The sequence below is a fragment of the Mus caroli genome, unplaced genomic scaffold (assembly GCF_978045245.1).
Source record: "Mus caroli unplaced genomic scaffold, Mus_caroli_1 scaffold_10, whole genome shotgun sequence".
Taxonomy (NCBI): domain Eukaryota; kingdom Metazoa; phylum Chordata; class Mammalia; order Rodentia; family Muridae; genus Mus; species Mus caroli.
Window position 1 is genome coordinate 108629001 of NW_028227265.1, and position 62676 is coordinate 108691676.

General features: G+C 39.5%; 4 protein-coding genes, 2 non-coding genes and 1 pseudogene across 8 annotated transcripts; 2 read left to right on the top strand and 5 right to left on the bottom strand.

Annotated features, from left to right (window-relative positions):
• Positions 1–5369: 5369 nt before the first annotated feature.
• Positions 5370–6077, bottom strand: LOC110288820 (alpha-defensin 26). Its single transcript, XM_085844343.1, has 2 exons — positions 5906–6077; positions 5370–5479 (listed from the first exon to the last, which is right to left on the bottom strand). The coding sequence occupies exons 1-2, from the start codon at positions 6075–6077 to the stop codon at positions 5370–5372; spliced, it is 282 nt and encodes a 93-aa protein (XP_085700469.1).
• A 6517-nt stretch (positions 6078–12594) lies between these two features.
• On the top strand, positions 12595–13573 carry LOC147002498 (alpha-defensin 29-like; annotated as a pseudogene).
• Positions 12898–13023, top strand: LOC115030342 (small nucleolar RNA SNORA5). Its single transcript, XR_003835918.1, has one exon. It is a non-coding gene; the product is annotated as a small nucleolar RNA SNORA5 (small nucleolar RNA).
• A 7241-nt stretch (positions 13574–20814) lies between the features above and the next one.
• On the bottom strand, positions 20815–20921 carry LOC147002499 (U6 spliceosomal RNA). Its single transcript, XR_015048872.1, has one exon. It is a non-coding gene; the product is annotated as a U6 spliceosomal RNA (small nuclear RNA).
• Positions 20922–30368: 9447 nt separating this feature from the next.
• On the bottom strand, positions 30369–31207 carry LOC147002500 (alpha-defensin 7-like). Of its 2 annotated transcripts, none has more exons than XM_085844344.1 (2): positions 31036–31207; positions 30369–30478 (listed from the first exon to the last, which is right to left on the bottom strand). In XM_085844344.1, exons 1-2 carry the CDS (start codon positions 31205–31207, stop codon positions 30369–30371), a joined length of 282 nt encoding a protein of 93 aa, XP_085700470.1. The 2 variants fall into 2 exon arrangements, with proteins under 2 accessions (XP_085700470.1, XP_085700471.1); XM_085844345.1 differs by having other exon boundaries at positions 30369–30471; positions 31032–31207.
• Positions 31208–36405: 5198 nt separating this feature from the next.
• LOC110289030 (alpha-defensin 5) lies at positions 36406–37232 on the bottom strand. The gene is made up of 2 exons (XM_021155241.2): positions 37061–37232; positions 36406–36515 (listed from the first exon to the last, which is right to left on the bottom strand). Exons 1-2 carry the CDS (start codon positions 37230–37232, stop codon positions 36406–36408), a joined length of 282 nt encoding a protein of 93 aa, XP_021010900.2.
• A 16749-nt stretch (positions 37233–53981) lies between these two features.
• LOC110289029 (alpha-defensin 2) lies at positions 53982–54827 on the bottom strand. Of its 2 annotated transcripts, none has more exons than XM_021155238.2 (2): positions 54656–54827; positions 53982–54091 (listed from the first exon to the last, which is right to left on the bottom strand). In XM_021155238.2, exons 1-2 carry the CDS (start codon positions 54825–54827, stop codon positions 53982–53984), a joined length of 282 nt encoding a protein of 93 aa, XP_021010897.2. The 2 variants fall into 2 exon arrangements, with proteins under 2 accessions (XP_021010897.2, XP_021010899.2); XM_021155240.2 differs by having other exon boundaries at positions 53982–54084; positions 54652–54827.
• Positions 54828–62676: the final 7849 nt, after the last annotated feature.

Sequence of the window (62676 nt, forward strand, 5' to 3'; positions counted from 1 at the left end):
ATCACTGATATGAGAAAGTAAGAAAGAGTACACAGGAAATGTGTGGCCTACAAATCAGGGTTTATGTTTTGTAGAGATGACTAGAATACATATTCAATAAACATGTACAGAAGGATTTAAAAACTAGGTCTCAGTGACATCTCCAGGGACTAAGTTACAACTATTAGAACTAGTTAAGCCATTCAGCAGAGTAAAGACATTACTGAGATTGTACACTGGTTCTGCTGTTAGGATGTGAAAGTTCAAATGAATTCTCCCATGTGATTGAAGGATATTTATAAATTCATTCTCTGAAAGGACAGCATGCAACCTTTTTTGGTGAATAAGTACAGCTAAACAGTTCTCTAGAGCCATATGGGCAAAACACTCATGACATTGTTCCTTAAGACATAATGTGTTCTGAATGTACCACTGGCTGGCAGATGGCAGAGAGATTGGAACTAGCTAATCTTACCAAGTGATGCATTCTCAGAGGCATTGTGCCTACACCAGTACTGCCCATGTATAAAGACAATGCTAGACTCAGCATGATCAGAATGGACGTTCCATGGTGAAGATGCACGGACTTTTCACTATACAGTCCCTAAGAACGAAGACAGTACTTTGAGGTGACCTCAAATCCTCTGACACTGCTATCAAAATGCAGACTTGTCCCAGCTTCTCTTGAGTGAAAATTTGGTCATATAACTAACTCTCATACTTGTCAACATGCTGTATTTGTCTCCAAGATTCGAAGTGTTAATATTTCATTTTTTTTCTTCTTTAGATGATGCTGTGGCCAGAATGCTTAAGTCCTACTAAAATTAATATATGGCAATCATACTCCCAAAGATGACATTCACAAGTAGATTATTAATGCAGGGGAAGATACCTCAGGGATAGGGCAATTCTCTTATAAAAGAGACTCAGAGAACTGCCTTGTCCATTTCACCATGGGCTGACATCTTCTGAAATTGTCATTTACAAACTAGAAAATTGTACATCCCCTAGAGTATATCTTTTCATACTTTCATCTGAGGCTTCTTAGACCCCAGAACTGCAGAAAATTGGTACCATCTTCTATGCATAATACAATTATTATATGACTTGTTATATGGTGTCCTGCTATATAAGACAAAATTAACTAAGGCAGATGTTCACACTGGAATCCATCTGCCATATTTTGAGGAACTCTGAATCTTGTTGGGGGAACCACAGGGAAAGAACTGAGGGCCCTTATAGTGGTAGAATAGAAATTGTTATGGGTACCTTTATTAGGAAAAATATTCGGTTTATAATGTTTACAAACATCCTTCATCAAAACCCACTCTACTTCAGACAGGTTGATGATGATCCCTCTCTCTTGAGCCAGTGTGGATAGATGTCCTCTGCATACCTGTTCTCAGGTCTGTGCTCTGTGCTGACACCAGTACCAACTAGCTAACCATGCTGGAGAGTTTTTCTGCAATAAACTCTCTAAATCCTACAGATACACTCATCTCTGTATCCATGGTACTGACCAATGTCCAAATAGAAAATGAATTAGAATGCGCACGTGCACACGTGCGTATGTGTGTGTGTGTGTGTGTGTTGTTTGAAATCCATTTCCTCTTGTAATGATATCTTACACAGCAGTAGGATATCCGAGCATGTTCTTGTAAATACACAATGAGAAAACATGTGACTTGTGTAGAGTATTTTGAAGATCAACCTTTGCTGTATCAATGCATTGATGAAGTCAGGACTTCATCTTTTCACTTAGATTCTCAAGAATGAGTCTGAAAACATGTCTGTACTGGCTGGTTTTGTGTGTCAACTTGACACAAGCTGGAGTTATCACAGAGAAAGGAGCTTCAGTTAGGGAAATGCCTCCACAAGATCCAGCTGTAAAGCATTTTCTCAATTAGTGATCAAGGGGAAAAGGCCCCTTGTGGGTGGGACCATCTCTGGGCTGGTAGTCTTGGTTCTATAAGAGAGCAGGCTGAGCAAGCCAGGGGAGGTAAGCCAGTAAAGAAGATCCCTCCATGGCCTCTGCATCAGCTCCTGCTTCCTGACCTGCCTGAGTTCCAGTCCTAACTTCCTTGGTGATAAACAGCAGTATGGAAGCATAAGCTGAATAAACCCTTTCCTTCCCAACTTGCTTTTTGATCATGATGTTTGTGCAGGAATAGAAACCCTGACTAAGACAATGTCTTGATAAGTGGCATAAGGTCATGTACTATTTGGGGTTCTTTGATAAAAAAAAATTCTTATTCTTTGTTTATCGAGTTTTCTACAATGGGTATGCAGGATTAGTGTGCAACCCAAGTTGGTTTCAGGTGTCTGTCCGTATGGGCTGGGCGATTGCTAGAACATGAGAAAAAAACTAGGAAGTCTTTGTTATTTTTCTAGGATTTCCAACTTCAAATCCTTTCTAGAAGTGCCCTTCATTCTATCTGCCATTATATGAGAGCTATGAGAAAAAGAAGGAGAAACAAAAGCAAGGGTAACACTTTTATTTTCTGAACCAACCAGTTTTGCTAATCAGAATTGCTCTTTATGGTTCTCAAGAATTTGTGTGAAAATACTGAAGTGGGGGTGTTTCCTGAACCTGAATTCAACACTCTAATTAACATGCATGTGATGTTTGATCGTTGCTAACAAAGAGCACCTGTCATGAAAATGCGGGATACAAGTGTTCTGGATATTCCCTGTACATCATTGTTATCACCTGACTCTCAAGCACAGTTTTATTCAGGGAAATTCTCAAAGAACCAGGGTCTTCCACACCATGAGGCAGGAAGGCAGATGAATAGGTTACAAACCAGGAGCTTTAGATTAACATCCAAACTGAGGAGAATCTAGGCACTGGCAAGTGTGTGGGCATGTGGTCATTGGTTAGAGTGTTGAAGAGAGTGATGAGGGGGTCACTGTCACCTAAGGGGTCCAAGTATCAAGAAAATGGGAAGGTGACCATCTGGGCAACATTAGATTGGAGAATCTTTTCCTCCAACCTGCAAGTTTCTTAAATGATCAGTGGAATTTTGAGTGGCAAAGGAAAGTTGGTAAAGCACAGAAAAATATGTTTTCTTAATCCTTTATATTCTGTTTCTGGTTGTAGGAAGAGTTCAGAAAACCAAACTTTCAAATAGAAATAAACTGTGTATTCTGCAGAGATATTTTGTGTATTGTAGCTCCCTATATTGTACATAATTGCCAAGAGATATACATCAGTAGGTGAGTTGATAAAGAGAATGTAGCTCACATTATAAAATCTCTCTCTCTCTCTCTCTCTCTCTCTCTCTCTCTCTCTCTCTCTCTCTCTGTTTATGTGTGTACATAGTGGAACACTACTCAACCACAGAAAGATAGAATTCTCAATAACTGAGATGGTACCCTATGACACTTACTGTGTAATATCCAGACACACAATGTGCAGTACAACATGTTCTCACATATCCAAGATAAAAAGCAATGTAATGGCAGGTGAGAATAGAATACTTGCTACTAGATTTTGGCAACATGAAGTAATGTTGATGGGAGGTTGGTCAATGGGTACAAAATTACATTTAGGTAGGAGCAATGAGTTCTGGGGGACTATTACACAACAACATGATTGGAAATATTAATGGATTATGTATTTCAAAACACTTAGTACAGTAGAATTTAGGTGTTTCACCTTAACAAAATTATAAACACCTGAGGTGACAGATAATTCCCAACTTAATCATTCAAAATGTCCACATACATTCATAAACTCTTACCAATAAGCATATAGAATTTTCACCACTAGAATAGGTCATGTTAAAAATAATGAAACCTTGCATTTTACAAAAAAAATTCTCCCCAAAGTGTAAAGGGGGATGGAAAAATACATGAGTTTTTTGCATCCGGGGTCAAGAATTTGCAACAGGGAGAAGTGTTGAATAAACTCTGGAGACAAAGACAAGAGAGACTTTTAGCTATGTGAACTAGAGGAGAGGACTTGGAGAACATTAGTATAGATGTTGACCAATGTGACTGTGTCATGTGTTTGCTGATTTACACATACTGGAGTTATGCTAACTGTAAATGTAAACAGAGAACCTATATCCTCAGATAATTATGTTTCTGAATTATGACCCACATTGCCATAATTATTAAATTTATTTTGCCCAGGTCACAAGTGACTTATTTAAAGACTGAAATGTCTTGTGGGACTATGATAACTGCCTTCCTTCTTACAATCCTCTAATTGGAATTCTGTAATATTTGAGGCTAAAAGAGTTGTAATGGCTAGAGTTAGATTTTCTCTCATAGCTCAATCAGTGGAGCTGGTATCTGTCATGGCTGCTATAAACTAATAAGTAAGATGCTATCATCCTTTCTTCCTCAAAGTGTGATGGAATATTCAATACTCCCAGCATGGTTCCATCGCTATTGAATGCCCACTAGTATGTTTTCTGGGAAACCACACCATCTGTGCTACTAGAACCTGCAATCTAGAGGTCACCACCACTGCTGTCCTGATGAAAGTATATGGTTTTCCCTGAAGGAGTGTGTGATGAATTAGAGCCTGACTCTTCGCACCCTGTACCATCACTGGAGTCCCCTGCTTCAAGACCTGCCTACTGACCTCTTTATTTATCTTGGATATCTCTGTCAAGCTGCATTCAGCCTTTCAAAGCTGTATGGTAAGTCACTTGATTGTATCTTGTAGAGCACACTGCAGTCATTAGACATGTACACTTTCTGTATATGAAGACGTTTTCCGTATAGAAAGTTTATTTTTCCTATACAACTGTAGATACTGCAAATTACATGCAGATCATATAGTGAATTGCCCTGCTTTTCATTCTATTCATTCTGTCTCTGACTTTTTCTAATATTGATAAAGTTGTCTCCAAAGAGCCAAAATTAACCCACAGATTAGAAGTCAGAGGCATATTTCAGGTCTGGTTCATTGAAACTTCAACACTTTTTAAGGAGACAGTAGCTTTGTAAATAATATCATTTTAGAACTGTGTAAATTTGAAACCCAAAATGATTGTTCTTTTTAAAATACAGGCTATGTCTTTGAGAGTGAGTCAAGAATACCTAAAGGCAGAGTCAAAGACAGGAGGAGCTTATGTGAGCATCATGAGAATTCTAAGCTTTCTATACATTTTGTGTCTAAACATGGAGTCATCCTTAAATTGATATTATTTGGAGCCAGGATTTGGCAAGTAAAAAATTATTCATTCATTGCAAAGGTTTCCTTGAAGGTTCTGATACTTTATATACATAGTCTTAACTGAGCCTTGTAGCATACATTGAAAGAATATAAGCAAACAGGAAGCATACTGCGAACAATATATTGAGAATTGGTCATCAGGCCCCAGCATCAGTGGCCTCAGTGCTCATGGTCGTCTTGTCCTCTGGGGTCTCCATGTTCAGAGGCAGCAGAGCGTGTACATTAAATGACCCTTTCTGCAAGTCCCATTAATGCGTTCTCTTCTTGTGCAGCCTCTTTTTCTACAATAGCATCCCAGATCTCTCAAGGCTGGAGACACAAAAAGAATCAGGCATTAAGATTTGAGGTTGGCAGCATGTAATAGTATGTGATCCTATGGGGATATGTGATAAAGCATGAATGTGCTGTTTTGGCAACAGTACAGCCTTCAGCATGGAAATCTCAACCAATAGTGCATGCAGTTCAGGGTGTTACTAGTCCTGTTCTAGAAGCACCTACTCAGAGTATTGGAGTATGATTGTTGAACTTCCGATGTGTATCTTTTTATAGTAAAATCCTTATGAGAAAGAAATTTAATTAGAGTCATTTTACACTCGCTGTTACTGTTATGAATATAAAAGGAATTAAAATAGAGTTGCTAAGGGAGCCACATTACTCTACCAGGATTCTAGGGCTCATCTTCATCCCTCCCTCAGGAGAATGCAAGCGTCCATCACACTGGGCACCAGGACTCACTTTCCTCTTGAAGATCAGAGCCTTCTGGGTTTCCAAAGGAGACAGACACAGCCTGGTCCTCTTCCCCTGGCTGCTCCTCAGTTTTAGTCTCTTCATCTGTGTTTTGGATAGGATCAGCCTGGACCTGGAAGGCCAGCAGGACGAGGGCAGAGAGGAGGACAAGTATCTTCATGGCTGGGAGTCACCTGGAGGATTGGGGAGCAGGAGCCCAATGTGTGGAGTGTGATTAGTCAGCCCGCATGTATATGGCAGAGAAAAGTCCACACTTAGAGAAGGCATTCTTTGATGGGAACTGGTAGAGGCTGTTACCCTCAAGTTCCCCTTGATGTTCCTCTGTCCTCAAGGCTACCGGCATGATGTTGCTCTGTGTGTTTAGTGACACCACCCCTCCCACTGATAATGATGAAGGGGCCTTGCTATCTTACCCTGTTTCCCATCTGCTTGAGTATTTACCTCTCAGTGGTTATGGAAGAAAAGAGTTGGGCACTGCCTAATTTAATAAGCTCATGGAACAAAGCATTTTTATGTTCTGGAATTTAAGCCTGTACTTCTCAGAAAGTCTGGATCAGACCTTGACCAGGTAGACTGGAGAGTCAGTTCTTTGCATGATTCAGGTATTATCAATCATCCTCATGAGGGATAACTTTGTGAATCCCCTACTTGGGGCCATTATAGAGAAAGTAAGATGGCCTTATTGTGCCCCTATTGAATTGAATTTAAGTGATATAGTTTGTCCGATTGAAGCTAGAGTGAGTTGTTCTGTAGAAGCCAAAATGGTAGCACACATCACACAAAAGTGCGGTCCAGGAGAGTCTCCATACTTGGGACCCTCAAGTCATGCGTCATTCCACATCTCTGAGATTCTGCAATGTTTTTACTTTCAGAAAATGAGTACTGATCTACAAGAGATGACATCCACAATGTAGAGAGGGTCATAATCTAGTACCCAATCTTAAGAAGTGTCATCACATCATACATGACCTCTGTTCTCTATGAGTTTCATCCCCTTTCTCACAGTATATACACACCAAAAGGTACAGAACTTCCTGCTGTTCTCAGTCACTGTATGGTGTCACCCTGTCACAAGTGCCAGCTCATATTTATGTGTTAATTATTATTATTCATTTGTCAAAATATTTTTATATACAGTTTTGTACAATAGTTAGCTAAGCAGCGAGAATAGTATTTTACACACATATAAAACTTCACACACATACATATATAGAGAGAGAGGTAGATAGATATCTATTTATATCTAAATATATACATGTATAATGGGACATGAACTTTTGAATACATCTGTAGACTTTGATTTATGAGTTAAGAAGCACACCTTGCCGCGCATGGTGGAACACGTATTTAATCCCAGCACTCAGGAGGCAGAGGCAGGCAGATTTCTGTGTTCGAGTCCAGCCTGGTCTACAAAGTGAGTTCCTCCACAGTCAGGGCTATACAGAGAAACCCTGTTTCAAAACACACACACACACACACAAACAAACAAAAAGGAAGCATACCTTATATTTCAGACACATTATTGTCTTTCTTGATCATTACAGAGTTGATCTCAGTAGCACTTTTAAAAATATTTATGCTCAAAAGGTCACCATGGTCATATGAAGGATTTTTATTACATATTTTCACACTGTACCCTTCCTACCAGTGTCCAGACAGAACTGGTCACTGAAGTCCCAGAGAATGCTGAACTAGCACAATATATCCTTAGAGAAGTATGTCATTTTTAAAGTACAGCAATCAAAGTTGGTCTGCACTATCTTTTCATTTTCTTATTGCTTTATGTTCTCTTTTTTTGTTCCTACCCAAGCCCCGGTAGCTTTAGTTTGTCTCACTTGAGGAAAGACTCATGGACTTCAGAGAAAGTAGAGACCAGAATCCTCTTTCTGTGGAACTGCACACAGTTATTTACATACTAATAGGTTTATTGAGCCTTGGGGGAAAACAGTTTTTTGCTTTGTGAATTTACTGTCTGCTGAAATTTTATTGTTTTACTGCAGGTTAACACAAGTACTATAATGTTTTTCTTATATTCCTCATCCCAATCTGATAGATAAAATTGATATTTCAGTATTATAACAGTACATTTTTCTCATGCTTTGACACAAGAAGTATGTGCACTTGTTTTTGGTCAAATGCTCCACTGAGAGAGTAGTTGGCACATTTGATTTTCATTTTTAAAGAAAGATTCGCTTATTTTTGTTTTATAAGTGATTTACCTGACTGTATGTATGTGTGTGGCTATTGTCTGTGGAGAGCAGGGAGCCCAATCCCTTAGAACTGGAGATCCAGAATGCTGTGAGCTGCTATGTGGGTGTTAGAATTGAACCTATATCTTCTACAAGAGCCCCCAATATTCTCTACCTCAGAGCCATCCTTCCAGGCCCTCATTTTCTCTAATTAATCTTTAGCTGCTGATCAAAAGTCTAGAAATTGTCTCTTTGTAGCATATGTTAAAAATCTCCTTAAAGATTAACATTTTTCTTTGTCCAGTTTTGTTTCCTGTTCCAAACAACCTGGTATTTGATTTTCTTTGATAATATTTCTGAGTTTTCTTGTTTTCAATTTAAATATGTAAAACTCAAGCTTTTGTCTTTTAGTGGCATTAGCAAAATTCCTCCCCCATCCTGTGGTTGAGGCAGTGTTACCTTTCTTACCACCCATTGTCACAACTGAGGATGTTCCACCTTTTCATAGAGCGTGTTCAGGACCTTTAATGTTCCAACATGCGATATCACATGTGAATGCCAAAGGAGGCATTGGGAAAAAGTGCTGTGGATGGAGCAGGTGAATCAGAGACACTGAAGTGATGATAGAAAAATGAAGGAGCTCTTTGTAGTCCATTGCTATTTCTCCTTGTAATAAATCTTGTTCAAGCATCACCATATATTCAAACATGGCCTAAAAAGAATGGACATTAACCTCCAGTGGACTCTGAACCCTCGAATATTCCACATGACACACTGTGCACATGGGAGGGCTAACATTCTTCCTTCCTCACAGGCATTAGGACTCTGCTGACCCATAGGAAGTGCTGAGAAAGATGGGTTATAGCTTGAGAACTTGTTTATTCTTATGCTCTTCTGCACTATATCCTGAACTCTAAGACAGGTGGGGTGTTCATTTCTGTATGTATTTTCTATCACAAGCCAGAGTGCAAAAACTCAACAGATCTCGAAGTTACTCTTAATAATCTACTCTATTTCTGTAGTAGGGATCATTTATGTGAGTTATTACTTGTGATAACTGGCAAAAAAAAAAACCACCCCTTCTTCAGATATTTCTAGAGAATAGGGGTTATTTTTTGGTGATCTCACATCAAATCTCAAGTGAGATAATTAGCAGAGGCAGAGACCAAGAAGTAGTAAAAAGACCATCTGTCAAGAGATGTCTTTCAACCTTAGACTCTTATCAAGTTCTAAGTAGGTAATACAAATAATCCCAGTAACTGACAGAAGGCATCACTCTAAAACACAGAAGTTAAGGTGGAATATGGGATAGCAGTAAAGTACAAGAATCTGGCCATTGCCCTGTTGCCTAATCTTTAGTGTCTTCTGAGTATGGCATTTAAACTCTTTCAAGTTCCTTTACAAACCCACAAAACATTGGTCAATGAACTTGGCTACTTTATTGGGTTATTGTGAAAACCTCCTATCCAGAGAAAAAAGATCTTAGCAATTAGTAAGTATCAGCTAATATAAATTCTCTGTACATATTACATACCTGGAGAATGCTGCCTGGCCTATCACAAGTTTCAAATTATCATGGTTTCTATGAATTTAGAACACAAAGCTGTTCCAGTTCTCCAATAAATGAAAATTAGTATTCTTATTTTATGTAAGAAGTACTCAATATCCATAGCTTTTAATGTTTTTTCTAATCTTTCATTAGGTATTATCTTCATTTACATTTCAAAGGCTATCCCGAAAGTCCCCCATACCCTTCCCCAGCCCCCTACTCACCCACTCCTGCTTCTTGGCTCTAATGTTCACCTGTACTGAGGCACATTAAGTTTGCAAGACCAAGGGGCCTCTCTGCCCAATGATGGCCGACTAGGCCATCTTCTGCTACATATGCAGCTTGAGACATGAGCTCTGGGGTAGTGGTTAGTTCATATTGTTATTCCACCTATAGGGTTGCAGACCCCTTCAGCTCCTTGGGTACTTTCTCTAGCTCCTCCATTGGGGGCCCTGTGTTCCATCCAATAGCTGACTGTAAGCATCCACTTCTGTGTTTGCCAGGCACTGGCATAGCCTCATAAGAGACAACTATATCAGGGTCCTTTCAGCAAAATCTTACTGGTATATGCAATGGTGTCAGAGTTTGGAGGCTGATTATGGGATGGATCCCTGGTGGAGTAGTTTCTGGATGATCCATCCTTTCATCTCAACTCCAAACTTTATCTCTGTAACTCCTTCCATGGGTGTTTTGTTCTCAATTCTAAGAAGGGGCGAAGTATCCACACTCTGGTCATCATTCTTCTTGAGTTTCATGTGTTTTTCAAATTGTATCTTGGGTATTCTAAGTTTGTGGGCCAATATCCACTTATCAGTGAGTACATATCATGTGAGTTATTTTGTGATTGGGTTACCTCACTCAGGATGATGCCCTCCAGGACCATTCATTTGCCTAGGAATTTTATAAATTCATTCCTTTTAATAGCTGAATAGTACTCCATTTTGTAAATGTACCACATTTTCTGTATCCATTCCTCTGTTGAGGGGCATCTGGGTTCTTTTCAGCTTCTGGCTATTATAAATAAGGCTGCTATGAACATAGTGGAGCATGTGTCCTTTTTACCGGTTGGGACATCTTCTGAATATATGACCAGGAGAGGTATTGCGGGATCCTCCGGTAGTACTATGTCCAATTTTCTGAGGAAACACCAGATTGATTTCCAGAGTGGTTGTACAAGCTTGCAATCCCACCAACAATGGAGGAGTGTTCCTCTTTCTCCACATCCTCACCAGCATCTGCTGTCACCTGAGTTTTTGATCTGAGCCATTCTGACTGGTTTGAGATGGAATCTCAGAGTTGTGTTGATTTGTATTTCCCTGATGATTAAGGATGTTGAACATTGTTTCAAGTGCTTCTCACCTATTCAGTACTCCTCAGTTGAGTATTCTTTGTTTAGCTCTGTGCCCCATTTTTAATGGGGTATTTGGTTTTCTGGAATTCACCTTCTTAAATTTTTTATATATATTAGATATTAGTCCCCTATCTGATTTGGGATTGGTAAAGATCCTTTCCCAATCTGTTCGTGGCCTTTTAGTCTTATTGACAGTGTGTTTTGCCTTATAGAAGCTTTGCAATTTTATGAGGTCCCATTTGTCAATTCTTGATCTTACTGCACAAGCCATTGCTGTTCTATTGAGGAATTTTCCCCTGTGCCCATATAGGCTTTTCCCCACTTTCTCTTCTATAAGTTTCAGTGTCTCTGGTTTTATGTGGAGTTCCTTAATCCACTTATATTTGACCTTAGTACAAGGAGATAGGAATGGATCAATTAGCATTCTTCTACATGATAACTGCCAGTTGTGCCAGCACCATTTGTTGAAAATGCTGTCTTTTTTCCACTGGATGGTTTTAGCTCCCTTGTCAAAGATCAAGTGACCATAGGTGTGTGGGTTCATCTCTGGGTCTTCAATTCTATTCTATTGGTCTACTTGTCTGTCGCTATACCAGTACCATGCAGTTTTTATCACAATTGCTCTGTAGTACAGCTTTATGTCAGGCATGGTGATTCCACCAGAGGTTCTTTTATCCTTGAGAAGAGTGTTTGCTACCCTAGGTTTTTTGTTATTCCAGATGAATTTGAAATTTGTCCTTTCTAATTCATTGAAGAATTGATTTGGAATTTTGATGGGGATTGCATTGAATCTGTAGATTGCTTTTGGCAAGATAGCCATTTTTACTATATTGATCCTGCCAATCCATGAGCATGGGAGATCTTTCCATCTACTGAGATCTTCTTTAATTTCTTTCTTCAGAGACTTGAAGTTCTTATCATACAGATCTTTCACTTCTTTAGTTAGAGTCACACCAATGTATTTTATATTATTTGTGACTATTGTGAAGGGTGTTGTTTCCCTAATTTCTTTCTCAGTCTGCTTATCCTTTGTGTAGAGAAAGGCCATTGATTTGTTTGAGTTAATTTTATATCCAGGTACTTCACTGAAGCTGTTTATCAGGTTTAGTAGTTCTCTGGTGGCCCCATAGGAAAAGATTCACAAAATCTTCCTTCCTGAGGGTGATTTCCCCAAATCATGCAAAGAACTGACTGTCCAGTCCACCTGGTCAAGGTCTGATCCATGCTCCAAGTTCAAAAGCCAATAATCCTTTGATTCATCTATTTATTAAATTAGGCAATGAACAGCTCTTTTCTTCCCCGACCACTGAGAGATAAATACTCAAACAGATGGGAAACAGGGGAAGATAGCAAGGCCTACTTCATCATTATCAGTGGGACGGGTGGGAGGCACTGAACACACAGAGCAATATCATGTTGGAAGCCATGAGGACAAAGGACAGAACTTGAGGGTTACAGACTCTCCCAGTTCCCATCAATGAGTGCCTTCTCTCAGTGAGGACGCCTCTCTGCCCTATAAATGCAGGCTGGCTACGCGTTCTCCACACATTGAGCTCCTGCTCACCAATCCTCCAGGTGACTCCCAGTCATGAAGACACTTGTCCTCCTCTCTGCCCTTGCCCTGCTGGCCTTCCAGGTCCAGGCTGATCCTATCCAAAACACAGATGAAGAGACTAAAACTGAGGAGCAGCCAGGGGAAGAGGACCAGGCTGTGTCTGTCTCCTTTGGAGGCACAGAAGGCTCCGATCTTCAAGATGTAGGTGAGTGCTAAAGCCCTGTGATGGAGGCTTGGTGTCTCCTGAGGCAGGACTGAAGATGAGCCTGGAATCATGTCTATAACAGCTTGGTTCAGGTAGTTGTCCCTTGATACTCTAAGATCTTTTCTGTCTTATTAATAGAAGTAACAGTGAGAATCAACCCAGTGTTAGGTTTTTTTCATTTAAAAATTTATCTGCCTGTGACTCCTGAGCTCTGTTCCCCATGCTAGGTTTAGGGATAAATGGAGTCACAGACATCAAGAAAAAAAAATTATCTGTGAGAAACCTTCAAAATATAGAACATATTGATAAGTCCTCTTATACATGATTAATAAATTTGTTAAGAAAGAAGAATCCGTTTTGCTTTAAAAAAATTGGCTTAGAAACCAAATGCCATTGCATGAATGTGTTCTGTCAGGAAAACACAGAAATTGTGAAGAAATGTGGTGTGGGTGCCATGTCCTGTACATGATCAACACTTGTTAAATGTCTCATGTCCATGGTGCTGGCTGTGATGTCACCAGTTCAACAAACCTACTCTGTACCATGTACAGTGCATCTCCATAGGAGTGTTTACTAACACACTGCTGGCCTCTTTACTTAATACCTGATGCTTTGTTTGTGTCCTCAGCCCAAAGAAGGTTTCCGTGGTGCCGGAAGTGCCCAGTGTGCCAGAAGTGCCAAGTGTGCCAGAAGTGCCCTGTGTGCCCGACATGCCCCCAGTGCCCAAAGCTTCCATTGTGCAAAGAAAGGCAAAATGAAACTGCAATCACCACCCAAGCTCCAAATACATAGCATAAAAGCTGTTGAATTGAACGTGGAATCTGGATTGAGATGACCATTTGCTTTTGGTCCTCATGATCCCATTGTGCTTAGCCTCAATTGCAATTCCTTCTCTCATAAACTCCTTGCTGAAAAATCATCTGTGTTTATGTTTCTTTGATGTTTTCTAGGTATCTTGGAAAGGATTCTTCTAATCATTGTAGTAGAATCCTCAGTGAATCCCTTATAAAGGATTCATGGTTACATTTAGCAGTCATATCAAGGATGCTCAGGAGGTTAGATACAAAGAGACAAGGCATTCTGCTCTAGTTACTTCTCTATCAACTCTTCTGCTCATTAGATAAGACTCACCCTCAAAAATGAGACCCACATTTTCATGATCCATTTTTTCAGTTGAAGAACATTATGTCCTTTCCTTTCTATAGCTGCTGAAATTCCAGAGGCCATGAAGATGGTTGAGCAAGTAACTATGAGGGAGGTCCCTATATTTTGGGCATTTGCCAATGAGTGATACAGCTGTGCTATGGAGATTTCCCAGCAGTTTTGTGAGAATTCTCCACACTGACTTCCTTGGTTCCTGTGCCAGCTTGCAATCCCACCAACAGTGCCTGAGGGTTCCACTTTTCCTAGACCCTCACCCCCACTTGTGAACAATTGTTTTCTTGATCTTAGTCATTCTGACAAGGCATAGATGAAACCTCTGAGAACTTTCAATTTCCATTTCTCTGATGAGAATGTTGAACACTTTAAAATATACTTCTTAGGTATTTATTAGTTCTTTGAAATTTTCCAACAACTGGTTAGCCTATTTGAATAATACTCATCACTTAGCAAACTAAGTTCCACCCAAGTTAATTTCCTTTTTTTCTTTAATTTTAGTTTTTAATCCATTTGGATCAATTTGTGCTGCCAATATGTTTTTATATTTTCCACTGGAATACGATCAATTCACTAAGAGATACACTCAGAAAGAACTGTGTCTCTCACCCAGCAGATAACAATTGGTAATACCTCCAGTGCAAGGAATGGAGTTTTTGTATCCAACTCCCAGGTCCCTGATGGGATATGCTTTGCCTTGGACTTGCACAGTACAGCCATAGCATGTCAAACATTCTTGATCTCATTTCAGTTACTTTATTTCTTTTTTTCCAAAATTCTTTGTTCAGATCCATAGATGATATTTAATTAGGTTGTTTCACTAACTGCCTTCATTCACTTTCCTAGGTTTTTGTATATTTTAGATGACAACCCATACAGTTATGTAGCTTGCACAGGGTCTGTACCACACTGTGAGCTTCCTCTTTACTGGACTGATTATTTCCTTTGCTATAGGGAAGGTTTTGTTTCATAAGGTCCCATTGTCAGTTGTAGGCCCCAATTCTGAATGGTTAGCCGTAGACACATGGACATATGAGCAATGTTAAATAGACTCTGTTATACATACACATTTGCATATGTATCCATTAAAATTATATGCATATACATAAACATGTAACAATTATAATTTAAGATGAGAGAGTACATAGCTCTCCATATATATAACAACAGCACTGTTGCACATGATTTACAAAATCTTTGAAAGCTTATAATGTTGTGTGGCATTAGGTTTATAGTTTGTAAGTCCTCTGTCATTCACACTGTCTTTTGTAGCATAGACACATGCCTTCTATGTCCTGTTCCTGAATCTTTCTCTTGAAGGAAGTCACTCATGAACATTGTCATTCTGACAGAAACAGTAATTTCACATGATGCCGGACAGCAGATGGCGCTACTGAGTCAAGAGACAGCAAAGCGACTTTGTTGACTTCTTCCTATGCTATTCTTAATTTTCTGCCCTTCTGAATGCAATCTTCTTTCCATGCTCAGCCAGCGCACATATTTTAATCGAAGATCCAGAGTGGATCCTGCACTGTTACCTCTAGCCTTGAGCCTGACACGTTTGTGCACACACTATGGTAACATTTTTCCTCTGCTTCATCCAGACCACATTCTGCCTCAATGCTGGCCCCAAGATGGGGCTATAGCCTTCAGTGCTTCTTTCTTGTCTAGCTTACCTGGTAAAAACACACCAACATTCCTCCCTTTGTTTCTAACTTTTTTATTAAACATATTCTTTTTCATACAATTTATTTGATCACAGTTTCCCCTGTTGCATCTCCTCCCAAGCCCTCCTCACCATTCCAATCCCATGCCTTCTCTCCCTCTCTCTCTCTCTTTCTCTCTCTGTCTTTCTCTCTCTCTCTCAACAAAATAAAGGAACAATAATGAAACAAACAACAATAACAAGAACAATTAAGGACACAAGATACTCATACACACAAAGAGACACACATACAAGACCACAAAAGCCCACAAAATTGTAAAATGTAATACACAAGCAAAAGAATACTAAGGTTAAAGAAAAAAATGCCATGTCTGGTGGTGGTGGCACACTCCTTTAATAGCAACAGTGGTGCACTGGATGCTCTAAGTTTGAGATCAGTTTTCTGTGTCTACAAAGTAAGTTCCAGGACCGTCAGGGCTACACAGAGAAACCTTGTCTCAACCTCCCTCCCAGAAATCGCCCAAACCAGGACATAGGAAAGAAAAAAATTTTCTCCAAAAATACCTTTTAGTTAGTTTACATCAACATTTCTTAGGGGAGAAGGTTCTTTGCTCAAGTTTCATAGGACATTTGGGTTATTGGTGGTGTTTTATGATAAGTACTATTTTACTATTTCTAGAGTTACACAAAAGCGAGGTTCCACTGACTTGGCATCAAACCCCAGAAGAAGGAATTTGCAGATACACTTCATGGATATGCTGTTAAACCCAAAGGAAGGAATTAAGAGAGACCTCCTAAGGAGAGGCTGTGGGAGCAAAAGGAGAGAATTTGCAGATACCCCCTAAAGAGAGGCCCAGAAGCCCTGTAGAAGCAGCAGCACACCTCAGGTCTGAGCTCCCACTGAGCCTTCTAATTGCCTCCATACTTTAAAATGAAAATCTTGATATCTCTCAAAAATATGAATATTTCCTTCCTCCTTGTCTCTCATTGTACTCTTAATTCAACAGGCAGACAAACATCTATTTCCATTGTTACTGTAGGTATTTCCTGATAATTAGAATGCCTGCAAAAACATACATATATGTAATTCTTTTCAGTGTTACTTTTGAAAATCAGGATTATCCACTGTCTAATGTCTGATACTTATTTTTTATTTTTAATGCATGACTTCTTTGTTGTTTAAGGCTTTATCTTTCTCCTTCAAGTGAAGGTCTTGCTCAACATTTCCTGTGAGTAGCAGAGGCTGTCTGGGTGGGTGAAATAAAAAAATGGTCTCCAGCCAGCTTGTTGCTTATTTGTAGGATCAGAGGTCACGGCCTATTGAATCAAATTCTGTACTTTCATTGCATGTACAGTCCTGAACCACAAGTTGGGGAGCTGCTTCAATAGTTTATTTTTCCTTACAACTCTCTGCATCTCAGTCTATTTTTTTTTAATCATCTTAATTTATTTTTAAATATATTTAAAGTGTTTGCATGTGTTTATGAATATATCATCATCATCACATAAATATATATTCTATCTGTATATAGATATGAAAATATATATGTTGATGTTGAATTTTTTTCCTATGGAACTATTGATTAACTTTTTAAAAATATTTTTTATTACATATTTTTTTAACATTTGTTTTATTAGGTATTTTCCTCATTTACATTTCCAATGCTATCCAAAAAGTCCCCAATACACTCCCCCCCCCACTCCCCTACTCACCCACTCCCACTTTTTGGCCCTGGTGTTCCCCTGTACTGGGGCATACAAAGTTTGCAAGTCCAATGGGCCTCTCTTTTAAGTGATGGCCAACTAGGCCATCTTTTGATACATATGCAGCTAGAGTCAAGAGCTCTGGGGTACTGGTTAGTTCATAATGTTGTTCCACCTATAGGGTTGCAGATTCCTTTAGCTCCTTGGGTACTTTCTCTAGCTCCTCCATTGGGGGCCCTGTGATCCATCCAATAGCTGACTGTGAGCATCCACTTCTGTGTTTGTTAGGCCCCAGCATTGTCTCACAAGCGACAGCTATAAGATTTCAGCAAAATCTTAATAGTGTATGCAATGGTGTCAGCATTTGGAAGCTGATTATGAGATGGATCCCTGGATATGGCAGTCTTTAGATGGTCCATCCTTTCATCACAGCTCCAAACTTTGTCTCTGTAACTCCTTCCATGGGTGTTTTGTTCTCAATTCTAAGAAGGGGCACAGTATCCACACTTTGGTCTTCGTTCTTCTTGAGTTTCATGCGTTTAACAAATTGTATCTTATATCTTGGGTATCCTAATTTTCTGGGCTAATATCCACTTATCAGTGAGTACATATTGTGTGAGTTCCTTTGTGATTGTGTTACCTCACTCATGATGATGCCCTCCCGGTCCATCCATTTGCCTAGGAATTTCATAAATTCATTCCTTTTAATAGCTGAGTAATACTCCATTGTGTAAATGTACCACATTTTCTGTATCCATTCCTCTGTTGACAGGCATCTGGGTTCTTTCCAGCTTCTGGCTATTATAAATAAGGCTGCTATGAACATAGTGGAGCATGTGTCCTTCTTACCAGTTGGAACATCTTCTGGATATATGCCCAGGAGAAGTATTGCTGGATCCTCTGGTAGTATTAGGTCCAATTTTCTGAGAACCGCCAAACTGATTTCCAGAGTGGTTGTATAAGCTGGCAATCCCACCAACAATGGAGGAGTGTTCCTCTTTCTCCATATCCTCGCCAGCATCTGCTGTCACCTGAATTTTTGATCTTAGCCATTCTGACTGGTGTGAGGTGGAATCTCAGGGTTGTTTTGATTTGCATTTCCCTGATGATTAAGGATGTTGAACATTTTTTTCAGGTGCTTCTCTGCCATTAGGTATTCCTCAGGTGAGAATTCTTTGTTCAGTTCTGAGCCCCATTTTTTAATGAGGTTATTTGATTTTCTGGAGTCTACCTTCTTGAGTTCTTTATATATATTGGATATTAGTCCTGTATCTGATTTAGGATAGGTAAAGATCCTTTCCCAATCTGTTGGTGGCCTTTTTGTCTTATTGACAGTGTCTTTTGCTTGCAAAAGCTTTGCAACTTTATGAGGTCCCATTTATCAATTCTCAATCTTATAGCACAAGCCATTGCTGTTCTATTCAGGATTTTTTCCCGTGTACCCATATCTTCGAGGCTTTTCCCTACTTTCTCCTCTATAAGTTTCAGTGTCTCTGGTTTTATGTGAAGTTCCTTAATCCACTTAGATTTGACCTTAATAGAAGGAGATAGGAATGGATCAATTCGCATTCTTCTACATGATAACTGCCAGTTGTGCCAGCACCATTTGTTAAAAATGCTGTCTTTTTTCCACTGGATAGTTTTTGCTCCCTTGTCAAAAATCAAGTGACCATAGGTGTGTGGGTTCATCTCAGGGTCTTCAATTCTGTTCCATTGGTCTACTTGTCTGTCATTATACCAGTACCATGCAGTTTTTAATCACAATTGCTCTGTAGTACAGCTTTAGGTCAGCCATAGTGATTCCACCAGAGGTTCTTTTATCTTTGAGAAGAGTTTTTGCTCTTCTAGGTTTTTTGTTATTCCAGATGAATTTGCAGATTGCCCTTTCTAATTCTTTGAAGAATTGAGTTGTAATTTTGATGGGGATTGCATTGAATCTGTAGATTGCTTTTGGCAAGATAGCCATTTTTACAATGTTGATTCTGCCAATCCATGAGCATGGGAGATCTTTCCATCTTCTGAGATCTTCTTTAATTTCTTTCTTCAGAGACTTGAAGTTCTTGTCATACAGATCTTTCACTTCCTTAGTTAGAGTCACGCCAAGATATTTTATATTGTTTGTGACTATTGAGAAGGGTGTTGTTTCCCTAATTTCTTTCTCAGCCTGTTTATCTTTTGTGTACAGAAAGGCCATTGACTTGCTTGAGTTAATTTTATATCCAGCTAGTTCATTGAAGCTGTTTATCAGGCTTAGGAGTTCTCTGGTGGAATTTTTAGGGTCACTTATATATATTATCATATCATCTGCAAAAAGTGATATTTTGACTTCTTCTTTTCCAATGTATCCCCTTGATCTCCTTTTGTTGTCCAATTGCTCTAGCTAGGACTTCAAGTACAATGTTGAATAGGTAGGGAGAGTGTGGACAGCCTTGTCTAGTCCCTGATTTAGCGGGATTTCTTCCAGCTTCTCACCATTTACTTTGATGTTGGCTACTGGTTTGCTGTAGATTGCTTTTATCATGGTTAGGTATGGGCCTTGAATTCCTGATCTTTCCAAGACTTTTATCATGAATGGGTGTTGGATTTTGTCAAATGCTTTTTCAGCATCTAACGAGCTTATCATGTGGTTTTTGTCTTTGAGTTTGTTTATATACTGGATTATGTTGATGGATTTCCGTATATTGAACCATTCCTGCATCCCTGGGATGAAACCTACTTTGTCAGGATGGATGATTGTTTTGATGTGTTCTTGGATTCAGTTAGCGAGAACTTTATTGAGGATTTTTGTATCGATATTCATAAGGGAAATTGGCCTGAAGTTCTCTATCTTTGTTGGGTCTTTTTGTGGTTTAGGTATCAGAGTAATTGTGGCTTCATAGAATGAGTTGGGTAGAATACCTTCTGTTTCTATTTTGTGGAATAGTTTGTGGAGAATTGGGATTAGATCTTCTTTGAAGGTCTGATAGAACTCTGCACTAAACCCATCTGCTCCTGGGCTTTTTTTGGTTGGGAGACTATTAATGAATGCTTCTATATCTTTAGGGGATATGGGACTGTTTAGATCATTAACCTGATCTTGATTTAACTTTGGTACCTGGTATCTGTCTAGAAATTGTCCATTTCATCCAGGTTCTCCAGTTTTGTTGAGTATAGCCTTTTGTAGAAGGATCTGATGGTGTTTTGGATTTCTTCAGGATCTGATGTTATGTCTCCCTTTTCATTTCTGATTTTGTTAATTAGAATACTTTCCCTGTGCCCTCTAGTGAGTCTGGCTAAGGGTTTATCTATCTTGTTGATTTTCTCAAAGAACCAGCTCCTTGATTGGTTGATTCTTTGAATAGTTTTTCTTGTTTCCACTTGGTTGATTTCACCCCTGAGTTTGATTATTTCCTTCCCTCTACTCCTCTTGCGTGAATTTGCTTCCTTTTGTTCTAGAGCTTTTAGGTGTGTTGTCAAGCTGCTAATGTGTGCTCTTTCTAGTTTCTTTTTGGAGGCACTCAGAGCTATGAGTTTTCCTCTTGAAAATATGGAATGCTTCACGAATTTGCATGTCATCCTTGCGCATGGGCCATGCTAATCTTCTCTCTACGGTTCCAATTTTAGTATATGTGCTGCCGAAGCGAGCATGCATCTCAGTCTTTAATGAGCTGATTGTTTCTGTCCTTGTTTTGTGCCAAAGCCCAGGGTGGTAGTCAATACAACTTCAGGCACCATTTCCTGGATAGACCTTAATCATTTACTAAATCATGATAATATATGCAAAATATGACTCACAATGATGCCTGATAATTAGGTTTACTTCAACTACTTATAGATAAAACAATAAGACTTCTCATTCAGTCTCAAAGGCAGGAATGTTTCAAGCATGTACTCATATTAGGTGATTAGTTAACCACTGGGTTCTTGGCACAGAACACAAATATTCCAGACAGTGAGAATAGCTGGTTCTGTGAAATATTAAACTATTAATAGAGGATGAAGGCTAGTAGTTGAGCACGTGAGGTTATGCATCAGGCATGGAATAATTTCAATTTGATGACTTTTAATAAGGTGAAAACTCTCAAAGTTTGAATTGAAACTCAAGTGGGAAACTGGTTAACAAAGCCCCCCCCCCCGCCCCATCCCCACCACTTTTTTTTTTGACAGCGACTGAGACACCAAATATTTTAAATTCAAACTCTATTTCAGAGAACCCAACCTACGTTTGAACTCAGGTAAAGTAAAAATTGGTACCTAGCATTAGTTTCCAAGTTGCCTCCTAACAGAACCTGAGCCTAGCTCCAGTCTCTAGGCTAATCCCCAACAAAACCAGAGTTTCCAGGTTACAACCTCAACAAGACTAGATATCTTTCTCCTTCTAGTTAAAGTCTTTCTCGACATCTGCTGTGAGTAGCATAGGTTGTGTGGGTAGGAGAAAAAGAAAATTGGTCTCCAGCAATCAGGTCTCTATATTATTCCAACAAACCTAAACCCCAGGTTACAAGCCTACACCTTACAACCAATATATTGGATGAGCAATGCAGAGGGGAGCAGAAGTTAAGTTTATGATATGATTCCCAGCAGCAGGCAATTATATTAAAGGCCAAAGGAGCTTTCCAATTAGATGCTTGCATACATATTCCTTGTTTGCTGCTTAGTTGCCCCATAGACATTCAGGTTTCCCCACACCAAAATCATCCTGCATGATGGTGATGTTTGGGTGGGTGTACTGAGCTATCTGGAATAGAATAAAGACCTTGTTGTGATTTGCATCTGATTGGCTCCTGTGTGTTTTGGGGGATTACTAATATTTTACTTGTAAAAAAAAATAGTCATAAGAGACCTCTGCATCCAGTTAGCCTTTACACATTTAGCTCCTGCTCCCTTATCCTGCAAGAGAGAGTTCACCCTCTTCTCTGTTATTTTCCTGGTAGTCTCAGGGGCCCAGGATGGAGCTGTCTGAGAAAAACCTGAGACATTTCTGGACAGGAAGTTCTTGGGTAGAGAACCCTAACATGATCAAAGAGCAGGTGAATGGCCACACAGCATAGAGGTAAGATAGCTAGAGATAAGGGATAGATTCATAAAAATTTTAGCAAAGACACACACACACACACACACACACACAGTTATATAAATACATATGTAATGGTTTTCAGACCATGGAACAAGTTACTGAGGTGCATAGTTTGTATATTGAAGCAGACTTTGTTGCCAGGTTCTCTGAGCCTTCCTCAGTCCCTCCCTGGCATACCCTGCCCTCAAGTTTGAATTTTACAGACCTGGGGGTAAACAGCTCTTTCCTGAAGCTCTTCCCCATATAATCTAGACACTTTTGTGCTCTCTCCCTGTCTTTGTCTCTGTCTCTCCATCTCTCTCTCTCTCTCTCTCTCTCTCTCTCTCTCTCTCTCTCTCTCTCTCTCTCTCTCCTCAACCCCTTTCTCTCTTTTTCTTTCCCTCCTCAACCCCCCCTTACTTTACCAATGGTGACTTACCTAGCCTTGGTCCCTGGGTCCAGTGAACTATCCCATTCAAGAGGATTTTCCCAATAAACTTGCCTTTAATATATTGTAATCTTCTTTATATTAGCTCCCTTCACTCTCAGTGGCGAAGTTTTAAATATACACAGAAACACACACACATAGAAACACACACACACACACACTCACACACACACACACACAATCACATGTGTCCTCATGGGTCTTGCCTTAGTAGGAGCATCTGTCTCAGCTAAAATTACTCTGCCATAATAATAAACATAAATATAAATATATGAATAACAAATATCAATATACATATATCTTTAGATTATTTGTATGTCATCTGTGCTTTCAAGCATGAGAATGAAATATGTATAGGATATTTCCTTCTGTCATGAACTTTTGATTCCAAAATATGTTTGAAATGTACCAAGTGTAAGTTAGAGGAGATCAAACTGTGAGTAGTTCATATTATAGTTCAATATTTAAGCTTGATGACAGAGTCTATTTTAATCTACAGATTAGAATAATCTAGACATATTGGAGAAGTGTATGAGTGCATATAAGCATAAGGGCAGGGGAGGGGCATTCGAGAAACACCTACAAGAAAAGGCAGTAAGAAAACACCTCACATCTTTGTAGGAACAATAGTTCCTTTGATTCTTGTCACCAAAGTTTTTCCAGCTGCTTGCTCTGATGTATCCATCACAGCAAACCCATCCGTCTAAGCATGGAACTTCTCCCAGACCCTCTGTTATTGTGTGGTAGGTCTAATTTTAGTGCCTAATGTCCTCTGTGTCTCTAGATCCAACTATGGTATAGTTTTCATGAAAAGATGTCCACCAGAAGACATTGACTTAAGACTTGTATTACACGATAAAGCTCATCTCTATGTTTTGTAAATGAAGCAGACCAAGAGTAAACTCCTAATCTGCTTTCTTATTAAACAGGGATTATTAATACCACCATGTGCCTTCAATCTATGTTCTTCTCCAGGTCCTCTGTAAGTTTATTTTTTTCCAACCCTTAATTTTCATGACGATTCTTAAATGTGTTAAGCTCCCTTTTAGCTCACCACCTACCTGAGGTAGTGGATAAGAAAGGATACTTTGGAAGTGGAGCAACTCCTATGTGTGTTGTCTTCAAATCCATAGTTCAGTTCACAAGGTTAGCAGTGAACCACTTAATCCACGTGCAAGCACATCGAGGATGCATCAGTAGTCCAGTTTGATAAAGTCAGGATAGTAAACAAACAGGAATCAGCAGTAGTGGTACTACCTAGCAGAAATAGGCAGGCCTCATCCACATCAGGAGTCAGCAGGAAGCACCAGCAGGAATGCCAGGAGTTCTCAGCTCTCAGGGAAATGAAGATCACTAAGCCTTGAGACCAAGAAGAGTTGCACAGCTAGCTCTATAAGCAAGCCTAGCTCAGCCCCTATCACTGTCCATCGAGTCTTAGTCATACCCTCCAAATACCATGTTTCCTCCATGGGTCTTGCCTGAACACATGCTGAACACTTGCTGACATCACTCTGCTGATTATCCCAGTCCACTGAAGCTGCAATATAGTCAGAGCACACCACCAGATATTTTTTGGTCCATTTCCCTAATGGAGTCCTGACAAATGGAGGTCAGCTATGCCGTGTAAGGTGGACCATTACATTTTTGTTGTTAGCAAAGAATCCTTCATCACATGTCCTTTCACATGTTTGCTTTAGCAGAACATCCTTTCTCTTGTGTCTGCTTCAGGAAAATGTTCCTTCAAGAGTCTGCCTCAGCATTTTACCTGTGTTTGCCCCAGCAAAACACATTCCAACTACCTGATTTTTCAAAGAACCATAAAGTTTTTACTTCAGTCCCCTCTAGAAAATCCATGTTATATGTACTTCATTAATATTTGATGTTAGCATCAGAAGCTGTTTATAGCTAGCCCATGAATCCAGTGATGATCTCATCCCTAGTCAACAAGGACCTACTGTGTCTGTTGTCATACCAAACACTGCACAATCCCTCTGCATGTCTCACCTGCATTACCTGTGGATGTCATTACCTGTGTCACCTACTTCAAGTCCCAGATTAAAAAAAAAAAAAAAGAGTCTCACTCTCAGCTGCACAGAGTAGTCTAGGAGGGATCCGGGAAACAAGATGGCTCCCACACATGCTCCAACAAAGCCCTCCTGGGCAGGGTAGACACCTCTCCTCTGGCAGGGAAGGTGTCCGGATGTCTGGTGTCTGAAATGGGGTCTGCCTCAAAAGCTCTGTGGCTTAGTTGCATATGTATCAGGAGATGGACTAGTTGGCCATCGTGGAAAGAGAAGCCCATTGGTAGTACAAACTTTATATGCCTCAGTACAGGGGAACACCAGGGCCAAGAAGTGGGAGTGGGTGTGTAGGGGAGTGGGAGTGGGGAGGGTATGGGGGGACTTTTGTGATAGCATTGGAAATGTAAATGAAGAAAATACCTAATTAAAATGAATAAACAAAGAAATAAAGAAAAGGGCCTCCAATCCATCTTTCTCTTTCTCTTCTTCATTCCTTCCCAATTTTCAATAAGGACCACTTTCATGGGAACTGTTCTGGCTCTGCGTGAGCAATACAGGAAGAAGACAGCTTACAATTAATATGTGGTGTATGCCTTTTTGAAGACTCTTGGATTCAAGAATGAGAATGATATTATTTAAAACCTTTTAAAATAAAAATCCAAGCTCCCAGTGTTATAAACTCAGAAAACACTGAAAGAACATGGACTCAATTTAAATTGTAATAATTTTATAAATCAGAAATTGGGACATCAAGAGAATAAATCTTTTCACACTTTCATCTGACTCCAGACTTCATAGACCCCAGAACTATAAGAAATTGGTACCAACTGCTATGCAAAATACAATTATTATGTGACTTGTTATGTGCTGTCCTGCCATATAAGACAAAATGAACTAAGGCATATGTTCATACAGGAACACAAATGCCCTACTTTGAGGAACTCTGAATCTTTTCAGGGGAACTACAGGGAAAGAACTGAGGGCCCTAATAGTGGTATAATGGAAATTGTTATGGGTACCTTTATTGGGAAAAATATTTTGGTTTCTAATGTTTACAAATATCCTTCATCAAAATCCACTCTACTTCGGACAGGTTGATGATGATCCCTCCCTCCTTAGCCCGGATGGTTGGATGTCCTCTGCACACCTGTTCTCAGCTCTTGGCTTCTTCCTGTCACCAGTGCTGACTAGGTAACCATGCTGGAGAGGTTTTCTGTAATAAACTCTCTAAATCCTAGAGATCCACTCATCTCTGTGCCCATGGTACTGAACAATGTTCAAATAGAAAATATGAGTTAGAATGCATTTATGTGTGTTGTTTGAAATCCATTTCTTTTGGTAATGATAACTTACAGGGGAGTAGGAGAGCACAGCATGTTCATGAACATACACAGTGAGAGAATGTGTGACTTGTGTGGATTATTTTGAATATCAACCTTTGCTCTGTCAATGCACTGATGAAGTTGGGACTCCATCTTTTCACCTAGTTTCTCAATAATGAGTCTGAGAACATGTCCTAGATCAGTGACATAAGGTTCTGTACTATTTGGGGTGCTTTGATGAACAAATTTTCATTCTTTATATATCCAGTTTTCTACAATGGATATGCAGGATTAGTGTGCAACCCAAGTGGGGTTCAGTTCTCTGTCCATGGGGAGGGATGTAGTGGGGTGGGCTGTATGGCCTTGGTGATTGCTGGAACATGAAAAAAACTAGCAAGTGTTTGTTATTTTTCTAGGATTTCCAACTGCAAATTCTTTCTATAACTGCCCTTTATTCTATCTGCCCTTATATGAGAGCTATGAGAAAAAGAAGGAGAAACAAAAGCCAGGGCAACACTTTATTTTCTGAACCAAGCAGTTCAAGTGTTCTCCATGTTTATCATTATTCTCAACTGACTCTCAAGCACAGCTTTATTGAGGGAAATTCTCAAAGAACCAGGGTCTTCCACTTCAGGAGGCAGGAAGGCAGATGAATAGGTTACAAACCAGGAGCTTTAGATTAACACCCAAATCAAGGAGAATCAATGCATTGGCAAGTGTGTAGGCATGTGGTCATTGGCTGGATAGTTGAAGAGAATGAGGAGAGGGTCACTATCAGCTGAGGTGTCCAAGTATCAAGAAGATGGGAAGGAGACCATCTGGGCAACATTAGACTGGAAAATGTTTTCCTCTAACCTGAAAGTTTCTTAAATGACCTGAGGAACTTTGAGTGTCAAAGGAAAGTTGGTAAAGCAAAGAAAAATATGTTCTCTTAATCCCTTGTATTCTGTTTCTGGATGTAGAAAGAGTTCAGAAAACCAAACTTTCAAATAGAAACAAACTCTTTATGTTGCAGAGATATCTTTGTGTATTGTAGCTCTCTATACTGTACATTATTGCTAAGAGATATTCATCAGTATGTGAGTTGATAAAGAGAATGTGGTACTCTCTCTCTCTCTCTCTCTCTCTCTCTCTCTCTCTCTGTGTGTGTGTGTGTATTTATGTGTGTAGAAAGTGGAATACTACTCAACTATAGAAATAAAGAATTTGTAATAACTGAGATGGTACCCGAGGACACTTACTGTGTATTATCCAGATGCACAAAGTGCAGGACAACATATTCTCACATATCCAAGATAAAAAGCAATGTGATGGCAGGTGAGAATACAGTACTTGCTACTAGATTTTGGCAACATGAAGTAATGTTGAGGGGAGTTTGGTCAATAGGTGCAGAATTACATTTAGGAAGGAGCAATGAAATCTGGTGGATTATTACACAACAATATGGTTGTAAATATTAATGGATTATGTATTTCAAAACACTTATTACTGTAGAATTTAGGTGTTTCACCATAAAAAAAATTAAAAATACCTGTGGTTACAGATATGATACTTTTTGAAATTAATCATTTCACAATGTGCACATACCTGCATAAACCCTTTCCAATAAGCATCTAGAATTTTCACCACTATAATAGGTCAGGTTAAAAACAACGAAAGTGCCACGCACACTCCAGTAGTGAAGTGTATGACAGGCCAAAAGCCTGGATGCAGTCATGAGGGAACGGATTTCATGGAAACTTTGTCTCCTGGAACTGTGGCATTCCGTAGCACGTATGCTCCAATTTTGTCCTTGTGAATGGATCTGTGTGCTTCCTTTCAGCATTGTTTTGTTATAGGTGCCTCCAAACAATGACTTGCCGAATATCTAAGCACAATTGAACTTTGCTTCTGGTCATCACCAATGCCCTAGGTAGTCCTTGAGCCAAACCTGGGCTTGGAATTCAGTAAGAATATTGCCTATTCAGTGACATTTAGAATTGCCTCTAGTATTGTAAGAGAGATAGTGAAAGAAATCAGGCTTTACTATCTACTACATAGAGTTAGAAATCTCAGGGCAAGCTTAGCAAAGTAAGTTTAGAATTCTTATTATAGTTATGTATGGCAGACTACATTACTCATTAGTAGAAAGTCCCCCCACACTATCAGTTAGAATAAAAGCCAAGTCGCTCCCATATACAGGGATTTACAATGGTTTAGGAAGTAGAATGGGCTGTGGTTTTAGAGTTGCATTATTCATGAGATGGTTAGCTAGAGCAGAACTCCCTAATTAGAACCATGACTTGGGTGTGAAAGCCCTTGCCCTAGGAGTGTAAAGTTCTCACACCTGGGTTCTAAGACTATAGCTGACCTTAGATAGAGCTGACTTTGTCTTAGTTGTTTTATCGCCCAGTTCTTGCCAGTCTTTGTGTTTACATTCCTCTGTTTAGTGTAAGAGTCATTAAGCATCCGGTAACCTCATTTGTACCTTGCTGATATGTCACTTAACTTCCCTATTTTCTTCTGTATAAAACTTTGATGCTCAATTTGACAAATTACATTCAGATTCTACACAATCTCCTGTGTTGGTCTGTCTGTCATTCCCTCCAACTCCTTGCCCACCTGTGACCAGAGACCCGTTCCATGCAGACAAAGGGACCTAGAGGGTGTGTGGCATGAAACCTTGCATTTTACAAGAAAAATTCTCCCCAAATTGTAAATGGGGAAGGAAGAATACATGATCTTATTGCAACCAGGGTCAAGAATTTGCAACAGGAAGAAGTGTTGAATAAACTCTGGAGACAAAGACAAGAGAGACTTTTAGCTATGTGAACCAGAGGAGAGTCCTTGGAGAACATTCGTAGAGAGGTTGACCAATGTGACTGTGTCATGTGTTTGCTGATTGACACTGAAGTTATGCTAACTGGTCCTGAAAACAGAGAACCTATATCCTCAGATAATTACATTTCAGAGGGATGACCCGTATTGACTTAATTGTTAAATTTATTTTGCTCAGGTCACCAGTGACTTATTTAAAGATTAAAATGTCTTGTGGACTATGATAATTACCTTCTGTTTTGAACCTTCTAATTGAAATTCTGTAATATTTGAGGTGAAAAGAGTTGTAATGGCTTTCTCTTCTAGCTCAATCAGTGGAGCTAGTCTCTGCCATGGTTGCTATAATCGACCAAGTAAGATGCTTCTAGCATGCTTTCTTCCTCAAAATGTGAAAGGGTATTGAATTTGCCTCGCATGGTTCCATCACTATTAAATGACCACAACTATATTTTCTGTGAACCCACACCATCTGTTCTACTAGAAGATGCAATCTGGAGGACACCACAACTGCTGTCCTTTCATTTAGGACATGGTTTTCCCTGAAGGAGTGTGTGATGATTTAGAGTCTGACTCTCAGCACCCTGTACCATGGCTGGAGTCCCCTGCTTCATCAACTGCCTACCAACTTCTTTCTTTATCTTGTATATCTCTTCCATGCTGCATTAAGCCCTTCAAAGCTGCAGGGTAAGTCACTTGAGTGTACCTTGTAGAGCACACTGCAGTCATTAGACATGTACACTTTCTGTATATAAAGATGTTTTCTGTATAGAAACTGTATTTTTGCCTATACGACTGTGGACCCTGCAGATTACATGCAGATCATAGTTTGGGATGCCCTGCTTTTCCTCCTACCCATTCTGCTCTGACTAACTTTTTCTAATATTGATAAATGTTGTCTCCACAGAGTCAAATGTAACCCTCGGTTTAGAAGCCATAATTCAGGTCTGGTTCATTAAAACTTAAACACCTTTTAAGGACACTGTAGCTTTCCAAAAAAAAAAAATCATTTTAGAACTCTGTAAACCTGAAACCCAAAGTGTTAGTTTTCCTTAACATATAGTCTTTTGAGAGTGAGTCAAGATTACCTAAGGCAGAGTCGAAAGTCAGGAGCAAAGCAGCATATGTGAGGATCCTGAGCATTCTTAGCTTTCTATACATTGTGTGTCTGAACCTGGAGTCATCCTTAAATTGATAATAATTGAAGCTGATATCTTGCAAGTAAAAAATTATAGTATTCATTCATCTGAAAAGGTTTCCTTGAAGGTCCTGGTACTTTATATACAGAGACTTGACTGAGCCTTGTAGCATATATTGAAAGAACATAAACACACAGGAAGCATATTGCAAACAATTAATTGAGAAGTGGTCATCAGGCACCAGCATCAGTGGCCTCAGTACTCATGGTTGTCTTGTCCTCTGTGGTCTCCATGTTCAGCGGCAGCAGAGCGTGTACATTAAATGACCCTTTCTGCAGGTCCCATTCATGCGTTCTCTTCTTTTGCAGCCTCTTGTTCTACAATAGCATACCAGATCTCTCAACGCTGGAGACACAAAAAGAATCAGGCATTAAGATTTGAGGTTGGCAGCATGTAATAGTATGTGATCCTATAGCATCTGTGATACAGCATGATTGTGCTGTTTGGCTGCAATACAGCCTTCAGCATGGACATCTCAACCAATAATGCACTTCAGGTGTGTTGGTCATGCACTTGAGAGCCATTCTGAGGTGTCTTTAATTTCTGTGTTTCTTTTGTCACCATGTAGACACTTTAGTATACTTTGAAATTGATTCAATGTTCCTTTACACAAAGAAAGATTTCTACTAATACCCAAGACTAATCTATTTCTATAAGCATCTAATCAGAGTATTAGAGTACTGTGAGTGTTGAAATTCCCATGTATATCATTTTACAGTAAAAGCCTTATGAGAAAGATACTCAATTACAGTTACTTTCCTCTCACTGTTTCTGTTATTAATATAAAAGGAATTAAAATAGTATTGCCAGAGAGCCACATACTCTACCAGGATTCTAGGGCTCATCTTCATCCCTCCCTCAGGAGAATGCAAGCATGCATCACACTGGGCATCAGTACTCACATTCCTCTTGAAGAGAAGAGCCTTCTGGGTCTCCAAAGGAGACAGACACAGCCTGGTCCTCTTCCCCTGGCTGCTCCTCAGTTTTAGTCTCTTCATCTGTGTTTTGGATAGAATCAGCCTGGACCTGGAAGGCCAGCAGGGCAAGGGCAGAGAGGAGGAAAAGTGTCTTCATGGCTGGGAGTCACCTGGGGGATTGGTGAGAAGGAGCTAAATGTTTGGAGAGTGAATATCCAGCCTGAATTTATAGGGCAGAGAAGGGCCTACATCTAGAGAAGGCACTCTTTGATGGGAAGTTGGAGAGGTTCTTACCCTCCAGTTCCCTTTGATGTTCCTCTGTCCTCAAGGCTACCATTATCCTGTTGCACTGTGTGTTCTGTGACAAAACCCTCCCACTGATAATGATGAAGGGGCCCTGCAATCTTCTCCCATTTTCCATCTGCTTGATCATTTACCTCTCATTTTCAGAGAAGAAAACAGCTGGGCACTGCCTAATTTGATAAGCTCAAGAAACAAAGGATTTTTATGTTCTGGACTTGGAGACTGTACGTCTCAGAAACTGTGGATCAGACCTTGACCAGGTAGACTGGAGAGTCAGTTCTTTGCATGATTCAGGTATTATCAATCATTCTCCTGAGGGGTAACATTGTGAACCCCCTACTTGGGGCTAATATAGAGAAAGTAAGATGGCCTCATTGTGTTCCTAGTGAATTGCATTTAAGAGACAGAGTTTGTAAGAATGAAGTTAGAATGAGGTGTTCTGTAGAAGCCAAAGTGTCAGAACATATCACACAAGAGTGTGGTCCAGGAGCATCTCCATACTTGGGACCCTTAAGCCACACCACCCACCTGAGGTAGTGGATAAGAAAGGATGTTTTGGAAGTGGAGCAATTCCTATGTGTGTTGTCTTGAAATCCACACTTCAGTTCACAATGTTAGCAGTGAACTGCTCAATCCACTTGCAAGCACATCAAGGATGCATCAGTAGTCCAGTTTGATAAAGTCAGGATAGTAAACAAACAGGAATCAGCAGTAGTGGTACTACCTAGCAGAGACAGGCAGGCCTCATCCATTCAGGAGTCAGCAGGAGGCAGCAGCAGGAATGCCAGGAGTTCTGAGCTCTCAGGGAAATGAAGATCACTAAACCTTGAGACCAAGAAGAGTTGCACAGCTAGCTCTATAAGCAAGCCTAACTCAGCCCCCATCACTGTCCACTGAGTCTTATTTATACCCTCCAAATACCATGTTTCCTCCATGGGTCTTGCCTGAACACATGCTGAACACTTGCTGACATCACTCTACTGATTATCCCAGTCCACTGAAGCTGCAAAATAGTCAGAGCACACCACCAGATATATTTTGGTCCATTTCCGTTATGGAGTCCTGACAAATGGAGGTAAGCTATGCCATGTAAGGTGGACCAATACATTTGTATTGTTAGTGAAGAATCCTTCATCGCATAGCCTTTCACATGCTTGCTTTAGCAGAACATCCTTTCTCCTGTGTCTGCTTCAGGAAAATGTTCCTTCAAGAGTCTGCCTCAGCATTTTACCTGTGTTTGCCCCAGCAAAACACCTTCCAACACAACTGATTTTTAAAGAACCATCAAGTTTTTACTTCCATCCCCTCCAGAAAATCCATACTATATGTACTTCATAACTATTTGAGGTAGGTATCAGAAGCTGTTTACAACAAGCCCATGAATCCAGTGATGATGTCATCCCTAGTCAACAAGGACTTACTGTGTCTGTTGTCATGGCAAACACTGCTCAATCCCTCTGCTTGTCTCACCTGCATTACCTGTGGATGTCATTACTTGTGTCACCTACTTCAAGGTCTGGATAAAAGACAGAGTCTCCGACCAAATGTACTAAGGCATATGTTCACACAGGAACACAAATGCCCTTTTTGGAGGAACTCTGAATCTTTACAAGGGAACTACAGGGAAAGAACTGAGGGCCCTAATAGTGGTATAATGGAAATTGTTATGGGTACCTTTATTGGAGAAAATATTTTGGTTTCTAATGTTTACAAACATCCTTCATCACAATCCACTCTACTTCAGACAGGTTGATGATGGTCCCTCCCTCCTCAGCTAGGATAGTTGGATGTCCTCTGCACACCAGTTCTCAGCTCTTGGCTTCTTCCTGACACCAGTACTGACTAGGCAACCATGCTGGAGAGGTTTTCTGTAATACACTCTCTCAATCCTAGAGATCCACTTATCTGGGCCCATGGTACTGAATAATGTCCCAATAGAAAATATGAGTTAGAACACATTTATGTGTGTTGTTTGAAATCCATTTCTTCTGGTAATGATATTTTACAGGGCAGTAGGATAAGAGGGCATGTTCATGTATATTCAAAATGATAAAATGTGTGACTTGTGTGGATTATTTTGAATATCAAACTTTGTGTTGTCAATGCATTGAGGAAGTCAGGACTTCTTATTTTCATCTAGTTCCTAAAGAATGACTCTGAAAGCATGTCCTAGATAAGTGGCACAAGGTTCTGTACTATTTGGGGTGCCTTGATGAACAACTTCTTATTCTTTGTGTATCCAGTTTTCTACAAATGGGGATGCAAGATAAGTGTGCAACCCATGTGTAGTTCAGGTCTCTGTCCATGGGAAGGGATTAATAGGGTGGGCTGTATGGCCTTTGTGATTGCTAGAACATGAGAAAAAACTAGAAAGTGTTTGTCATTTTTCTAGAATTTCAGACTACAAAGCTTTTCTAGAACTGCCCTTCATTCTTTGTGCCACCATATAAGAGCCATCAGGAAAAGAAAGAAAGAAAGAAAGAAAGAAAGAAAGAAAGAAAGAAAGAAAGAAAGAAAGAAAGAAAGAAAGGAAGGAAGGAAGGAAGGAAGGAAGAAAGGAAGAAAGAAACAAAGAAACAAAGAAACAAAGAAAGAAAGAAACAAAGAAAGAAAGAAAGAAAGAAAGAAAGAAAGAAAGAAAGAAAGAAAGAAAGAAAGAAAGAAAGAAAGCAAGAAAGCAAGAAATCCAGGGCAACACTTTTATTTTCTGAATCAACCAATTTTGCTAATCATAATTCCTCCTTATGGAATTCTCTCAAGTATTTGTGTGAAAATACTGAAGCAGGGGTGTTTCCAGAAAGTGAATTCAATACTCTAATTAATACACAAGGGATATGTGATCATTACTAACAAAGAGCATCTGACATGAAAATGCTGGGTACATGTGTTCTTTGTCTACCGTATGCATCCTTGTTCTGAGCTGACTCTCAAGCACAGCTTTATTGAGGGAAAGTCTCAAAGAATTAGGGTCTTCTACATAGTGGAACACTACTCAACCATAGAAAGATGGGAATTTCAATTCGTGCGATGGTACCCGAGGATACTTTCTGTGTAATATCCAGACACACTAAGAGCATGATATCCAGATCTCACATATCCAAGATATAAAGCAATGTAATGGCAGGCAAGAATAGAATACTTGTTACTAGATTCTGTCAAGGTGAAGTAATGTTGAGGGCAGGTTGGTCACTGGGTACAAAATGACATTTAGTTAGGAGTAATGAGTTTGGTGGATTATTACACAACAACATGGTTGTAAATATTAATGGATTATGTAATTCAAAACACTTAGTACAGTAGAATTTAGGTGTTTTACCATAACAAAATTATAAACACCTGAAGTGACAGATATGATACTTTCCCAACTTAATCATTCACAATGTGCACATACAATCATAAATACTTTCCAATAAGCATTTAGAATTTTCACCACTGATATAGGTCAGGTTAAAAACATTGAAACCTTGCATTTTACAAGGAAAATTCTCCCCATATTGTAAGGGGGGAAGGAATAATACATGAGCTTATTGCATCCAGGGTCAAGAATTTGCAACCAGGAGAGGTGTTGGAATAAACTCTGGAGACAAAGAAAAGAGAGACGTTTAGCTCTGTAAAATAGAGGAGAGTCCTTGGAGAACATTCGTAGAGAGGTTGACCAATGTGACTGTGTCATGTGTTTGCTGATTGACACTTACTGGAGTTATGCTAACTGTTCCTGGAAACAGAGGACCTATATCCTCAGATAATTACATTTAAGAAGGATGAGTTACATTGAGTTAGTTATTAAATTTATATTGCCCAGGTCACAAGTGACTTACTTAAAGAATGAAATGTCTTGTGAGACTATGATAACTGCCTTTTGTTTGCAATCCTATAATTGGAATTCTCTAATATTTGAGGCTAAATGGGTTGTATTGGCTAGAGTTTGACTTTGTCTCCTAGCTCACTCAGGGGATCTAGTCTTTGTCATGTTGTTATAATGTACCAATAAGATGCTTCTAGCATCCTTTCTTCCTCAAAGCATGATAGGGTATTCAATTCTCCTAGCATGGTTCTATTACTATTGAGAGTCCACAACTATGTCTTTTGGGAAACCATACCATCTGTGCTAGTAGAATCTGCAATCTAGAGGTCACCACCATTGCTGTCCTTTCATCAGGACATGGTTTTCCCTGAAGGAGTGTGTGATGATTTATAGTCTGACCCTTAGCAACCAGTACCATCACTGGAGTCCCTGCTTCAAGAACTGCCTACCAATTTCTTTATTTATCTTGCATATCTCTGCCAAGCTGCATTAAGCTCTTCAAAGCTGTAGGGTAAGTCACTTGAGTGTATCTTGTAGAGCACACTGCATTCATTAGACATGTACACTTTCTGTATATGTTTTCTGTATAAAAACTGTATTTTGTCCTATACTACTGTAGACACTACAAATTACATGCAAATTACAGTGTGGGATGCCCTGCTTTTCATCCTACCCATTCTGTCTCTGACTAACTTTTTCTAATATTGATAAAATGTGTCTCCACTGAGTCAAAAATAACCCTCAGTTTAGAAGCCAGAGGCATAATTCAGACCTGGTTCATTAAAACATCAACACTATTTAAGGATGCAGTAGCTTCCTAAAAATATCATTTAGAACTCTGTACACCTGAAACCCAAAGCAGTATTTTTTTTAACATATAGGCAATGTGTTTGAGAGTCAAGACTGCCTAAGGCAGAGTCAAAAGTCAGGAGCAGCATATGTGAGGATCATGAGCATTCTGAGCTTTCTATACATTTTGTGTCTGAACCTGGAGTCATCCTTAAATTGATATTAATTGGAGCCAGTATCTTGCAAGTAAAAAATTATAGTATTCATTCATCTGCAAAGGTTTCCTTGAAGGTTCTGATAGTTTATATACAGAGCCTTGACTGAGACTTTTAGAAAACATTGAAAGAACGTAAACACACAGGAAGCATATTGCGAACAATTTATTGAGAAGTGGTCATCAGGCCCCAGCATCAGTGGCCTCAGAGCCGATGGTTGTCATGTCTTTGTCATCTGCATATTCAGCTGCAGCAGAATATGAAAGTTAAAAAAAGACTTCTGCAGGTCCCAAGAACGCGTTCTCTTCCTTTGCAGCCTCTTATTCTACAATAGCATGTCAGTTTTTTTGACACTGGAGACACAAAAAGAATCAGGCAATAAGTTTTGTGATTGGCAGCATGTAATAATATGTGATCCTATGGGGATCTGTGATACAGCCTGAATGTGCTGTGTTGGCCACAGTACAGCCTTCAGCATGGACATCTCAACCAATAACACACTTCAAGGGTGTTGGTCATGCACTTGAGAACCATTCTGATGTGTCTTTATTTTCTGTGTTCCTTTCGTCACCATGTAGACAAATTGATTCAAGGTTCCTTTACAGAAAGAAAATTTTTTACTAATACCCAATTCTAGTCCTGTTCTAGAATCATCTACTCAGAGTATTGGAGCACTCTGATTATTGAAATTCCCATGTGTATCATTTTGCATAAAAAGCCTTATGAGAAAGAAATTCAATTGAAATTACTTTCCTCTCATTGCTACTGTTATGAATATAAAATGAATTAAAAAAGAGTTGCCAAGGGAGCCACATTACTCTACCAGGATTCTAGGGCTCATCTTCATCTCTCCCTTAGGAGAATGCAAGCATACATCACACTGGGCACCAGTACTCACAGTCTTCATGAAGAGCAGATCCTTCCTGGCCTCCAAAGGAGATAGACACAGCCTGGTCCTCTTCCCCTGGCTGCTCCTCAGTTTTAGTCTCTTCATCTGTGTTTTGGATAGGATCAGCCTGGACCTGGAAGGCCAGCAGGACAAGGACAGAGAGGAGAACAAATGTCTTCATGGCTGGGAGTAACCTGGAGGATTGGTGAGCAGGAGCCCAATGTGTGGAGAATGAATAGACAGCATACATTTATAGGGCAGAGAAAGGTCTACACCTAGAGAAGGCACTCTTTGATGGGAACTGGGAGAGTCTGTTATCATCAAGATCCCTTTGATGTTCCTCTGTCCTGAAGTCTACTATCATGATGTTGCAGTGTGTGTTCAGTGATATCAGCCCTCCCATTAATAATGATGAAGGGGCTTTGCTACCTTCCCCTGTTTCCCATCTGCTTGAGTATTTACCTCTCAGTGGTCGGGGAAGAAAAGAGCTAGGCAGTTTCTAATTTAAAAAGCTCATGGAACAAAGGATTTTTATGTTTTGAACTTGCAGGATGCCCTCCTCAGAAAATCAGGAGCAGAGTTTGACTAGGTGGACTGGAGAGTCAGTTCTTTGCATGATTCAGGTATTATCAATCATCCTCATGAGAAATAACATTGTGAACTCCCTACTTGGAGCCATTATCGAGAAAGTTAGATCGCCTCATTGTGCCCCTAGTGAATTGAGTTTAAGAGACAGAGTTTGTAAGAACTAAGCTAGAGTGAGTTGTTCTGTAGAAGCCAAAGTGTCAGAACACATCTCACAAGAGTGTGGCCCAGGGGCATCTCCATACTTGGGACTTTCAAGTCATGCATCATTCCACATGTCTGAGATTCTGCAATGTTTTTACTTTCAGAAAATGAGTACTGATCTATAAGAAATGACGTCCATAATGTAGAGAGGGCCATAAGCTAGTACCCAATCTTAAGAAGTGTCATCATGTCATACATGACCACTGTTCTGTATGTGTTTCATCCCATTTCTCACAGTACATACAGACCAAAAGGTACAAAACTTCCTGCTGTTTTCATTCTCTGTATGTAGTCCCCCTGTCATACATACCACATCATATTTATGTGTTAATTAATACTATTCATTTGTTAAAATGATATTATATGGAGTTCTCAAAAAGAATTAGCTAAGCAGCGAGAATACTATTTTAAATGCATATTAAACTTCACCTGACACACACACACACCCACACACACACACACGTACATATGTGCACACATGTATATATATACACACACACATATGTAATTGTAGAATGTGACATGACCTCTTGAATATATCTGTAGACTTTGATTTATGAGTTAAGAAGCACACCTTATATTTCAGACACATTGTTGTCTTTCCTGATCATCACAGAATTGATGTAAGTAGCACTTTCTAAAATATGCATGCTCAAAAGGCCACCATGCTCATGTGAAAGATTTTTATTATGTAATTTCCCATTGTACCCTTCCTACCAGTGTCTAGTACAGAACTGGCTATTGAAGTCTTAGAGAATGCTGATCCACACAATATATCCTTGGAGAAGAATGCCCTTTTCAAGTACAGCAAAGCTTGTTCTTCACCCTCTTCATTTTCTTATTGCTTTATGTTCTCTTTTTTGTTTCTTACCAAGCCCTGGTAGCATCAGATGTCTCACTTGAGGAGAGACACCCACTCATGGAGCCCAGAGAATGTAGAAACCAGAATCCTCCTCTGTCTGTGGAATTGCATGGAGTCATTTACATACTACTAGGTTTATTGAGCCTTGGGGGAAAGCAGTTTTTTGCTTTGTGAATTTACTGTTGGCTGGAACTTTACAGTTTTACTGCAGATTGATAAAAGTACTATAATGTTTTTCTTATATTTCTCATCCCAATCTGATAAATAAAATTGATATTTCAGTATTATAACAGTTCATTTTTATCATGCTTTGACACCAGAAGTGTGTGTGCTTGTGTTTGGTCAAATGTTCCACTGAGAGAATAGTTGGCACGTTCTTTCTACATTTGTAAAGAAAGATGTACTTATTTTTGTTCTATAAGTGATTTGGCAGACTGTATGTGTGTGTGTGGCTGTTGTCTATGGAGAGCAGAGAGCCAATCCCCAAGAACTGGAGGTCCAGAAGGCTATGAGCTGCTATGTGGATGTGAGAACTGAACCTAGATCTTTCAAAAGAGCTCCTAGTATTCTTTACCTCAGAGCCATCCTTCCAGGCCCACATTTTCTCTCATGAATCTTTAGCTACTGTTCAAAATGTCTGGAAATTTTCTCTTTGTAGCATATATTAAAAATCTTCTTTTTTAAAAATATTTTTTATTATGTATTTCCCTCAATTACATTTGCAATGCTATCCCAAAAGTCCCCCATACGCTCATCCCCACTTCCCTACCCACCTATTCCCATTTTTTTTTGGCCCTGGCATTCCCCTGTACTGGGGCATATAAACTTTGCATGTCCAATGGGCCTCTCTTTCCAGTGATGGCCGACTAGGCCATCTTTTGATACATATGCAGTAAAGATAAATATTTTTCCTCCAGTTTTTTTTTCTATTCCAAACAGCCTGCCATTTAATATTCTTAATAATATTCATGAGTTTTATTTCTTTCATATTAAATCTGTAAATTCAAGCTTTGTGTTTTAGTGGCATTAGCAAAATTCCTACCACATCCTGTGTTTGAATCAGTTACAGTTCTTACCCACACTCTGCCACAAGTGAGGAAGTTCCCTCTTCTCATGCAGAGTGTTGACGATCTTCAATGTTCCAAGGTATTATATCACATGTGAATGCCAAGTGAGATGTTGGGAAATAGGGGAGTGCTTGGAGCAGGCTGGCCACAGACACTGAAGTGATGTTGGAAAACTGAAGGAGCTCTTTGTAGTCCATTGCTATATCTTCTTGTAGTGAATCTTGTCCAAACATCATCATGTATTCAAATATGTTCTCCAAAGAATGTATGTTAACCCCCAGTGGAATCTGAAGTCTCTGGTCTTGCACATGCCCCACTTAGGCACATGGGAGGGCTAGCCCTCTTCCTTTCTCACAGGCATCAGGACTCTGGTTACCAACAGGAGGCTCTTGGCAAGATGGGTCACAGCTTGAGAACTTGCATCTTCGTATGCTCTCCTGTACTGCATCCTGGACTCTGAGACAGGTGGGGGTGTTCTGTTCTGCACATGTTTTCCATCACAAGCCAGAGTGTAAAAACTCAACAGAACTCAAAATTATCCTTAAAAATCTGCACTATTTCTGTAGTAGGGATCATATATGTGAGTTATTATTTGTGATAACTGTCAAAACACCCCTCATTTCTTTTTATATTTCTAGAGAATATGGGTTATTTATTGATGGTTTAACATCAAATCTCAAAGGAGATAATTAGTAGAGGCAGAGATCAAGGAGAAGAAGTAGAGAGACCATCTGTCAAGAGATGTCTTTCAACCTTGGGCTTCTATCAGGCTCTAAGCAAGGAAAAGAAAAATCTCAATAACTGACAGAAGGCATCACTCTAAAACACAGGAGTTAAGGTGGAATATGGGATAGCGGTAAAGTATAAGAGATCTGGCCACAGCCTGTTGCCTAATCTTTAGTGTCTTCTGTGTATGGCAATTAACCTCTTTAAAGTTCCTTTACAAACCCACAAAACATCGGTCAATGAACGTGACTATTTTATTTGGTTATTCTGAAAACCTCTTATCCAAAGAGAAAAAAAGATTTTAGCGATTAGTAAGTATTATCGAATAGAAATAAACTGCAAATATTATATACCTTGAGAATGCTGCCTGGCTTATCACAAGTTTCAAATTATCATTGTTTCTATAATGTTACAACACAAAGCAGTTTCATCTTTACATTAAATAAAAGTTTAGTATTCTTACTTTAGGTAAGAAGTTGTCAAAATCCATAGCATTTAAATGTTGTATTCAATATAGAATGTTTCTATTTATTAAAATAATAGGGAACGTATCTTCTAGTTTCAAATACCTCAAGAACTTTATAGCTTTCATCTGTTTGTTAAAGAGATATCTCACCAAATAAGCAGTTTTACAAATTAGGTAAAAGATGTTACATGTAAGGATATATGAGACTGGGATGAGCTGAGAACTGATGGAGTACCTTCCAGATATTAATGATGATGAGAAAAAGAAAACTAGAAAATGTCTGACAGTGTAATGTGCAGGTATTTCTCACCAGAAGACTATGATGAAGACTATTGATTGGAAGAGGGCTTAGCTTCATATTTAGCTGAGGAACATCCTCAGAGCATGGAGACAAACATCCTTCTTTTAAAGATTCACATTTAGGAACTAAAGGCGCCTAGTACAATTGTAATTATGAAAAAGTGTACACACTTTTCCTCTGTGACCTACACACAGGGTGCAGACTCCCTTCAGAAGCTGTAATATGGGCTTGTCATAGAGTTGGCTGGTATGAGCCATTAAGCATTTGTTGTCCATTTGAATTTTCTGTGATCAGCAGGTTATTTTAAAAACATCTTGGGCATCTATAGGGTATTTTTTCATGATATCATAGGTTGGTCACTGAAATTTCTTTAGAGGTTCTTTGTAGCAATAAGCGATGGCTTTGGCCTGTTTCAGTAAATTTATCCAACCCAGTTATGACCTGGCAGTGAAATCACAACACACTTAACATGATTACATGCTGTGCACCTAGATTGGGCAGATCTACTGATACACTACCATCTTCCACATCTTTGAGACCCCTTAGAACTTGCAGTTTCTCCTGGCCTTGTGCTTCTGCTCTCTACCTCTTCCTCTTTCTCTTTCTCTTCCTCCTCCCCCTAGTCTTCCTCCTTCCCCTCCTCCCCCTCCTTCTCCTCTACCTCTTCCTTCCTCTTCCTCTTTGTCCTCTCCCTCTTCCATTTCCCATTTCTTCCCTCTCCCCCATTCTGCTCCACCTTCCCTTTTATCTGCCCAATCATCAGTTCTCCTTTATTTTACAAATTAAGGTGGGAAGCAGGTTTACAGGAATTCACCTGAGTGCTGACTCATTCCTTGTTTGCAACCCCTCACAGGAGAACAGATTTAACATAAAATAGAATTAGCCCCAGGGCTATTCACAACACTGGCCCACATGGTAGAACATGTGGACAATACCATGTTGATGGTGTGATGTGATTTCATTGGGGACATGTCTTCTGAGCATCACAACCTACAGCAACTCTCAGTTACTATAAAAACTGTCAGTTCCTCAATGTTTGTTCAAGTCCAAGTGAAATGGAATGTTTGAGACTCTTTGGGGTTAGGCTAAACTAGAGGACTTTTTTTTTAGGACAAAAGCATGCTTTCTGTAACTAAACACAGGGAAGTCAGTCATGTGAACATTATCTTTTTCTTAAAATTTGTTTTATCTTTTTTATACACTTATTGTATGTACAGAGAGAATTCATATGCTATAGAACTCATGTGGAGGTCAGAGAACAGCTAATGGTAGCCTGTTTGTTGCTTCTACTATGCGGATTTGAACTCAGGTTGCCAGGCATAGTACATGATGCATTTGGTGTGCATCAAGGGTGAGCAGGAGGTTAGATATAAAGATAAGCCACTCTGCTCTAGTTACTTATCTATCAACTTGTCTATTCATTAGATAAGACTAACCCTCAAAATGAGTCCCACTTTTTTATGATCCATTTTTTTCAGTTGAAGGACATTTTGTTCTCTCCTTTCTACAGCTGCTGAAAACTCAGAGGCAATAGAATTTGTTGGGCAAGTAACTGTAAGGTAGCATCCTGAGTCCTGGACATTTGCCAAGCAGTGGTACAGCTGTGCCATGGAGATTTCCCTGCAGTTTTGTGAGAGTTCTCCACACTGACTCCTTTAGTTCCTGTGCCAGCTTGCAATCCCACCAACAGAGCCTGAGTGTTCCCCTTTCCCTAGACCCTCACCCCCACTTGTGAACAATTGTTTTCTTGATCTTAATCATTCTGACAAGGCATAGATGAAACCTCTGAGAACTTTCAATTTCCATTTCTCTGATAAGAATGTTGAACATTTTAAAGCATACTTCTTGGCTATTATTATTAGTTCTTTGAAAATTTCAGAAAAGTGGTTATGCTATTGGGATAATACTCACCACTGAGCAAACTCTTACCATATCCACCCCTTTCCTATCCACCCATGTCCATTTCCTTTTTTCCTTTAACTTTTGTTTTTAAATCCATTTGGATCAATTTGTGCTGCCAATATATTTTTATACTTTCTACTGGAACATGATCAATTCACCAGAAGATACACTCAGAAAGAACTGTCTCTCTCACCTAACAGCAAACAATTAGCAACACCTCCAGGGCAAGTGGTGGAGTTTTTGTATCCAACTCCCAGGTCCCTGCTAGGATATGCTTTGCCTTGGACTTGCACAGTACAGTCATGGCATGTCAAACATTCTTGATCTCATTTTAGTCACTTTAATTCTTTTTTTCCAAAATTCTCTCTTCAGATCCATATATGATATTTAATTAGGTTGTTTCACTAACTGCCTTCATTCACTTTCCTAGGTTTTTGTATATTTTGGATGACAACCCATAGAGTTATGTAGCTTGCAAAGGGTCTGTACCACACTGTGAGCTTCCTCTTTACTGGACTGATTATTTCCTTTGCTATTGGGAAGGTTTTGTTTCATAAGGTCCCATTGTCAGTTGTAGGCCCCAATCCCGAATGGTTAGCCATAGACACATGGACATATGAGTAATGTTAAATAGACTCTGGTATACATACATGTTTGTATATGTATCCATTAAAATTATGTGCATATACATAAACATGTAACAATTATAATTTAAGATGAGAGAGTACATAGCTCTCCATATATATAACAACAGCACTGTTGCACATGATTTACAAAATTGTTGAAAGCTTATAATGTTGTGTGGCATTAGGTTTATAGTTTTTAAGCCCTCTGTAATTCACACTGTCTTTTGTAGCATAAACACATGCCTTCTATGTCCTGTTCCTGAATCTTTCTCTTGAAGGAAGGCACTCATGAACCTTGTCATTCTGACAGAAACAGTAAATTCACATGAAGCGGGACAGCAGATGGCGCTACTGAGTCAAGAGACAGCAAAGCAACTTTGTTGACTTCTTCCTATGCTATTCTTAATTTTCTTCCCTTCTGAATGCAATCTTCTTTCCATGCTCAGCCAGCGCACATATTTTAATCGAAGATCCAGAGTGGATCCTGCACTGTTACCTCTAGCTTTGAGCCTGACACGTTTGTGCACACACTATGGTAACATTTTTCCTCTGCTTCATCCAGACCACACTCTGCCTCAATGCTGGGTTATAGCCTTCAGTGCTTCTTTCTTGTGTCACTTATCTGGTATAAAAACACCAACATTTCTTCCTTTGTTTTTAACTTTTTTATTGAACATATTCTTTTTCATACACTATATTTTGATCGTAGTTTCCCCACTTGAATCTCGTCTCAAACCCTCCTCACCATTCCAATCCCATGCCTTCTCTCTCTGTCTCTCTCTCTGTCTCTGTCTCTCTCTCAACAAAATAGATAACCAGTAATGAAACAAACATCAAGAACAATTAAGGGTACAAGATAATCATACACACAAAGAGACACACATACATAAAAACCACAAAAGCCCACAAAATTGTAAAAGGTAATGCACAAGCAAAAAAATACTAAGGTTAAAGAAAAAGCCATGTCTGGTGGTGATGGCACACCCCCTTAATACCAACAGTGGTGCACTGGATGCTCTAAGTTTGAGAATAGTTTTCTCTGTCTACAAAGTGAGTTCCAGGACCATCAGGGCTACACAGAGAAAACCTTTTCAACCTCCATCCCACAAATTGCTCAAAACAGGACATAGGAAAGAAAAAATGTTTCCAAAAATACGTTTTAGTTAGTTTACATCATCATTTCTTAAGGGAGAAGGTTCTTTGCTCAAGTTTCACAGGACATTTGGGTTATTGGTGGTGTTATATGATAATCAGTACTATTTTACTATTTCTAGAGTATATACAAAAGTCAGGTTCCATTGACTTCGCATCAAACCCCAGAAGAAGGAATTTGCAGATATACTTCATGGATATGCTGTTAAACCCAAAGGAAGGAATTAAGAGAGATATCCTAAGGAGACATTGTGAGAGCAAAAGGAGAGAATTTGCAGATACTCTCTAAAGAGAGGCCAATAAGCCCTGTAGAAGCAGCAGTACATCTCAGGTCTGAGCTCCCACTGAGCCTTCTAACTGCCTCCATACTTTCTCATGAAAATGTTGGTATCTCTCAAAAATATGAATATTTCCTTTCTCCTTGTCTCTCACTTTACTCTTAATTCAACAGGTAGACAAACATCTATTTCCATTGTTACTGTAGGTATTTCCTGATAATTAGAATGCCTGGAGAGACACACATATATGTAATTCTTTTCAGTGTTACTTTTGAAAATCAAGATTATCCCCTCTCTAATGTCTAATACTTAGTTTTTATTTTTAATGCATGACTTCTTTGTTGTTTAAGGCTTTATCTTTCTCCTTCAAGTGAATGTCTTGCTCAATATCTCCTGTGAGTAGCAGAGGCTGTCTGGGTGGGGGAAATAGAAAATTGGTCTCCAGCCAGCTTGTTGCTTATATGTAGGATCAGAGGTCACAGCCTTTTGACACAAACTTCTGCACTTTCATGGCATGTACAGTCCTGAACCACAAGATGGGGAGCTGCTTCAGTAGTTTATTTCTCCTTACAACTCTCTGCATCCCACAGCCTTTAATGAGCCAATTGTTTCTGTTCTTTTTTGTGTCATAGACCAGGGTGGTAGTCCTTACAACTCCAGGCACCATTTCCTGGACATACCATGTCCATTTACTAAGTCATGATAATATAAGCAAAATATGACTTACAATGATGCCTGGTAATTAGCTTTACTTCAGTACTTATAGATAAAAGAATAAGACTTCCCATTCAGTCTCAAAGGCATGAACTCAAATTAGGCGATCAGTCAACCACTCGGTTCTTGGCCCAGAATACAAATAATCCAAAAGTGAAAATAGCTGGTTCTGTGAAATGTCAAGCCATTAATAGAGGATGAAGGCTAGTAGTTGAGCACATGGGGCTATGCGTCAGCCATTGAATAACTTCAATTTGATGAGTTTGAATAAGGTGAAAACTCTCCAAGTTTGAATTGAAACTCAAATGGGAAACTGTTTAACAAAGCCCTACCCCCGACCCCTTTTTTGGACAGGGACTGAGACATTAAATCTTTTAAATTTCAGATTCCATTACAGAGAACCTGACCTAAGTTTGAACTCAGGTAAAGTAAAAATTGGTACCTAGCATTAGTTTCCAAGTTGCCTCCTAACAGAACCTGAGCCTAGCTCCAGTCTCTAGGCTAATCCCCAACAAAACCAGAGTTTCCAGGTTACAACCTCAACAAGACCAGATATCTTTCTCCTTCTAGTTAAAGTGTTGTTCAACATCTGCTGTGAGTAGCATAGCTTGTGTGGATAGGGTAAAAAGAAAATTGGTCTCCAACAAGCAGGTCTCCAGGTTATTCCCCTAAAAAACCTGTACCCCAGGTTACAAGCCCATGCCTTATGACCAATGTATTGAATGACTAATACAGAGAGGAGCAGAAGTTAAGTTTATGATATACTCCCAGAAGCAGCCAATTATATTATAGGCCACAGGAGCTTTCCAATTAGATGCTTGCATACATATTCCTTGTTTGCTGCTTAGTTGCCCCATAGACATTCAGGTTTCCCCACACTAAAACCGTTCTGCATGATGGTGGTGATGCTTTGGGGTGGGTGTGCTGAGCTAGCTGGAATAGAAGAAATACCTTACTGTGAGTTGCATCTGATTGGCTTCTGCTTGGTTAGGGGGATTACTAACATTTCACTGACAAAAAAGGTCATAAGAGACCTCTGTATCCAGTTAGCCTTCACACATTTAACTCCTGCTCCCTTATCCTGCAGGAGAGGTTCACCCTCTTCTCTGTTATTTTCCTGGTAGTCTCAGGGGCCCAGAATGCAGCTGTCTGAGAAAAACCTGAGGTATCTCTGGACCAGAAGTTCTTGGGTAGAGAACCCTAACATGATCAAAGAGCAGGTGAATGGCCATACAGCATAGAGGTAAGATAGCTAGAGATAAGGGATAGATTCATAAAAATTTTAGCAAAGACACACACACACACACACACAGTTATATAAATACATATGTAATGGTTTTCAGACCATGGGACATGTTACTAAGGTGCATATTTTATATATTGAAGGAGACATTTTTACCAGGTTCTCTGAGCCTTCCACAGTCCCTCCCTGGCATACCCTGCCCTCAAGTTTGAATTTTCCAGACCTGGGGGTGAACAGCTCTTTACTGAAGCTCTTCCCCATATGATCTAGACATTTTTGTGCTCTCTCTCTCTCTGTCTTTGTCTCTGTCTCTCCATCTCTCTCTCCTCAACCCCTTTCTCTCTTTTTCTTTCCCTCCTCAACTCCCCCTCACTTTCCCCATGGTGACATCCCTGGCCTTAGTCCTTGGGTCCAGTGAACTATCCCACTCAAGAGGAGTTCCCCAATAAACTTGCCTTTAATATATTCTAATCTTGTTTGAATTAGCTCCTTTCACCCCAGTGGATACGTTTTAAATATACACATACACACAAACACACACATACACCAAATGTGTCCTCCATGTTTCTTGCCTTAGTAGGAGCATCTGTCTCAGGAAAAAAATTACACTGCCATAATAATAAATCTAAATATAAATATATCAATAACTAATATCAATATACATATATCTTTAGATTATTTGTATGTCATCTGTGCTTTCAAGCATGAGAATGAAATATGTATAGGATATTTCCTTCTGCCATGAACTTTTGATTCCAAAATATGTTTGAAATGTACCAAGTGTAAGGTAGAGGAGAACAAACTGTGAGTAGTTCATATTATAGTTCAATATTTAAGCTTGATGACAGAGTCTATTTTAATCTACATATTAGAAGAATCTAGACATATTGGAGAAGTGTATGAGTGCGTATAAGCATAAGGGCAGGGGAGGGGCATTCCAGAAACACCTACAAGAAAAAGCAGTAAGAAAACACCTCACATCTTGGTAGGAACAATAGGTCCTCTGATTCTTGCAACCAAAGTTGTTCCAGCTGCTTGCTCTGATGTATCCATCACAGCAAACCCATCCATCTAAGCATGGGACTTCTCTCAGATCCTCTGCTCTTGTGTAGTAGGTCTAATTTTAGTGCCTAATGTCCTCTGTGTCTCTAGATCCAACAATGGTACATTTTTTTTTTCATGAAAAGATGTCCACCAGAAGACATTGACTTAAGACTTGTATTACAGGATGAAGCTCATCTCTGTGTTTTGTAAAAGAAGCAGACTAAGAGTAAACGCCTAATCTGCTTTCTTATTTATTTCACAGGGATTATTAATACCACCATGTACCTTCAATCTACTTTCCTCTCAAGGTCCCCTGTAAGTTTATTTTTTTCCAACCCTTATTTTTCATGATGGTTCTTAAATGTGTTAAACTCCCTTTTAGCCCACAACCCACGTGAGGTAGTAGATAAGAAATGATACTTTGGAAGTGGAGCAACTCCTATGTGTGTTGTCTTGAACTCAACAGTTCAGTTCTCAGGGTTAGCAGTGAACCAGTCAATCCACTAGCAAGCACATCAAGGATGCATCAGTAGTCCAGTTTGATAAAGTCAGGATAGTAAACAGGAATCAGCAGTAGTGGTACTACCTAGCAGAGATAGGCAGGCCTCATCCACATCAGGAGTCAGCAGGAGGCACCCGCAGGAATGCCAGGAGTTCTCAGCTCTCAGGGAAATGAAGATCACTAAGCCTTGAGATCAAGAAGAGTTGCACAGCTAGCTCTATAGGCAAGCCTAGCTCAGCTCTCATCAGTGTCCATTGAGTCTTATTTAAACCCTCCAAATACCATGTTTCCTCCATGGGTCTTGCCTGAACACCTGCTCAACACTTGCTGACATCACTCTGTTGGATTATCCCCAGTCCACTGAAGCTGAAAAATAGTCAAATCACACCACTAGATATTTTTTGGTCCATTTCCCTCATGGAGTCCTGACAAATGGAGGTAAGCTATGCCATGTAAGGTAAACCAATACATGTGTGTTGTTAGCAAAGAATCCTTCATCACAAGTCCTTTCACACTCTTGCCTTAGCAGAACATATTTTCTCCTGTGTCTGCTTCGGGAAAATGTTCCTTCAAGAGTCTCCCTCAGTGTTTTACCTGTGTTTCCCCCAGCAAAATACCTTCCAACATAACTGATTTTTGAAAGAACCATCAAGTTTTATTTCAGTCCCTTCTAGAAAATCCATATTATACGTACTTCATTAACATTTGGTGTTAGCATCAGAAGCTGTTTACAGTTAGCCCATGAATCCAATGATGCCATCCCTAGTCAACAAGGACCTACTGTGTCTGTTGTCATGGCAAACACTGCCCAATCCCTTTGCATGTCTCACCTGCATTACCTGTGGATGTCATTACCTGGATCACCTACTTCTAGGCCCCAATAGAAGTTAGAGTCTCCGACCCATCTTTCTCTTTCTCTTCTTCATTCCTTCTCCATTTTCAATAAAGGACCTCTTTCATGGGAATTGTTCTAGCTCAGCATGATCAATACAGGAACAAGACAGCTTACAATTAATATGCTGTGTATGCCTTTGTGAAGACTCTTGGATTCAAGAATGAGAATGATATTATTTTAAACCTTTATTAATAAAAATCTTTCACTTCCTTATTTAGAGTCACGCCAAGGTATTTTATATTATTTGTTACTATTGTGAAGGCTGTTGTTTCCCTAATTTCTTTCTCAGCCTGTTTATCCTTTGTGTAGAGAAAGGCCATTGACTTGTTTGAGTTAATTTTATATCCAGCTACTGCACTGAAGCTGTTTATCAGGTGTATATCTGTTCTCTGCTCTTGGTTCCTTCTTAACACCAGTACCGACTAGCCAACCATGCTGGAGAGTTTTTCTGCAATAAACTCTCTAAATCCTAGAGATCCACTCATCTTTGTGCTCATGGCACTGACCAATGTCCAAATAGAAAATATGAGTTAGAACTCATGTGTATGTGTTGTTTGAAATCTATTTCTTCTGCTAATGATATCTTACAGGGCAGTAGGAGAGCAGAGGATATTCATGTACATACACAGTGAGAGAATGTGTGACTTGTGTGAATTATTTTGAATATCAACCTTTGCTTTGTCAATACACTGATGAAGTCGGGACTTTATCTTTTCAACTAGGTTCTCAAGAATGAGTCTGAAAACATGTCCTTGATAAGTGGCATAAGGTCCTGTACTATTTGGAGTGCTTTGATGAACAACTTCTTAATCTTTGTATATCCAGTTTTCTACAATGGGTATGCAAGATTAGTGTGCAACCCAAGTGGGGTTCAGGTCTCTGTCCATGGGGAGGGATGCAGTGGGGTTGGCTGTATGGCCTTTGTGGTTGCTGGAATATGAGGAAAAACTAGCAAGTGTTTGATATTTTCCAACTATAAATTCTTTCTAGAACTGCCCTTCATTTTCTTTGACATTATATGAGAGCTATGAGAAAAAGAAAGAGAAACAAAACCCAGGGAAACACTTTGTTTTCTGAACCCATCAGTTTTGCTAATAATAATTCATCATTATGGTTCCCAAGAATTTGTGTGACAATACTGAAGCAGGGGTGTTTCCTGAACCTGAATTCAATACTTTAATTAATACACGTGGGATGTGTGATCATTGCTAACAAAGAGCATCTGACATGAAAATGCTGGTTATATGTATTCTGGGTATACCATGTGTATCATTGTTCTCAGCTGACTCTCAAGCACAGCTTTATTCAGGGAAACTATCAAAGAACTAGGGTCATAGGCATCAGGGAGCAGGAAGACATTTGAGTGTTGCAGCCCGACCAGCAGTCCGCAACGTGAACGGTTTAACTGAGGATGGCAGCTCGAGCTGAAAAGAGAGGAAGCTAGACGGGGCGGGAGAAGGAACGAGGCCAAGGCAAGATCATCCTGTTCAAAGCCCAATTTTACTAGTTTCGACATCCAGTTATAAAGGAAGGGGGAGGGAACCCGATTTCCCGCCAAACAATCTCGGGATCAAGTAACAGGGTGAATGTGTGTGTGTGTGTGTGTGTGTGTGTGTGTGTGTGTGTGTCTCCAAGCAGCGGCATGGTCCAGCAGTAGGCGTGGCAGAACGAATGAGCAGAAAGCTCCACCCCTGAGCAGACAGGTTCCAGGCTGGGTGAGGGAGAGGCTACATTTGAGCAGGTTACAAACCAGGAGCTTTTTATTAACATCCAAACTGGGGAGAATCTAGGCACTGGCAAGTGTGTGAGCATGTAGTCATTGGCTAGACAGTTGAAGAGAGTGAGGAGGGGTCACTGTCACCTAAGGGGTCCAAGTATTAAGAAGATGGGAAGGAGACCATCTGGGCAACATTAGACTGGAGAATCTTTTTCTCTAACCTGAAAGTTTCTTAAATGGTCTGTGGAGCTTTGAGTGTCAAAGGGAAGGTGGTAATGCACAGAAAAATATGTTCTCTTAATCCCTCAAATTCAGTTTCTGGTTGTAGAATGAGTTCAGAAAACCAAACTTTCAAATAGAAATGAATTCTTTATGCTGCAGAAATATCTTTGTGTGTTGTAGCTCACTATATTATACATTATTGCCAAGAGATATCCCTCAGTAAGTGAGTTGATAAAGAGAATGTTGTACACATATATAAACTCTCTCTCTCTCTCTCTGTCTCTCTCTCTGTCTCTGTCTCTCTTTCTCTGTGTTTGTGTGTTTCTGTGTGTACATAGTGGAACACTAATCAACTATAGAAAGATGGAATTTTCAATAACTGAGATTATACCCGAGAATACTACTGTGTAATATCCAGACACACAAAGTACAGGACAACATGTTCTCACATATCCAAGATAAAAAGCAATATGATGGCAGGTCATAATAGAATAGTTGCTACTAGATTTTGGCAACATGTAGTAATGTTAAGGGGAATTTGGTCAATAGGTACAGAATTATATTTAGGTAGGAGGAATTAGTTCTGGTGAATTATTAAACAACAACATGATTGTAACTATTAATGGATTATGTATTTCAAAACACTTAATACAGTAGAATTTAGGTGTTTCGTTATAACAAAAATATAAATACCTGAGGTGACAGATATGATACTTTCCCAACTTAATCATTCACAATGTGCACGTACATTCATAAATACTTTCCAATAAGCATCTAGAATTTTCACCACTATTATAGGTCAGGTTAAAAACAATGAAATCTTGTATTTTATAAGAAAAAAATGTCCCCAAATTGTAAATGGTTAAGGGAGAATACATGGTCTTATTGCATCCAGGATCAAGAATTTGCAACAGGGATAAGTGTTGAATAAACTCTGGAGACAAAGACAAGAGAGACTTTTAGCCAAGTGAACTAGAGGAGAGTCCTTGGAGAACATTCGTAGAGAGGTTGACCAATGTGACTGTGTCATGTGTTTGCTGATTGACACTTACTGGAGTTATGCTCACTGTTTCTGGAAACAGAGGACCTATATCCTCAGATAATTACATTTCAGAGGGATGACCGGTATTGACTTAATTATTAAATTTATTTTACCCTGGTAACCAGTGATTTATTTAAAAACTAAAATGTCTTGTGGACTATGATAACTGCCTTCAGTTTACAATCCTCTAATTGGAATTCTGTAATCTTTGAGGCTAAAAGAGCTGTAATGGCCAGAGTTAGACTTTCTCTCCTAGCTCAATCAGTGGAGCTAGTCTCTGTCATGGTTGCTATAATCAACCAAGTAAGATACTTCTAGCATCCTTTCTTCCTCAAAGTGTGATAGGGTATTCAATTCTCCTAGCATAGTTCCATCACTATTGAATGCCCACAACTATGTTTTCTGTGAACTCACACCATATTTGCTACTAGAACCTGCAATCTAGAGGTCACCACCACTGCTATCCTTTCATCAGGACATGGTTTACCCTGAAGGAGTATTTGATGATTTAGATCCTGACTCTTAGCACCCTGTACAATCACTGGAGTCCCCTGTTTTAAATTGCCTATTAACTTCTTTATTTATCTTGGATATCTCTTCCAAGCTGCATTAAGCCCTTCAAAGCTGTAGGGTAAGTCACTTGAGTGTAACTTGTAGAGCACACTGCAGTCATTAGACATGTACACTTTCTGTATATGAAGATGTTTTCTGTATAGAAACTGTATTTTGTCCTATATGAGTGTGGACACGGCATATTACATACAGATCACAGTGTGGGATGCCCTGCTTTTCATCCTACCCATTCTGTCTCTAACTTTTTCTAATAATGATAAAAGTTGTCTCCATAGAGCCTCTTGTTCTTCAAAACCCTCGGTTTAGAAGCCAGAGGCATAATTCAGGACTAGTTCATTAAAACTTCATACTTTTGAAGGAAACTGTAGCTTTCTAAAAAATATCATTTTAGAACTCTGTACACCTGAAATCCAAAGTGGTAGTTTTTCTTAACATATAGGCAATGTCTTTGGGAGTGAGTTAAGACTACCTAAAGATAGAGTCAAAAGTCTGGAGCTGCATATATGAGGATAATGAGAATTTTGAGCTTTCTATCCTTTTTTGTCTGAACCTGGAGTCATCCATAAATTGATATTAATTGGAGTCAGTATTTTGCAAGTAAAAATTATAGTATTCATTCATCTGCAAATGTTTCCTTGATGGTCCTGATAGTTTCTATACAGAGTCTTGACTGAGCTTTGTAGCATACATTGAAAGAATGTAAACACACAGGAAGCATATTGTGAACAATTTATTGAGAAGTGGTCATCAGGCCCCAGCACCAGTGGCCTCAGTGCCCATGGTCATCTTGTCCTCTGTGGTCTCCATGTTCAGCGGCAGCAGAGCATGTACACTAAATGACCCTTTCTGCAGGTCCCATTCATGCGTTCTCTTCTTTTGCAGCCTCTTGTTCTACAATAGCATACCAGATCTCTCAACGCTGGAGACACAAAAAGAATCAGGCATTAAGTTTCAAAGTTGACAGCCTGTAACAGTATATGATCCTATGGGGATATGTGATACAACATGAATGTGTTGTGTTGGCCACAGTACAGCCTTCAGCATGGACATCTCAACCAATAACGCACTTCAGGGGTGTTGGTCATGTACTTGAGAGCCATTCTGATGCATTCTGTCTTTAATTTCTGCGTTCCTTTTGTCATTGTGTAGACACTTTAGTATACTCTTAAATTGATTCAAAGTTCCTTTACACAAAGAAAAATTTCTTCTAATACCCTAGACTAGACCTGTTCTAGAAGCATCTACTCAGAGTTGGAGCACTCTGATTGTTGAAATTCCCATGTGTATCTTTTTACAGTAAAAGCCTTATGACAAAGAAATTCAATTAAAGTTACTTTCCTCTCATTGCTACTGTTATGAATATAAAGGGAATTAAAATAGAGTTGCCAAGGGAGCCACATTACTCTACCAGAATTATAGGGCTTATCTTCATCCCTCCCTCAGGAGATTGCAAGCATACATCACACTGGGCACCAGTACTCACATTCTTCTTGAAGAGAAGAGCCTTCTGGGTCTCCAAAGGAGACAGACACAGCCTGGTCCTCTTCACCTGACTGCTCCTCAGTTTTAGTCTCTTCATCTGTGTTTTGGATAGGATCAGCCTGGACCTGGAAGGACAGCAGGACAAGGGCAGAAAGGAGGACAAGTGGCTTCATGGTTGGGAGTCACTGGGAGAATTGGTGAGCAGGAGCCCAATGTGTGGATAGTGAGGAGCCAGTCTGCATTTAGAGGGCACAGAAAGGTCCATACTTAGAGAAGGAACTCTTTGATGGGAACTGGGAGATGCTGTTACCCTCAGTTCCCTTTGATTGTCCTCTGTCCTCAAGGCTACCATCTTGATGTTGCTCTGTGTGTTTAGTGACACAACCCCTTCTGCTGATAATGACGAAGGGGCCTTGCTATCTTCTCCTGTTTCCCATCTGCTTGAATATTTACCTCTCAGTGGGCGGGGAAGAAAAGAGGTGGGCACTGCCCATTTGAATAAGCTCATGGAACAAAGGATTTTTATGTTTTGTACTTGTAGCCCATGCTTCTCAGAAAGTCTGGATCAGACCTTGACCAGGTAGACTGGAGTATCAGTTCTTTGCATGATTCAGGTATTATCAATTATCCTCATGAGGGTTAACTCTATGAACCGCCTACTTGGGGCCATTCTAGAGATAGTAAAATGGCCTTATTATGCCCCTAGTGAATTTATTTTAAGAGACAGAGTTTGTAAGAAAGAAGCTAGAATGAATTGTTCTGTAGAAGCCAAAGTGTCAGAACACATCGCACAAGAGTGTGGTCCAGGAGCATCTCCATACTTGGGACCCTCAAGCCATGCGTCATTCCTCATGTCTAAGATTCTGCAATAGTTTTACTTCCAGAAAATGAGTACTGATCTACAAGAATAGACATCCATAATGTAGAGAGTGTCATAAGCTAGTTTCCAATCTTAAGAAGTGTTATCATGTCATACATGACCACTATTCTTCATGTGTTTCATCCCATTTCTCAAAGTACATACACACCAAAAGGTACAGAGCTTCCTGCTCTTCTCAGTCATAGTATGGAGCTGCCCTGTCACAAGTGCCAGCTAATGGGTCTTAATTAATACTATTTATTTGTTAAAATATTTCTACTTACAGTTCTGTACAATAGTTAAGCAGCAGGAATAGTATTTTACATACATATTAAACTTCACACACATACACACACACACACACACACACACACACATATATATATATATATATATATAATCGACATAACCTCTTGAACACATCTGCAGACTTTGATTTATGAGCTAAGAAGCCCATGTTATATTTCAGACACATTATTGTCTTTCCTGATCATCACAGAGTTGATCTCAATAGCACTTTCTAAAATATACATACTCAAAAGGCCACTATGCTCATGTGAAGGATTTTTATTACGTATGTTCACACTTTACTCTTCCTACCAGTGTCCAGTACAGAACTGGTCATTGAAGTCCCAGAGAATGCTGAACCAGCAAAATATATCCTTAGAGAAGAATGCCCTGGTTATGTGCAGCAATCAAAATTTGGTCTGCACCACCTTTTCATTTTCATATTGCTTTATGTTCTCTTTTTTGTTTCTTCCCAAGTACTGGTAGTATCATGGACACCAGAGAAGGTATTGACCAGAATCCTCTGTCTGTTGAATTGCATGTAATCATTTACATACTACTAGGTTTATTGAACCTTGTGGGAAATGCAGTTTTTTGCTTTGTGAATTTACAGTCAGCTGGAATTTTACAGTTTTACTGCAGATTGATAAAAGTACTATAATGTTTTTCATTATATTCCTCATCCCAATCTGATAAATAAAATTGATATTTCAGTATTATAACAGTTCATTTTTATCATGCTTTGACACCAGAAGTGTGTGCACTTGTGTTTGGTCAAATGTTCCACTGAGAGAATAGTTGGCACATTTTTTTTTCTACATTTTAAAAGAAAGATGTACTTATTTTTGTTTTACAAGCGATTTGGCAGACTGTATGCATGTGTGTGACTATTGTGTGTGGAGAGCAGAGCAGAGAGCCCAGTCCCCAAGAACTGGAGGTCCAGGATGCTATGAGCTGCTATGTGGGTGTTAGAACTGAACCTAGATTTTTAAAAGAGCATCCAGTATTCTCTACCTCTGAGCCATTCTTCCAGCCTCACATTTTCTTTCTTTCTTTTATTTTTTCATTTTTTTAATTAGGTATTTTCTTCATTTACATTTCAAATGCTATCCTAAAAGTCCCCCATACCCTTCCCTCCCCTACTCCCCTACTCACCCACTCCCCCTTCTTGGCCCTGGCGTTCACCTGTACTGAGGCATATAAAGTTTGTAAGACCAAGGGTCCTCTCTTCCCAATGATGGCCCACTAGGCCATCTTCTGCTACATAAGCAGCTAAAGACACGAGCTCTGGGGGTACTGGTTAGTTCATATTGTTTTTCCACCTATAGGGTTGCAGACTCCTTTAGCTCCTTGGGTACTTTCTCTAGCTCCTCCATTGGGGACCCTGTGTTCCATCCAATAGCTGATTGTGAGCATCCACTTCTGTGTTTTCTAGGCACCGGCATAGCCTCACAAGAGACAGCTATATCAGGGTCCTTTCAGCAAAATCTTGCTGGCATATGCAATGGTGTCAGCGTTTGGAAGCTGATTATGGGATGGATCCTAGGGTGTGGCAGTCTCTAGATGGTCCATCCATTCCTCTCAGCTCCAAACTTTGTCTCTGTAACTCCTTCCATGGGTGTTTTGTTCCCAATTCTAAGAAGGGGCAAAGTGCCCACACTTTGGTCTTCATTCTTCTTGAGTTTCATGTGGTTTGCAAATTGTATCTTGTATCTTGGGTATTCTAAGTTTCTGGGCTAATATCCACTTATCAGTGAGTAAATATCATGTGAGTTCTTTTGTGATTGGGTTACCTCACTCAGGCTGATACCCTCCAGGTACATCCATTTTCCTAGGAATTTCATAAATTCATTCTTTTTAATAGCTGAGTAGTACTCCATTGTGTAAATGTACCACATTTTCTGTATCCATTCCTCTGCTGAGGGGCATCTAGGTTCTTTCCAGCTTCTGGCTATTATAAATAACAGCCTCACATTTTCTATAATTAATCTTTACCTGCTGTTCAAAAGGTCTGAAAATTGTCTCTTGGTAGAATATGTTAAAAATCTTAAAATTTAACTTTTTTCTTTGTTGAGTTTTGTTTGCTGTTCCAAACAACCTGACATTTAATTTTCTTTAATAACATTTCTGAGTTTTCTTTCTTTCAATTTAAATCTGTAAAACTCAAGCCTGTGTGTTTTAGTGGCGTTAGTCAAATTCCTACCACATTCTGTGTTTGAGAAAATGTTATATTTCTTACCCACCCATTGTCAAAACTGAGGAAGTTCCCCCTGCTCATTGAGGGTCTTCAGGATCTTTAATGTTACACCATATGATATTGAAAGACCCACAACGTGAGGACTCCCCCACGTTCTGACTCAGGAGAGGCGACACCCCAAAACACCCACAAGAAACGGTCTTGCTGCAACTTGCAAGAGGATTTTTATTCAAGGGTACTCTCGGGCCCACGGTCATACACCATGCAGGGGTAGAGGACGGTGGCGACCCGAGTAGCTGTATAAGGGGGTATTTAAAGGAAGAAACCACAACTCAAGGAAGTGGGGAGGGCGTTGTTGGAAAAATACCAAAGATACCAGTTAAGAGTCACAAGGAAGTGCAAAGTCACAAGAGTCACAAATACCTGTTCCGGTTAACTCTCAGTTTCTAAGAGCCCCTAACAATAGCACATTTGCATAGCAGGTTCCGGTATTGGTCAGGGTGACTTTCTTTGAATGAACACTCTTTGAACCCAGGAAGCTGGTGGGTGGAGGAATGCCGCTATCTGATTAGCATACCTTGGAGCATTAAGTCACAGAGGTCACATTCCCAAGCCTGGGCCTAAAGGCCTAGAATTTTGTTTTTACATTATACTTTCAATATCACATGTGAATGCTAAACAGACGTTGGAAAATAGGGCTGTGGAAGAAGCAGTTGTGCCAGAGACACTGAAGTGATGATAGAAAAATGAAGGAGCTCTTTGTAGTCCATTGCTATTTCTCCTTGTAGTAAATCATGTCCAGGCATCATCATGTGTTCAAATAAGTTCTCCAAAGAATGGAAATTACCCTTCAGTGAACTCTGAAACCTCAGATCTTGCACATTACACACTTGTGCACATGGGACGGCTAGCCTTCTTCCTTCCTCACAGCCATTAGGACTCGGCTGCCACTCAGGAGGTGTTGAGTAAGACGGGTCACAGCTTGAGAATTTGCTTCTTCTTATGCTTTCCTGCAGTGCATCCTGGAATCTCAGACAGGTGGGGTGTTCATTTCTGTACGTGTTTTCCATAAAAAGCTAGAGTGCAAAAACTCAACAGATCTCGAAGTTACTCTTAATAATCTACTCTATTTCTGTAGCAGGGATCACATATGTGAGTTATTACTTGTGATAACTGGCCAAAAAACACCATTTCTTCGAATATTTCTAGAGAATAGGGGTTATTTATTGATGATCTCACATCATATCTCAAAGGAGATAATTAGCAGAGGCAGAGACCAAAGAGAAGCAGTAGAGAGACCATCTATCAAGAGATGTCTTTCAACCTGGGGCTCCTATCAAGTTCTAAGCAGGTAACATAAATAATCCCAATAAATGACAGAAGGCATCACTCTGAAACACAGGAGTTAAGGTGGAATATGGGATAGTGGTAAAGTACAAGAGATTTGGCCTCAGCCCTGTTGTCTAATCTTTAGTGTCTTCTGAGTATGGCAATTAACCTCTTTAAAGTTCCTTTACAAACCCACAAAACATTGGTCAATGAACCTGGCTATATTATTTTGTTATTGTGAAAACCTATTATCCAAAGAGAAAAAAAGATCTTAGCAATTTAGTAAGTATCAGTCAATAAAAATACACTGTACGTATTATATACCTTGAGAATGCTGCCTGGCTTATCATAAGTTTCAAATTATCAGTGTTTATATAAAGTTACAACACAAAGCTGTTTAATCTCTATAATAAATAAAAGTTTAGTATTCTTACTTTAAGTAAGAAGTTTTCAAAATCCATAGCATTTAAATGTTGTATTCAATATGGAATGTTTCTATTTATTAAACTAATGGGGAATGTATCTTCTAGTTTCAAACACCTCAAGAACTTTATGGCTTCCATCTGCTTGTTAAAGAGACCTCACACAAAATAAGCAGGTTTAGAAATTAGGGTAAAGGATGCTAAGGGTAAGTATATATGAGACTGGGATGAACTGAGAACTGATGTAGTATATTCCAGATATTAATGATGATGAGAAGAAGAAAAATAGTAAAAGTCTGACAGAGTAGTGTGCAGGTATTTATGAACAGAAGACTATGATGAAGAGTGGTTGAAGGGAAATGGGATGAGTTTCATATTGGGCTGAGCAATGTACTCAGATCATGGAGAAATGCATCCTTTCTTTTAAAGATGCACATTTAGCGATTAATGAAGTATAGTGCAATTCTAATTATGAAAAAGTGTACACACTTTTTGTCTGTGTTTCCATGCTATCCACACAGGGTGCAGAGTCCCAATCAGAAACTGGGATGTGGGCATGTCACAGAGTTGGCTGCTATGAGACAGTAAGCATGTGTTTTACATTTGAAGTTTCTGTGATCAGTGGGATATTTTCAAAAGAACTTGGGCTTCTATAGGGTATTTTTTGTCATGATATCACAGGATGATCACTGCAATTTCTTCAGAGGTCCTCTGTAGTGATGTTCTCTGACCCATGGGGTGGAACTTGTGGAAAATACCATGTTTATGGCGAAGATGTGGTTTCTATAGGGACATGTCTTCTGAGCATCACAACCTACAGCAGCTCGCAGTTGTTATATAAACTGGTAGTTCCTCAATGTTTGTCCAAGGTCAAGAAAAATGAACTGCTTGAGACTCTTTGGGATTAGGCTAATCTATGGGACATTTCTTTGGACAAAACTATGCTTTCTATAACTAATTCCTGTGAAGTCTGTCTTGTGACAGTTATCATTTTTGTAAAATTTGTTTTAAATTTATTCCCTTATTGTATGTGCAGAAAGAACTCATGTGCCACAGAACTCATGTGGAGGTCAGAGGACAGCAAGTGGCAGTCCATTTGCTCCTTTCACTCGGGAGAGCCTGAGAGTTAAACTCTGGTTTCCAGGCATAGTTGTAGCCTCTCACCCACTACACTCTCCTGTCTCTTGTTTGTTTCATTTTAGTTATTGGCTTTAGTTGTGCACAGTTTGAGGCTCTTGTTTTTGTTTTGATATTTTATCTCTGGAACAGCCTTTCTCTTTGATTTTTACTTTATTTCTCATTACATGGATTCATTGATTTTCCTTCTTGAAGTATCATGTCTCTGTCTGAATGAGATTGCTTCAGAAGAATATATGACTTTATCACATGAGAGATGCCTCTGTGAGTGCATCCATCTAAACTAGGGCTACAATAAGAGAAGAGTGTGGACCAGGGCAGCAGCAGCATTTGAGCTTCTTCCTTTTACTTTGCATCTGAAAATTGTGCTCATCTTTGCATTTGCTACTCCCTGGTGTCAGGGTTGTGTTTAAAACAGTTTGATTTAGGAGTCTGACACTTGCATTCCTGAGACTCTTGACTAATACTCACAGCACCATGAGTAAATGGCATGTAAATTTCAGGTCTCAAGATGAGCAGTAATTTAATTTCTTTTCTTTCTTTGTGCTCTGAATGAGCAGCTTGAATCACCTTATATATAACCAAAAGGCTCAGAGTCAATCAAATAAACTTAGGACTATTCCAACAATGGCTGGACAAGTCTTGGTTAGGCTTTCTGATGCAGAATGAGCATAAGGGAATCACCAGTGAGTAATATCTTGTAAAAAAAAAAAAAACCAACCAAACAAGGATATTTGTCATATAGGCTATCTGAAAGTCAGCAGCCTGGTCAACTGTCACAAGTAGGGTGTGCATGATAGTTGCAAAAGAAAAGCAAAATTTACTGTTGCTTTTAAGCTCTGTGGGATCTCTATAAGTGTTTTATGCATATATCCATAAAATGATAGACACTAGGATTTTCCTCTGTATTAGAAGAAAAAATAACTAAATTCAAACAATTGGAAGAGGACTTTGGTATTTAAAAATAGATTCATAGATAGCAATGATTTCAAATAATTTAAGGCAGGAGAAAATTTTGAAATTTTTTTTTCCTGATCTCCTTTTCCAAAAGAAAAAAAGTTCCTATAAGATCTCATATAGGAACCAAGGCATGTCACTGGATGGTTCCCAGGAGTGAAGAGGCACCCAGAGCACATTCTTATGATATATGTTCTGTCACTGTGACTTCTTCAGAACAACCCACTCTAGCTTCCCTCTGACAAACTCTGTGTCTTGAACTCAATACACTGGTGACATGAGGCCATTTTAGTTTCTTGGTCCCAAAGGAGAAGATTCACAAAATCTTCCTTCATGAGGGTGATTGATAATACCCCAAATCATGTAAAATACTGACTGTCCAGTCCACCTGGTCAAGGTCTGATCCAGGCTCCAAGTACAAAAGCCAATAATCCTTTGATTCATGTATTTTTTAAATTAGGCAGTGCCCAGCTCTTTCCTTCCCCCACCACTGAGAGGTAAATACTCAAGCAGATGGGAAACAGGGGAAGATAGCAAGTCCCCTTCATCATTATTAGTGGGAGGGGAGGGAGGCACTGAACACACAAAGCAACATCAGGATGGTAGCATTGAGGACAGAGGAACATCAAAGGGAACATGAGGGTAACAGCCTCTCCCAGTTTCCATGAATGAGTGCCTTCTCTCAGTGTGGGGCCTGTCTCTGCCCACAAATGCAGTCTGGTTTCTCTCCACACACTGGGCTCCTGCTCACTAATCCTCCAGGTGACTCCCAGACATAAAGACACTTGTTCTTCTCTCTGCCCTCATCCTGCTGGACTTCCAGATTCAGGCTA

Coding starts and splice junctions, on each gene's coding strand:
- LOC110289029 (XM_021155238.2), bottom strand. CDS start 54,827: ATGAAGCCACTTGTCCTCCTTTCTGCCCTTGTCCTGCTGTCCTTCCAG. Junction 54,092..54,655: donor CTCTTCTCTTCAAGAAGAAT/GTGAGTACTGGT, acceptor TTGTGTCTCCAG/CGTTGAGAGATCTGGTATGC.
- LOC110288820 (XM_085844343.1), bottom strand. CDS start 6,077: ATGAAGATACTTGTCCTCCTCTCTGCCCTCGTCCTGCTGGCCTTCCAG. Junction 5,480..5,905: donor CTCTGATCTTCAAGAGGAAA/GTGAGTCCTGGT, acceptor TTGTGTCTCCAG/CCTTGAGAGATCTGGGATGC.
- LOC147002500 (XM_085844344.1), bottom strand. CDS start 31,207: ATGAAGACACTTTTCCTCCTCTCTGCCCTTGCCCTGCTGGCCTTCCAG. Junction 30,479..31,035: donor CTCTTCTCTTCAAGAGGAAT/GTGAGTACTGAT, acceptor TTGTGTCTCCAG/CGTTGAGAGATCTGGTATGC.
- LOC110289030 (XM_021155241.2), bottom strand. CDS start 37,232: ATGAAGACATTTGTTCTCCTCTCTGTCCTTGTCCTGCTGGCCTTCCAG. Junction 36,516..37,060: donor ATCTGCTCTTCATGAAGACT/GTGAGTACTGGT, acceptor TTGTGTCTCCAG/TGTCAAAAAAACTGACATGC.